The following is a 72,089-nucleotide window of genomic DNA, read 5'->3' on the forward strand; positions in this document are numbered from 1 at the left end:
AGAAACTTGGTACCTTTCCCTTAAATAAAGGTATTATTATAGATAAGGTACTAATATTTAACAACTGTACAGTGGATTCATGAATAAAACTTACAATGGATCTGACTTTCAACTTACTATAAATTAAAAAGGTAATGAGTTAAGGTGGCACAGAGGAAAACCTTAATGCTCTGTAAGGCAGTCCTAAATGGGAAGATTCCTGGTTCAAATCCAGAGACCTCATTATTGCATTGGACACATACAGGCATGTATGTGCTCATGATCCAGTGCTGGCTGATGGTTGAGATTGGATCATGACATCGAGATCCTGTTAGAGATTCAGGGTCTCTCTCTTTGTCTCTCTTGCTCATGGAGGAAATAAATAAATAAACTTCAAACTTAAATAAATAAATAAGGTACTGAGTAAATATTAATAAAATCCCTACTATGTGCTGGTTGCCACAAACTTAAATCTCAAAATAATGTTACTTTCAGATTTTTCCATGATTGAATCTCAAAGCAATGCTACTTTGTTTAAATGTTGTGGAGTGAATGCTAGATTTGTTTTGAAATCCAGATTTGGCCACATCTGAAGTCTTTAATAATTCCAATGAACCTTTCTCTATGGACAAATATTCTAGGTCTCAGATGGGCCACTGTGTGAAATCATTCAGCTACAAAGGCAATGTGTTTCCAAACACTGGAAATGTTCAATTGCGGGGTGAAAAAATCACTTGTTATCTAATGAATTATATTAAAAATGCCTTTCTCGCCATTTATTATCTTTGCAAAGGCAGTGTTTCCTTTAGTAAGTTTACTCAAAGCAACTCTGGAAGGCCACAGTTTTTGAGGATCTTGTAGTCTGTGATAACTGAGCAAAAAGCTCCTTTCCACCAAAGCAGTTATTCAGAGTCAAGCCAAACATGAATGTTGGTTCATTACTAGAAATATAATCTAAGAAAATACAGCTAAATTCAGACTATAGAATTCAGAACCTTGGACAGAGAAGTTTTGTGGTCCACATTTTATGTGTATTTACAATACATATATACATATACAAATACACATATACATTCATATATACACATATGTTACATATGCAATATATATAATTTTATATATATAAAATCATATGATAGGCACACATCTCAATGTATGTGTGTATATACTAAAATTTCTCAATGTTTCCTAACTTTAGCCTATATTAATTACAAGGGTTTTCAGATTGTCTCATAAGTCCCAGGTACTAGAATTTTACAAATAAACTAATGAGTTATAGAGTCTCCAAGGTCACCCAAATAGAAAATGTTGGAACAAGACTTAAATATGGAAGTCGTATTGCTGATTCCATGTTCTTAATCTCTAAGACTGCTGCCTCTCACAATGATCTGTCACTGTAATCAAAATATCAAATAAATATAAACTATTTAATTTTCAATTTGAGGTTTTACTGAGTCAGTATGTAAAAGGTCTAAAATATATATTATTTTAAAGATTTATTTATTTATTTGTTTCGTATTTGTAGTATTATGCTTACCTCTTAATGCCTTGCTTATTTATCAACATGATAAATAACAAAGCTTCAGTGACAGATCTTCATCTATAAAATGGATATACTTTCTGCTCAACTACCACAAAAGTCTTAATGCAGTTATCTATGCTTATCAATAGTATGCGAGTTGGCCCAGCTTCTCTGGTGCAATTGGTTGTCTGCTGGACGGCAGTTCTGAAGCCATTTGGCTATTGTGGTTCTAATCCTCAGTCCTAGTGGCCTAAGATTCTGAATCTGAAGGACTGGAGGAAGAGAATTAGCATATCTAAACCTCAAGGAGGGTGTGTCTCTCTCTTTTTCTCATAAACATGCACAAGCTTTATCAGAAATAAAGAAAAAAACTGCTTTGAAAAATACACAAGTCTTGGGCCAGCAGGTGGCATGGTGGTGAAGGGTTCTGGACTCTGACATGGATGACTGCAGTTCGAGTCCCGGACCTGGTGGCTTTCTTTCCTTCTTTTCCTTTCTCTCTCTCTGGCTCTGTCCCTCTGGTCAAATTAAAATAATAAGTAAAGTTAAATAAAATAATTATTTTTTTTAAAAAGTGTGTGAGTCTTTAAAATACATTAGGCATTGCATTTTATGCTAGGAAATTACCAGCAAGAAGAATATAAGCTCTCTGAATATAAGGACTATACTCATTAGATTAAAAATTATAAAAATAATGTAAATCAGTAGTATGTATGCTATATCATATGACAGTGCAAAAATGAAATGACTGGTTGGGAAAGATATGTCAGGCTCTGTACTGTGAAATAACCCAGTGGAACGTCAGCAGTGTGTCAGTGGAGAAAGATTTTTTAAAATGGATGTGAGTTTAGCTATCAATAGGGACTTCACACACAGCAGGAAGAAGGAAACATGCTTACCAAACGTGTCAGAATCATGTAGCTGAGGGGACAATGAAAACTTCACTACTGGAATAAAGAAGGAGGGTGAGAATAGTGAGGCATGAGTCTACAGAGACTTGAAGAGATGAGACATCATGATGTAAAAGGGACAAACACTGTCCATTTAGTGTCCCAAAGAGGATAATTATATATAGGTCTCTGTGTTGGCAGAGGGGAGCATGAGTTGGAGGTGGGGAAAAGGGCAAAGCCTAGTCTCTGTGAGGGATTTTGAGAACCCAGACTTCTTTTTGGAAAAACGAACGTGGAGATTTAAGGATGACTAGATCTGCCTTGGGTAATTAGAAGGATGGTGGTACCACAAAAGAAAATATCTGGCTTAGATCATTGGAGGGCTAGTGGTGCAACTTAACAGAATTTTAAACACAGTCCAAATGATTGGTTCAAGGGGTAAAGAAAAGACAAGCTCAGATTGGAGTGTGAGATGCCTTGCGTCATTCATTGGAGATTTGAATATATAAATTGGGCACTGAGGGGAGAGATAAAACCAGTAATTTGTAGTTTGTGGTTAATAATTTAATACTGTTCAAGTTATTGCAGTCATCTAGGAAAAGCAATTGAATGAAAAGACTGAAAAATCCTCCAACAAACGTAAACTTACACGCCACTGTAGCATTGATAATATTATGAGACTCTTCCCACCCCCTCCCCAGGAGGAATAGCCACTCTGCCATTTCTTCTTCTCCATTCTCCTCTTATGATTTTGGACATGCTTGCTCATGCACCCAGCATGAGTTTTAAGTCACTGGGTCCAAGACTCAAACCGCCGTCAACCACACAGGAGACCCGTGACTTCACCGTTACACCATTTACTGTTCCCTATAATGAGACTCTTGTACAAGAGAAGTTTATAAAGAAAGAGGTGACTAACTGTTGACTAGTTTGATAAAGACAATGCCACACTAATAATTATTATAAAGTAAAAAATTGTAAGTCCTGTATTGAAACACTATGACAAGACAGGTAATTTGTTTTGCTCAGATACAGACTTATCTTAGAGTTGGCATGAACGAAATTGGCACTAAATTACTATCAAATTTAGGTCAAAGACATTCAGAGCTTTGTTTTAGGAAAGAAATTCACTAAAACACTATAGACTGCTTGTAAAAATCTGTTTTTTTTTTTTCCCACTTTACAGATTAGGCTTCAGAAGAACAGATACCTTTCTAATAGAACTAACATATCCTGAAGCTTCCCCATATCAATGTAATACCTCACAAACACTTCTTTTCAATCAACAATGGTTAATTAGAATGTTTCCAACTGCTACAGAATTGGTTTGAAACTATGCAAGCTAAGGACACAGTAGGAGCTTAGCCATTAATAACTAAGAATAAAAGTTTTCGTTCTTTATTAAAAATAAATAACCTCTGAAGTACTTAGAAAATCCTTTGATAGACTTATGAGACCACATTTCCATCAGGTTCTCTTATTGACATAGGGAAAAACGTTGTGATCTTTTCTGAGAACACCTTCAGTTCCTTCCTGCAATTGTGCTGACAAGAGCTCCCATTACTTGAGTTAAACAATTTTATCTGTGCAATAGTAAGTTCTTTACCCATCAATCAATGAAGTAGTTGTATTCTGAACTTTGTGCTTGGTAGGAGTAGCTTTGCCTTTCACAACAATTATTAAAACAAACGTAGTAAACAATCTTAGGTGAGTGTATATAAAATATACGTTAACAAATAATACTTCATGTGAATATGAACTACAGATGGGTAAATTCACTTCCATGAAGACTAAGGGAGACTATTTGAAAGATAACTGAAACAGCCAGAGAAAGTTTTACATGGGGATAGAAAGTTTTGAGAAATATAAGAATAGTATTGGGGGAAATTGCATAATGTAAAAGGAGAGAAAAAGAAAAATGTCGAGTAACAAAATGATGAGTGGTTCATTTAGATATAATTGGTTTTGAAGCTAAAGTAAGAATCTTATAATTAATGCAGTAAAATACCACAATTCTGAGTTTGATTTTCTGAGGTCGGATCATAATACTTTAGGGTCTTTATTTGCTAACCCCTAATAGTGCAAATTAATGTCCGTGGCATGTGGAATTCTCTTAGCCTAAATCTATTTTCAAAGCCCTTATTCATATACACTCTGGGTTAACCAATAAATAATATTCATAGTCCCCTTAAACACGACATGCCCTTGAATACTTTTCAGAGTTTGCTTAAACATTCATTTTTTTAGAATTACTGAATCTATTTTCAATTTTTAAAATAATTTTCATATTGCTTACCATAATGGCTGTTCCAATTTGTATTCTCACCAACAGAAAACAGGGTTTCTTTTTCTCCACATCTTTGCCAATATGTACTATCTTTCGTTTTTTTATATGAGCCACTCTAACAGATGTGAGGTGATACCTCACAGTGTTTTTTATTTACATTTCTATTTTTTCTTTTTTCTTTTTCTTTCTATTTCTTTTATACATTCAATCATGCTACTTAGCTTACTAAGTAAATATTCCAACATGTGTACATTTCTCACCAGTCCAGTTCACTATACTGTAAAGTTATCTTCAATAGATAATAACCAGTTTCTTTGTCCCATAAATGCCTTGCCTCTCTATTTTTTCTCCTTAATGCCCTTCCTCAGACTCTACTCCTTCACCTACCCTCTTCTCACACTGTATCTGGTATTCACAACTATTTACTTAGTTTCTATAGCTTTTAGTCATTTAGTTTTGGCCATAGAGTGCAGACACTCATATATATTAAGTGGAGACATACAATGTCTCTCCTTCATCACCTGGCTTGCTTCACTCAGCAGTAAATCTTTCATATTTATCCACTTTCTGCCAAAAGCTAGGGTCTTGTTTTTTATGGCTGAGTAGTATTCCATAGAGTATATGTGTCACAATTTTTCAATGCACTCATCTGTTCATGGGCATTTGGGTTGGTTCCATGTCTTAGCAATTGTGAATAATGCCACAAGAAACATGGATGTGCAAGCACTTTTCTGATTAAGAATTCTTTTGTCCTTTTGATAGATACCAAGAAGTGGTATTGCTGGATCATATGGCAGTTCTCCAAAACTGAGTACCTCTCCCCATGGCTAGAAATAGCAGAAGAGCCTCAGGTCTGAATTAACCATGAAATATGTCTCCATCAAAAGAATACAATAATTCCCCTCCATCTCTTGAAAAAAAGAAGATGTTATCAAAATGTCAAAGAAATAATTTAAATGTTCATTTTTTAAAGTATTTTCATTGAAATTTTCAATTCATGATAGATGTATTTTTATAAAGTTTAGCTCTGTGATTTATATTGTAAAATATTCCTTGCCTATAAATTAGAATTACTTACTCTCTTTCTTGTGGAATATATACTTATTCATAGAATATATACTTATTCATATATCCATCCCATGTGTTTACCAGATGCATATCTCATACTAGTAAATAGGTATCTACCAGGTATCTATTATTAAATATACACATAATATGTTACTTGATAGTTCAGTTTACAAATTCAGTTGGGAGTTAGTCAAATTCCTCTTCTATATTATAAAACCAATCACATTTTAAAATTCCTTAATAATTAAAGTTGTTTGTTCTTTATAAATAATTAAAAACAAAAACAAAAGCCTCTGAAGTGCTTAGAAAATCCTCTGAGAGACTTCTGAGACGATATTTGAGTCAGATTCCCTTACTGACATAAGGAACTATTGTGATCTTTACAGAGAACATCTTCAGTTCCCCAAATGCTGAACATAATGAGTTTTCCTAAGAGAAATGCTTATGAAATATGTGATATGTACATATGTAAATATAATAAAAGTACACACACACATATATAGTCATACATATTCAGAGCAAAGTATACTTCATTATTTACTTATTCTATAACAGATTAAAAAAGCAAACCTCTATGGACTTCCTCAGTGGATCTTATTGTCATGATAATTATTCAGAAAAACCTTTAGCATTTAAGATAGCTAGGAAGTAAAATACTGTATTTCTCATCCCTTTTGATGTCTAGGTCTGGCTGTGTGACTTGTTCTTGCCAGCCAAATGGGGATTTATGTGTGATAGTCCTTGAAGACAATTTATATGATCTCCTTTTCATTCCACTGGCTGGAAACAGGTCAACAAAACCTTGTGGATAGCAAAGCTGTATCCATAGAATCCCCATGTGAAGAAAAACTCCTGCCAAACTAGAACAACAACAAAAAAAAAGGATAGAGAACTTTTATGTGAGTAACAAATACTCTTGCATTGTGCTAAGCCATTGACATTTTGGGGCTTATTAATTATTGCAGCTAGCATATTTCTAGCTAAATTCTTGGATGACATGCAACCAAATACAGAATAGGACTAATTTGTCTTGAAATATAAAAAAGAAGTGCTATTTTTGCAACTTAAGCACTTGAACAAGGTATTTTACACTTACATAAAGAAAAAAATTAGGAAAGTAATTTAGGTAAACTTCTACCAATGAACAATTTAGAGGGACTCACAAATATGAAAAGTGCAAGGATTTCAATCAACTCATTTTGCAGATAAGGGAAGAATGAGCCATAAATTATCTTCAAAAACATTTATGGCATCAGTTGATTATATTATGCCATCAATGGATTAATTAATTGTCCTGTAAGATTGGAGTTATACAATCTATTAAAGTTTGGCAACATTGGGAATTCTTCCCATTCTATTTTGTTTCCCTTGCTCTTCCAAATACATCACTCTTAGAAAGCATTTGCATCTATTAAATTGGTGGGAAATCCATTAAAAATATTCTATTTCCCCCAAAATAAAACAATAATAATATCAAATTGCAAACAAGAGTCTAAGAAAATGCATTTTGGGAAGAGCAATTTATAAAATATCCAGCTAGTTTTCAGAACCTATCTTAGTTGGTAGCTCAAAGCAAAGTTTTCTGGCTTTCTTCTAAATTGCTTATAAAATCAAAACAATGTTATGCAGGATTTTAGAAAATAACCAAAAAGCTGTAAAAACACAATTCATGAGAAATCTAGCACAAATTAGACTAAATCTAAAGTAATTGACATAATAATGAAAAGTAGAAAAGTGCAAACATAAAACCTTGCTGCTAAAATGATCTCATCTAGGAACCCAGGGGCAATGCATTTGTAATATTTCTTTTATATTACCAGAGGCTCTTGGATTAACAGGTTTTTTATCCACAAAATTTTATCCTCAAATTTTAAAATAAAATTGTTTTGTTTGGAGCTAATTTTGAATGCTTTGTTTTATATTTAATCGGTTATTGATTGCTTGAGAACATGCATGGTTTGATAGTTGATGTAAAAATATGAGGTGAATTTAGAATGGCTAAATGATTGTCTTTACCATTCCAATTAATCTGGACTCCTTCTAGAATCTATTTCTTTTTAAAGGGTATTTTTTTTAAATTTAACCTCTAGAAATGACAAACAGAGATAATGGATATAATGGATATAACGGATAATTCTCTGTCAACTTGTCTACAGTATGGTGCCCAGCTGATTGGTCAAACACTGCTCTAAAAGTTGCAGTGAAGTGGTTTTTTGTTTGTTTGTTTGTTTGCTTGTTTAATAAAATTGACATTTACAATCAATAAAGTTTGAGTAGATTATGTCCGCAGTGTAGGTGGGCTTCATTTGATCAGTTGAAATTCTGAAGAGCAAAGACCAAGGTTCCCAGAAGAAATTCTGCCCCTGCACCATAACAAAGAAATCCGGTTTTAATGTTCTGCATGCTGATTTATCCTGCAAATTTTGAGCTCAGGACTGAAAAATCAACTCTGACCTGAATTTCCAGTCTATTTGCTGCCCTGTGAAATCTCTCTCTCTTTCTATATATGTGTGTGTGTGTATGTGTGTGCGTGTGTGTGTGTGTGTGTGTGATATATATGTATATATAATTCTAGAGAACCTTAACTAATACAGGAGATTATACTAGTTATGTGACTTATGAAAACATGAGTCAATTTAGTTAGGTGGAATTTCTTGTTATTTGGCAAATCTTACTGTCTCTTATATAACTATTACCAGACATTTCAGCTCCAGTTTACTGATCATCCAGTTGTATCCCATTAAAAATGAGAAAACCAGGGAACCAGCAGTTAGCGTAATGGCTATGTCGCTGGACTCCCCCGTAGTCAACCGTGGTTCGCGTCCCGGACCCAGTGACTTAAAACTCACACCAGGCGTGTGTACGTGTGTGCCCAAGATCCCGGGAGGAGAATGGAGGAGAAGGGATTGTGGCGTGACCATGCCCCCTGGGGGGTGATTTCTCGCTTTCTGTCTCTATGTCTCTGTCTGTCTGGCGAGTACACGTGCCCTATAGAAAAAAAAAAAAAACTCTCAAAAAAAAATGAGAAAACCTATGCTAAGAGACATTGAATTTGAGAGACTTATAGAAGACTCTATAATTTCATAGGTTAGATTCCTCAGAAACAGATCACAAAATAATGGTTCAGGGGTAAGTGATTTGTTAAGAAAGTATTCCCGGGCCAGCAGATGGTGTATCAGTTACATTGCTGGACTCCCACATGGCTGACCACAGTTTGAGTCCTGGTGCCTTGAAACTCATGCTGGGCACATCTGCGTGTGTGCCCAAGATCCCAGGAGAATAAGAGAACGGATTGCGGCATGACCTCACCTCTGGGCAGTGATTTCTCACTTTCACTAGCCCTGTCTCTCTATCTCTCTCCAGTAAGCTCACACACTCTAAGGCAAAAATCTCTTTAAAAATAAAAAAAGTGTTCCCAAGAAAATCAGTAAGGAAATGAGGCACACCATACAGGAATGGGGATGAAGCTAAACAAAGGTGGATATTGACACTAAGTTCAAGCTTCAAATTAATCCTGCAAGGAAATCCTAGGGTGTAAATTATCCTTTGTAATGCTAAACATAGCTATCTATCTAGTTGATATACTGTACATACATATCTTTGTATATATGTGTTTGCATTTTATGCGATGTACACCTGTGTGTATCCTATAGGTTCTGTTAGTTTAGAGAGCTTTCACTGTCACATAAACTTTCTCAAATTCACAAGCATTCATGTAGATGTATATGGGGTTAGGTCATGTGAATCTACCCTAAAAGGAGTATAAGTAGATTTTGTTATTCGAGGACGATATCTAGTAATAGAATTTGTGGACTCTAGAGTCCTGAAGAAGGGGATACTTATCATTAATGCCGAAAGTGATTTTGGGTAGTCTTGTTAGACTTCTGGTTGGCATTTCTATCAAACTGTACTTTAATCTGAAAAAGTCACAAATGTATCAAAGCTTAGAGTGTCAGATGTTCAAGACTGGCTACAGAACAGGAAGACTGGAAAACATGCCATCTATTTAACCAAAGGTAGGCAAAGTTCTGGACTTTATTAACCATCATTTATCAAAGAATTATAGTGTGAGTGACAGTGAGGCTTGACTGAGGACTCGAGTGAGTCATGGCAGATCGATGTCAATAAGCCCTTCTGGAGAAATAATAAAAGTTCTCCCTTTAGCAGTGGAGGCTTCGACAGGTTGAGATCCCATAAGGTCAAGTTATGGCATTGACTCAGCAGCAGTAGCAGATTCTGAGGCTGAGAGGGAAGCAGTGCCCAGAGGCAGCTTGTAGGCAGGATCCATTTTGGTTAGAATTCCAGTCAAGTGCACATAGATATTTTGAGACTTTTTGGAGCGATGTAATAAGTGCTCTAAAAATATCGTTGAGAAACTCTTTGCCACCTTTACAAATCATGAATTAATTCCTATGTGTGTCTATAATCACTGTAAAAATAATGTACCAGGACCACCAATTATAGAAACCAAGGAAGGTGTTATGGTTAGTTTGAGGTGTCAACTTGACTGAACCAAGGAATACCTTGAAATCTGCTAAAGCACCATTCTGGGTGTGTACATGGCATTCTTTCCAGAGGAGATTAACAAGAGAGTCTGAGTAGACAGGATGGGGAAGAACCCTCAAAATGGACCGGCACCATCCAATACACAAGAATCCCAGAGAGAAAAAATACAGAAGACAAATAAGTGGATCTCCTTTTAGGGAGAACAGGATAGATTTCTCCTGCTTTGGACATCAGAAATCAAGGCTGTTTTAACTTTGGACTGCAAGAGTCACAACAGTGCCTTGAGACCTTTGGACTTGAACTGAGCCATACTATCACCAGCTAAGGCTCTTCAGCTTGCAGATGGTCTGAAAGCCTGCTGTGGACTTCTCAGGTCATAACTGGGTGAGTTGTTTCTTTCAGCAAATCCGCTCTTTTGTATTTATATATATCCTATTACTCTCTTTTGCTAGAGAACCCTGACTAATAAGGAAGGGTAAGAGCGTTTAAACAATGTTGACACAAGTGATGTTGGATCAAAGAGTTGTTGCAGCCACAATTATAGTCAGAAGGAGAAAATATCCAGGCCGAGGATATTGACCTAATGTGACAAAAGTGCCTCACTTCGAAGGACAGAGATCTAGATCACAAGGGCACCATTAGTTTTTCTTCCAGGTCTTTAAATATGGGCCTCTACACCATGGATTAATGTGAATCAAGAACACGTAAAAACCCCAAGAAAACATAGAAGACTTTGGAGCAGGATATAACTACAATTTCTAGCTAGCAAAATAAATTTAACAAAAACTGTTGTTCTCTAACTTTCAAAAAAAGTGCTCTTTCTGGGAACCAGCAGTTAGCATAATGGCTGTGTCGCTGGACTCCCACGTAGTCGACCGTGGTTCGCATCCAGGACCTGGTGGCTTAAAACTCATGCCCGACGCGTGTGCGTGCGTGCCCAAGATCGCAGGAGGAGAATGGAGGAGAAGGGATTGCGGCGTGACCATCCCCCCTGGGGGGGTGATTTCTTGCTTTCTCTCTCTATGTCTCTCTCTCTCTGTCTGGCGAGTGCACACGTCCTATAGCAAAAACCTCTCAAAAAAAAAAAAAAAAAGTGCTCTTTCAAGTATATGACACCATCTTAATTTTAGTTCCTAGAAATGTTTTGACAAAGGAAAGGACAGTGAAGCATCATATAGATTTTGATAGAATTCAGAGAGAGAAATGTATGCAAACTTTTTTCAAACTGTAAGATTGCTTTCATATTAACTTTTCAGCAGGGGAAAAAAAACTTTTTCATTAAAAAATATACATATTGAGACAATACACCATTTTTTGCCAAAGAAAACTCTAATTCGATTTTTTTTCAGATTTCTTTCTTTATTCATTCATTCCTTCATTTTAATTTGACCAGAGGAAGACACACAGAGAGAGAGAGGAAAGTGAGAAAGTAAGCCACCAGGTCCAGGACTCAAACCATGGTCAGCCATGTGGGAGTGTCTAGCACCTTAACCACCACGCCACCTGCTGGTCCCTCTAATTCGATTTCTTAAATTGCTCATTAATTGCCCATTATGAAATTGAGAAATCACTCTCCCCACCCATGGGGAGAATTGCCATTCTGCAATCCCTTCTCCTCCATTTTCTTCTTGGAATTTGGGACACACACACGCACACACAAACACACATACACACACACACACACACACACACACACACACACACATATCCACGCACAAAGCATGATTTCCAAGCCTCTGGGTATTTGGGTCTAGAACCACGAAATCGGCAATGGGATCCAGTTGCCTTAACCTCCATGCTACCTGCTAACCCTTATTTTCTTTTTCTGTCCTATAAATCTTGCGACTTAGTGATTAGAGGGTTGAATGAAAATGATCTCTTCATGAGCAGATCCCTTATAAATTGAGAAATCTATTGTTCAAAATGATTAGTCACTTGGATTTTTAAATTAACCTCAGTTATTAATCAGATCATTGTGTTATGCTACAATTTTACTACATCGCAGTTTTGATAATATTATTAATATATATTCTAGTACTATATATATTATAATGTATAACATAGTTATATAGAATAACACATAATATAATACATATTAATGTTACATATATGTTACATATGTATATCCCTTTAACTCTTTTAAAACATAGAATATTACCATTTGAAAACAAAATTGAAATGATAGAAATTTTTTCACCTCATGACAACAGCAATATTTAACCAGAGAGCAGATGATAGGTTTGCCTTTTATCTATGAAATAACTATGCTCGTTTGGGACATATCTGTACTTTGATTAATATGCTTATTTTTAGGATCTCTTTCTCTAGTATTAGAAGTGAATCATAAAACATTTAGAGTCGCAGTCAATTCTGTAGCTATCTCATGGAGGATCAGATTTCATCTACATCCCTACTTCCTTATGCTACTTCTTTAGGCAAGGCTGAATGCTCCAGAGAATATAAAATTAGGTAATGAACAGTCAACTCAAAAGAGCTTGCAACTAACTATTAAAGTTCTACTTTAAATCAACTCGGGAGAAAGTGAAATGAATGAATTAAAGATCAAAAGGAAATGCTATTACACACCTGTGAGTGTGCTGGGAAAGCTCATTTCATGAAAATTGTTTCATAAGACATCTACTCCGAGAGTTTCAATGACCTGAGTTACACAGCAGCTCACCTATTCCAAGCATGATAGATTGAATTGAGCATGAGATTGGTTGTTTGGAGACTTTATTTCTTTTTCTGAATCTAAGCTACCTCAGGCAAATCAATTTGCCCTTTTCTAATAAAAGTTTCCTCTACTACTTTCTTTAATTTTATATTCAAGAATTAAAGTGAAAAAACAACTTTCAAATCATGAAATATAGAATGCTACCAGCCTTTGAATATTGCCTCTCATCTTGAGAGTTCCCTATCCACACTTTTCTTATTATCTCAGGCATTTTTGAGATATTTGGTAACCCACTACAAGTTTCAAAGAATCTAGGTTTTTTTAGATGCTGAGTCCTCTAACAAGCCTATGTTTATTTTTTTTAATAAAGATATACACTTTATCCCCACCTTCATAGCCATATATAAAGCGTGCTTCTAGACCTGAGTCTGCACACACAGTGAAGATATGTTACGCGAATGGGGTAATTGAGCCAATATGGTATACAGTAAAGGAGAGAAATGCCATTACACAAATTAATCAGTGTTTGCTATCTTTTGTGCCATTTCTGCCATTTTTATATGTACAAAGAATTCTGTTTGCCCCACATTGTTACTGTGCAATTAGGAAGAAGATGATGGGAGAGATTTTTTTAGACTTTATTGATTTAATGCTTAATTAATTAATTAATTAATTAATTCACGGTCATCCACTATACATCAATACAGTACGCAAAATGAGATTTTCCATCCAGAATACATTGAATATTGGCTCGATCAAGGATATTACCATGCAAGTTATCATCAACAAATAATTTTTCTATTTCTTGATTCTTATATATTTTGCTTTTCTTCCCTCCTTGATTCCCTACCTCTCACCCTGTACCCATTTCCCCCTCTTCTCCCACACTGCCTGTGGTATGTACAGTTGTTTTCCATGCTTTTTTCTTAACATTTTATTAATTCGCTAAAGATCTTAATTAATTTAAAAACCTTCTATAGAAAGGATGGCTGATACATACATATCTATGAGCGCATAGCTGACCTTAGGTGTAAGCCTCAGTGAGTACAGTGAACATACTATAAAGTAGCACCTCACTGAGTCGTATAGCTTACTGCAGTCATTAAATAGGTATTAATATATATTTTTAATGCATTTTGTAATTTCAAGAAAAACAGTTTTCATTTTAATAAATCAAAATTTTAAAATGTTAAGAGAAATTTGCTTCAAACTTAAAGCCAGGAAAAAGTTTAGGATTCAGTTCAAATAGTAGGTGGATGAACTTATCAACAGTTCAAGAGAAGACAAAAATCCTTAAGTATGGAAATCAAGACATCGAAGAAAATCAGTAATGTTTTAGTCTAAAGTAAAAAAAAAAAATTCAATTTTACTCGTTCAGACTCATGTAATGAATCTCTCTTCTACTGAATTTGCAGTGTTACTGTGGTCTGATCTTTCCATTCAAACTCTGGAAGTTAACATTCAACTCTGGACTTGTCCCTACTATTAGGCTGGCCATTCTCTCGGTTATTTTTTGTACTCTTATTTCTGTGTGTCTGACTTTAGTTCTCCTGGTATGTCTCTCCCTTCAGCACTTCTTGGAGAGCTGGTGTGGTGTTGGAGAGATTTTAATAATGCCTGCACAATGCTAGTGCACCTTTGTGAACTCCTCCCTGTCTGCATCATGTTTGGATCATAATATTATCTAACTTTGAGATCACATCTTATGGTTATGTGGCCAATCGAATAAAATCTACCAGTTAAATCTTTGTCTTGATTCATCTTAATGCAAGATGTGACATATTTTTTTGTGAGGAAGTAAATATATATTTTTGTCTATAAAGTGTAGACCGTTACAGAATCTAACCTACCTGCCTGATTTTACTTATGTTTGGGGATTTTGTATTTTCCTTTACTATAAATCTTAGGTCTCAGAGGAGAAAACTGCAATAGAAATGTAGATGAAAAGTTATGATGGGAATTACAGATGCAAGTGGTTGCAAATTCCTCCTGTCTACTAGAAGACTTCTCCATCTAATATGTATCATTTATGAAGGAGATGATATTTGTGCGTCATAGTAATATGCTGTGAAATTGAATACAATAATTTGTCACCTTCTAGTCATTGAAAATACCCTTCTTATTTCTTTCTTTCTTTTTTTTTTTTAAAGAGATTTTTGCTATAGGGCATGTGTACTCACCAGGAAGAGAGAAAGGGACAGAGAAACAGAAAGGGAGAAATCATTCACCGGGGGAATGGCCAAGCACCAATCCCTTTTCCATTCTCTTCTCAGGATTATGTGCATGCATGCACACATGACTGGTATGAGTTTCATGCTGCCAGTTCCAGGACCCAAACTGCAGTCAACTACATGGGAGTCCACCAATGTGACCAATAGTCCATCTGTGAGTCCCCCTTCTTATTTATAAGAATGTAATTTTTGACCTATTGAGAGTTTATCATTATTTCACCATGAGTTGCTGATTGTGTGTGTATGCATACTCTTATTACTCTTAGGTGTGTGTATACATACTTGTGTGTGTGTATTTATACTAAGAGTCTTTAAAAAGCTCATAAAACTATGGATTAATGAAAAAGAAACTATGCATTGATTTCAAAATTTTCTACAACAAAATAAATTCATACTTTTTTTCATTTTCCACATGCTATTTGAAGTACCCTTTATATATATTTATGTACATGTATAACATAGTGTAATATTTAAACAAGCAGATACACAAACCCATGCATCTTTTCTGTTGTCTGCCTTGCCTATATTTTGAAAGATCGGCACAGGTCATGATAAAATGAAGTTTAAGAAAGATTCATGGAGATGGAAAACACCCTCAGTTTGCAACTTTTGATCCTATTCATCAAAAACATAAGAATTAATTCATCTGTCTTTTTTTTTTTCCTTTTGTTGTAGAGGATTTTTGCCTTCGAGCATGTGCACTGGGCAGAGAGAAAGAGAGACAGAGATGGTGAGAGGGAAAGTCAGAAATCACTCTCCAAAGAGGATCGCAACTCTGCAATCCCTTCTCTTTAATTCTCCTGTCGGGATCTTGGGCAGGTACGTACATATTTCTGTGATGAGTTTCAAGCCACCTGGTCAAGAACTCCTATCGCAGACAGCCTGGTGGGGTTCCAGTGACGTACTTGCTTTGCTAAGCTATCCACTGGCTCCCTGTTGGTGGTTTTTTATTATTTTTATTTTTTAGAGAGAGAGATGTTTGCTAAAGGGTGTGTCCACTTGCCAGAGACAGAAAACCAGAAATCACTCCCCCAAGGGGGTGGTCATGCTGTAATCCGTAATCCCTTCTCCTCTATTCTCCTCTTGAGATTCTGGGCATGCACGCACATGCTTCCGGCATAAATTTTAAGCCACCAGGTCTGGGATTCAAACAGCGGTTGACTACTTAGGAGTCCAGCAACATAATCATTATGCCATCTGCTGATTCCTTGCTAAGTTTTCTTAACAACCATAGTTTATGCTCTTCAGAGGAAAATTTTTCCTTGAAAACCTTCTGTTTGAGAGGCAGTGCCACTAAAATGTCTTATGTTTCATATGTACTTTCTCTAGAAATTCATTTATTGTCTTCTTTATATATTCACATGTATATCTTTGTATTAAAGTCAACATTTCTAAGCACTTAATTAGATAATATGTATTATTTCCAAATTACATTTAATACATAGTTCTATGATGACTCGCCCTGTCTTTCTGTCTCTGTCTCTGTCTGTGTGTGTGTGTGTATATATATATATTTTTTTTTTCTTTTTGCCATAGGACACACTCACTTGCCAGAGAGAGACAGAGAGAGTGAAAGTGAGAAATCACCTCCTGGGGGGAATAGCCATACCATAATCCCTTCTCCTCCATTCTCCTCTCAGGATCTTGGGCACGCACACCCACATGCTCATCATGAGTTTAAGCCACCTGGTCCGGGACTCAAACCATGGTAGGCTATATGGGAGTCCAGTGCAATAGCCACTACACCAACTGCTGGTCCCGAGCAGTGACATACTCTTTTCATCTCAGTGGCTCAGGGAGTCTGAGTCAGGAGAATCATGGCCTAGGCCTGGGCAGCATAGCAAGAAGGAGATGATGTGCTGGAAAATGCCTGTAGTCGCAGGGGGGAGCCTGAGGCAGGAGGAACATGACATGGCCAGACCATGTTAAAAAGAGAAAAGGAAAGAGGAAAAGTGTAAAACTGTGCAAAAATATTAAGGAAGTAAGAAAGTAGTTGTAATTTTGTGGATACTTAACGAATTTCATAAAGATGTCAATTGTACCCAGGTTTGTATGGAAAATTATTGTAATTACAATGAACATCTCAACAAAGTTATTATTGGCTTGATAAGTTAAAACAAGTTTTAAGGCAAATTTAAAGGAACAAGAATATTCAAGACATTTATGGAAAGAAATATGATGAGTGTGTTTGATCTAGCAGATATTAAGATATTACAAAATGAAGACATTAAAACAATATTGGTCTGATAATTACATGGTGGTGGGGAAATAAACAAAGGACTTTGAGCAGGAAGCTAAGAAATGCAACCACACTTACAGAAAAGCTTAACATAACAGAAAAATCAATGCAAGTCTTTTCAGAGAAAGAGCGGACTCTTTAATAAGTGATGGAACAAATTATTATTGATGCATGAAGTAAAGCTATGAAGGCCAGGTGGCTACAGTAGTAATGCAACTGGGGCCACATGGGCAGGTCCTCGGTCCATGTCCTGGAGCCTCCTATGCACCCATGACCTGCACACTTGCGCCTGAGATCCAGGCTGGCCAAGGCTATGTCACGCATAAGGACCCTACTAGGGATGCCTCCTTGGCGTTCTTTCTCTCTCTCTCTCTCCCTCATGGAAGAAGTAAATAAACAAACATTTTTTAGAAAAAGGAATGAAAACATTAAAATGCCTTTTATGAATTTCAATGTCAATATATAAATTTATTTTATATATCAGAAAAACATTTCAAATATTTTTTTTTATTTATTTGCAGAATAGGAAGAGTTTTTTTTTTAACAAGATACATAAAGTTTGACGATAGCAACACAAATGAAACATTTTAACATTATCAAACTAAGAATGCATGTGAATTAATAAATGTCACAATTGAAACCAAGATATAAGCCACTTAGTGTAAGAAGATACTTGTAACATTTGCAGTAAGAAATAAAGTTTCTATTCTGCCTAAAGTAGAAGCAATTTCCTAAATATCACCTCCTAAGTATAGACTATCATCTACCACAGGTTAGGGATGCTATTTTATATTTTTCTCAAAGTAAAAACTATGAAAATTGATTCTGCCAAATCCAGCAGTAACAGAGCAAGATACACACACCCAGGAAATGTTAGCGATCTAACATTACAGACAAGATATCAGCGCTGCCTTGACAATCATTTCCGCCCCATGCAAGAATCTGTCTTCTGTTTGTGTCCTGCGTGGAGACTATATGCTCTAGTTTATCAGTGAGATTGGAAATCATTTCTTCACAAGAAACACAGAGTTAGCTCTGTACATCATTTGATGTCTTTAGATTGCCTAGGAAACATTTTCCAAGGACTTCCTGATGTGAAATTTAACTTGAACGTTACATTGTTATGCTCCTGCTCGGGAACTTGACACTATTCTGACTATCACCATGGGCAAGTTATTCTCTGCATGCCATGGAATTTTAGAAGCTAATTAGAGATGCTACATGATTTCAGCGACTTGCAAAATGTTCAAATGGAGATGTGATCATTCGCAGGAAAATGTTTTTCTGACAGAGAAAAAGGATAGATATGTAGCCAATTTGCATCTCAGTGTTTGATGTAAGGGTGACTGATTTAGAGAAAACTTGAGACATTATCTACAGTTTATAATTTGCTCAGAGCTATGGGTTCTGTGTGTCATTCATTCCTGCAGTAACAACACAATTGATCAGAAAGTTATAGGAAATACCGATTTAGGGACCACATAAGCTATAGAGCCTCAGCTATGTGCTATTTTATGGTATATTCATTCTACCCACAGAGTTTCATGCCTAAAGTCAACTTTTGTTCACAGATATGTATATATAAACTGAATTTACTATTGAAAGTATTTAGATTAATTAAGGTATTTTGTGAATCAATACCACGTGGGAAAGAATAAAGGAACGGAAAGCAACTGCAGATACCAGAGACAGTGCGGGAAGAGGATGAAAAATGGTAGAGGGTGAGAAGTAAGGGTAAATATATATACATACATACACACACACACACACACACACATAAGAAGCAAGAAATTAAAAATTATTATTTTGTTTTGTTTTGTTTTGTTTTTGGAGAGGTTTTTGCTATAGGGCACATGTGCTCACCAGAAAGACAGAGAGAGACAGAGAGACAGAAAGAAAGAAATTACCCCTCCAGGGGTGATGGCCATGCCACAGTCCCTTCTCCTTCTTTCTCCTCTTGGGATCTTGGGCACACAAGCACATGCACCTGCCATGAGTTTAAGCCCCCAGGTCCGGAACTCAAACTGATGTCGACTACAATGGAAGTCCAGCGACATAGCCATTACGCTAACTGCTGGTCCTGAAAATTATTTGTTGATGATAACATGTACGATTAAGCTACTTTACAGTGTATTCTGGCTGGAAAATCTCGTTTTGTAAGCTATGGTGGTGTTTAGTAAAAATATGTAAAATAAATTAATTACTGAAAAAACGGAAGTTATAGGAACAGAAATAGTAATAGTGATTAGACTAAAGGCAATACCAATAACCCTGAGAGACTGTAGACTGAACATTTTTAGCAAAAAAGGCACTTATAAATCATGACATGTATAAAACGGTATGATATACATTATTTTTTACTAATATCCACAGCTAGGACTTGAGCTCCAGGAAACAAGGACTCTTGGAGAACTTAACTCATTGCCATGTGGTAAGCACTCACTGTTTCCTGAATAACTACTAGTACATAAAGTGATCCTCTTTTTACCTTGTTGAACAGGTTTTATACATAAATACAATGGCAGCCAGATTAAGTAGAAAAGCTTTTATATTTTTTTTTCAGCATTCTCTGTTAGATATGTTATGATCTAGACGACTTACATTCTTAGCCTAGAATCAAAACACACTGCCAATAACACTGCTGGGGGAAATAAGGCATTTAAGATTAGAGTTCATTTTGAAATGAAGTCATTGCAGAATGTTCAAAGCATAAAGGGAATGGAAAATGTAAACTATTATTATGTTTTTTACAGTCTTTTCTTACACTATAGTTTAGATGAGGCCAGGTAAGTGCCAGTTAACTCCATGAATTATATTAAATGCTCTTCTAATTTTGGTGTTTTCATTTATGAAACATTTCACAAAATGTAAAACAAAACTTTGTAAATTTGATTATATTTGCTGAAGAAAATGGTATATTATTGGCCAGAAAATATTACATTATAAAACTACTCAATAAAAAAATTTACTACAATGTGTTCAATAAATATAATGGCAAAAATAGTCTCCAGATCTTACACAATGGCACATAAAGGTGTTTTACACCCATGTCTTCTAAAATAATAGATGCACATGCATGTACTCAGTGAATTAGACAATTGTTTTGATTCATATGTTAAAGATTTGACCCAAAAGAACTTTATTTAAACAAAACTTCTTTTGTTTTTTGCATTAAAATTTCACAGTTCAAGAGAAGGGTCTAGTTTACTGTAAAATGATGTTGTGGTAAGGTGGCTTAGATTTCTTTTTCAAAAGAATGAATTCTATTTAATAGATGTATTTGAAACATCTTCATAAATATTATGGTCACATCAAAATAGCATAATATTCAGTGTGTATTTTCTTGGTGTTAATGGTATAAGAATCTTTTGTAAGTCCAGGAAAGGTTCAAACATTTTTCTCTTTATATTCTCCCCTCCAATCTATTTTATTCCAAACACTACCTTAAAATAATATGTGATAAATATCAGAACTACAATCTTCATTGAAAAGACATTAAAGGAAAATTATTGCCACTTTATTTGACATTTTGAAGAAGATTCTAAACCTCCTTAGCAGGTTTTCTAAAATATGCATAAATATTTCAACAATATATGCTCAATTTTCATTTTGTCTTTATTCTGTGAATGTAGATAGGGGTATAAGCATTAATTTTGCAATATTCAAAATACAGAGAGGAGAAATACAAAATTTCCACTTTTGTAGATAAAATTATACTTATGACTTCAGAAGACACATCATTGTTAAATAAAAAGAGCTGACATTTGCTAAATGTTTGCTATGTACCAGGTACAATTTTATGTGATTACCACCCATCAATAACAGCAGAGTAAGGACAATGCCAATATATGTTCTATTTCACAGAGGACGTTTAGATAGAAACCAAACCATTTGCCCAAAGTTGCACATACGACTGAAAGGGAGAGCTGAGATTCAGACCCAGGTAAACTAGTTCAGAACTCTGATTTCAACAACTAATATGGTGCCTTTGAATTGAATTTGACTGATTTGAATTAGAACAGATTTTGGGGTCAATCACTAGTGTTATACTGTGAAGAAGGCAAAGATGAATAACATAGCTTCTGCCCTGAAGCAGCTTTCAATCTCATAGAGGTTCATACATACTGAATGCTTAAAAACACATTCACAAACTTAGTATGCATGAGAGTGTTTTATACACTGTGCTATACTACACTTCTACATGTTTATTATCTCTCTTCTCTGAATTTCTTAGCAAAAAATTGCCTGGATTGCTTATTTTAGCACCTAATCACTTACTTCCTTTGCCCTATTAATTGCATATAGAGTCACTCAATCAGGCAACTTTATTGAATATATATATTGTTAAAGAGGTATAGGTCATCCTGTTTTTATCTTTTCTCAATCAGAAGTCTCAGGGTCTTACAGTAGGTCTGACTATATATGGGGTTGACATGCACAAATAGTTTCAATGAAGCCAGATTCTAGATCCTCATATTCATATATGCCTTTCTTAAAATTGATCTGAGCACAAATCTAAATTCACAAAGCCTTCTCCTACTTTACACAATTACAGGCACCCCTTTCTCTGATCCTTAATCTTCATAATGTTCATTAACCCAAGGTTTTAAAAAACTCCAGGATGTCAAATGAAGGGATACACAAATATTGATTACAGGAAATTCTCCTTTAATCTTTAATCAAAGCTGTCTTGAACCTTAACATCTTTTTTCTCTTAACATCTTTTTCCTCACACATCCACCCCCCCACACACACACACCCACAGACAGACACAGGATCATAAGACAAAAATAAAGATTAAGATTTTATATTAGAAATTAGTATTTTGACCTATGTCAAAAATGAAATTAAGAATTAGCAAATATTAATTACTTATATTCTATTCAAACTGTTAATATTTAATATATTGTTTTAAGACTACTAAACTCTGCAAGTTTTCTTAGGCAATATATAATATATTTTTTAGATTTGTTTTATTCAATTATGTCATTAAAGCTGACTTAATGGTTCAGAGGGTGGTATGGTGATTGAGGCAGCTTGACCCGACACTGCTGACTTCATGGTTCAAATCCTGGACCTGCAAACTTGAAAAACATATCCAGTATGTGTGCATTTGTGCATGCCCAAAATATTGAAAGGAGATGGGAAAAGAGATTGAGATGTGACCATTCTCCCTGGGAGAGGGGGGTGCTTTCTCACTTTCTTCCTCTCTTTCTCTGGTGAGTGTACATAACCCTGTAGTAAATTTAAAAATAAACTGCTTTTATAAATGTGATATACTTGTTACTATTTTAATAAATAAAGGAATTTCACAGTTTAAAAGGAAATGTCTACTGTGAGCATAAAATTTAAGTATTTTTCAAAGTGAGTGAACAGAATTTTATTCAAATTTTACAAATATCATTTACATTTAGCCTGAGATTAAGCATGAGAAAGTTCAACCTGAAGTTAGACATCACTACCCAAATCATTAAGCATCTGAAAATAATGCTGAGAATGAACGGAAATTATCAAACATTATTAAGGCATTCCAGCGAAGTTGGAAAATGAACTGTGATGCAAACTCAACTTTAATTTGCTCATGTTCACATGATCTTCAGAGCTTAAAATTACCTATTTTTAAACAACAATGAAAAAAATTTGCAAATGACCAACTTATGAAAGTATGTTGAGATGCAGAATTGTAGTTCAACTTTTCTTTAGCAGCTTCATTAGATGGCTCTTCAGGAAGCCAACTCCCCAATCCTGCCTGTTCAACATGTCTTTGAAAACATGTAGCAATATAGGACAATTTACCAGTATAAACATCAGTACCTAGAATAAAACATACAATCAAATATCAAGTTTATGAGTGCTTCATTCATCTTTGACTTCAAACCCATACAAAGCATTCAGATCACATTGTAGACTGAGCCCTGAGACAGAACATCATGCATCTGTTGGGGAAGTATACTGTGGGAATACCCAAGCACTACATTATTGCAAGTAAATACTGAAGCAAAAATACACTCTGAATCTATAGTGTGCATTGTGTAAACAAACATTCACAATAAGAATCCAACATAGGCCAAAAATATTGTGTTCTAGGGAACCAGAATCTTCATTCTTTAAAATCACACACACTGAAGATATTAAGAAAGAGAATGGAGTCTATTCCTGTATTTGCTTATGTGCTTAGATATCTTGGACATTAGTAAATATTTTCATTTGCTAGTGATTTTTGCCTTCTGCTTGGCTTGGCTGGCTGTTGCCAGGAATATAGAACTATTTTACCCCTGTTCTTCACTTAATACTAGTTAAGAAATACATAATCAATTCATCTTTATCCACCTATATTAGCAATATAAATAGATTAAGTGAAACGGTGAATTTCAAACTTTGTTCAGGGAAAACTAGTTGATAATTTGTTTCCAATAAGGCTAGTAGTTAGTAGCTAGTAAGTACTACAAAGTCAGTCCAAGCTAGCAGTAAGCCTCTGAGTTAGCAGACTGAAGAAGCAGAGTGGATCAGTATAAACTTAGGTAATTCAAATTTCTATAGTACTGTGCAAACCCAAAGTTTCTTATATAATAGAGAGTTCTAGAAGCATTGAAGTAATAAGAGAAATGCAAAGACAGTATATGAAGCAATGTGAATGCTTTAATGACAGAGTGGTAACAGTGGTCTTGGAATGCCCTTAAGGAATCAGAAACTAGGGCAGTTCATTCATCAGCAATGTCTGAGTCAAAAGCCTAAACTGAAAGCAAGTAATAGAGACACAGAACCAAAGATGCATTTTTTTTTTTTTTTTGCAGAGGTTTTTGCTATAGGGCGCGTGCACTCGCCAGCCAGACAGAGACATAGAGACAGAAAGCGAGAAATCACCCCCCAGGGGGGATGGTCACGCCGCAATCCCTTCTCCTCCATTCTCCTCTCGGGATCTTGGGCACGCACGCACGCACGCCCGGCGTGAGATTTAAGCCACCGGGTCCGAGACGCGAACCGCGGTCAACTACGTGGGAGTCCAGCGACATAGCCATTACGCTAACCGCTGGTTCCCCAAAGATGCATTTTTGACTATGACCATATACAATAATTTCAAGCTTTATGTAAACATTCAGTACCAGAGCATGCCCCCTCTGAAAGGAAGAAGCTTGGTCATGACTGTATGCCCCTTTTCAAAGCATCCCGTCTTTGCAGGAGGCCTTTCCAAATGCTCCCCGGTAGGCAGGGCTGAGCATATCCAACAGGGAGTGCAGACTGTTTCATGTTACAGAGTCCACAAATAATCATTCACTGGGTGAAAAGTGTAACTTAGCACCTTAAACCCTGCTTGAGAGAATCGCAGCAGTATTTTCCTTTCTTTTGTTTCCTCATAGAGATCGGCCACTTCCCCTGCATGGCACAGGGTTTTCTAGACCAATGTGTGAACAGCAGAGAGCACATTTACGACTGCTTCAGCTTCAGCCTGTCTTTCATATCAGTTCCTTCAAAATCATTAATCTCTGAACCTTCTTCAAATACTGACATACTGCTTAGTTCCAGGGGGTTAGTCTGTTTCCATTTTGCACGAGCCCAGCACCCTTCTCTTCCTTCAAAGGAGACTACAAAACTTACTTAAACTTTGGATAAATCTTTAGCTCTCAACCTAAAATATGAAAAGTACATAGTTTTCCATTATGGTGGGACTATGTGGTAAAGAAAATTGGATACAACCCTAAAATTTAAGCTCTTAGAGGAGTCCTCTGAGACTTGAGTAAAATATCACAAATAAATCTCTGTTTTTTCAATCAAAGAATGCATACATAGAAGACATGAAATATTAGAAATGCTAAAGAAGTATAGGTGGATACTTCAATGTATATATTCCATAGTACTTTGGTTATGCTGGAACCTATGTCATGGCCCCTAAAATGATAAATAAATGATCCAAACCTTTCTCTATAGCATTGGACGAGGATTCACTGCCACAATGTTACATAACAGTCACAAAATTGCTCTGGTGTACACCCCTAAGCATCTAATGTTATGATTCTGTGGGTTAACGACAAAGGGAGCTAGGAATGGGAGGTCGTACAGGTTGAAACAGGTGACTTACGCACCTGAGCATCTCCTGGGAAAGTTGGAACAACTTAGCTCTTCTTGTCTGTCAGCTTCCAGTGGCAGCCAGAGCATTCCCCATGGCAATGAAAGATGTACTGGAGAATAAAGAGAAGCATTCCAGAGGTGCTGGCTGAGATCCAGGAAAACATCATGCTGGTCTTACTTCATTGGTCAAAGCCAGTCCATCGACCAAGACCATTTGGAAAGGGCGACACAAAATTACATGGTAAAGGACATGATTACAAGCAGGAGTGAAAATTGTAAACAGGGTCAAGTCTACCATCTCCCTTAGATGTGCTACAGGTTACGTTGTGTTCCCTTATTCTCTGTGCAGGAAGTCGAAGTCTCAGATAATTTGCCTAGGTATTAACTCTGGGTACATGTCTCGTATCTCATGACGATGAGTTAGGTGATGGTTTTGTAATGTTTATCTGAAGGGAAAGTTTAAAAACATGTCTCATTGTACAGAATCAGCAATTTTCAGGACCAGCAGTTAGCATAATGGCTGTGTCACTGAACTCCCATGTAGTTGACCACAGTTCAAATCCCGGACTCGGTGGCTTAAACTCTCACAGGGCGTGTGTGCGTGCATGTCCAAGATCCCGAGAGGAGAATGGAGGAGAAAGGATCGTGATGTGGCCATCCCCCTGGGGAATAATTTCTTGCTTTCTTTCTCTCTGTCCCTGTCTTTCTGGTGAGCGCACGCACCCTATAGCAAAAACCTCTCAAAAAAGAAAAAAAAAAAAAAAAAGAAAAGAAAAAAGAAAGAAAAAAAAGAATCAGAAATTTTCAAGCTATACAATTCAATATATGAGATAATTAACGTATGTATTTATAATTAAAGTATGTACTTAGGAAAATTAAAACGAAAGGCTTATAATGTGGGTAAGGCCTTTAGTCAAGTGGCAAAAGACTAGAATTAATATAATAATTTTTTTGAGGGAGATTTTTTTCTATAGGGCATGTGCATTCACCAGAGACAGTGAGACAGAAAGCGAGGAATCACCCCCCAGGGGGGATGACCACACCTCAGTCCTGTCTCCCCTACTTTCCTCCTAGAATTTGGGGCATTTACGCACTTGCGCCTGGTGTGAGTTTTAAGCCTCTGGGTCTGGGACTCAAACTACAGTTGACTGTGGGAATCCATCAGTGTAACCATTGCACCATCTGTTCGTCCGAATTTGATTATTCTTTCCACTTTTGATATTGTTGTGTTTTTTTTTACCTTCCTATTACGTAATAGTACTTTCCCCTACTTTTTATATTAATGTTTGTATTATAGCTATCATAGAAAAAATCATGATAAATTGGTGATTAAATTGAGTTAATTCTATATCTGTCTTTATCTTATTGAATGAATTTTATAAAATGAATGTTTTTTTTTCATTTTATCTTCTCTTTCCTTAGATGTACTAATTCATACAGCATGTAAGTAGTATATGAGATTACACATATTGTGTCAACATCGTAACTTTAATAGAAAATTAAAAGTGCTTGTGAGGAAAATCCTAAAGAAGAGTTTTAAACATATTTGTAGATGCCATGATAATTTCACTATTTGGTAAAAAAAAAATATATATATATATGATTACATTTAAGATATGAAAAAGAGAAGTTTTACACAATATGATTTCAATTAAGAAATGATAGTGGGCATGACCGGCCGTGGTGGCACAGTGGTAATACAAAGCCCAGTGATGCCGAAAAGCACATGATATGACCCCGCGGTTATATCCAGCAGTCTCTCCGTACAAGCCAGGTACATGTGTGCATGTCTGTAATTCTAGCTTCCTGGAGCCTGATCTTGATGGGAATGACTGTCTCCCTCCTTCTCTTCCTCTCATGGAAGTGAAACTAATGGATATGCGTTAAAAGAAGAATATAAACAGAGAAAATGATGTGGTTGCATAGGATATTAATTGACAAACATACAATTGGTCTAATTAGGGTCAGGTGGACATCTATGTGTTCTTTGTCTTTGCAAATATTTAAGGCAATTTCAAGAAGAATCATGGCTATAATTCTTGGTATTCTATGTTTTACAAAATACGTTTCTGAAATACAATACAATCTTGATGATGACCACGACTGAGTATATTTTCTGCCAAAAGAACAATAATTAAAGGAACAAGTTGATGATGACCAGCCATCTTTTTTCTTTGTCCTCCAGATTAAAAAAAAAAAAAAAAGGAGGGGGGGGAATACTGATGACCTCTCCTTTAAACTGTTTATAAATTATTAAGAGAAATAAGACTCGTATATACATAACTAGCAAAAAATCTATAATGTATAAGAGAATTAGATAAAGTAATCTGAAACATCAGTGGAGGGGACAATAATATTAAACCATGTCAAAGACATTAGAAATTAAGGTCCATAATTCAGCCAGATAAGTACCATTCATTTAAGCATCCTCATCAGCAGGTTGCAGGCAACTATGAGGAAAAACATGTCAAAATAAAAAGACAATTCCTGCCCTCCACAGTTTTCCTCTCTAGTCATCTAGTAAAAGACTGAATGCAACTGCAAAATTTAAATACTTCATCATTTGGTACAGAATGTAAGCTCATTAAGGCTAGGGAAAACAAGATCAGAGGAATCTGGATGGAAACACTTCATTAAATATATGAAATTCAAACTGAGTTTGAGAAGACAATGGCTATGAAGTAAAGGTCTAAACAGAAATAGCCTATAATGAGCATTTGTGTTCTAGAAATAGTGAGCAGGTACATTTATTTTTATAACAGATTCTTTACTATGGAAGAAATAACAAGGGGCAGGGTTTTTATCAGAATAAGGAAAAGGGCAGACAAAAAGAAATGATGGAGTTTGAATAGTAAAATTTGGTTCAAAATGCAATCAAAAGACTGTAATTTTAAAAACTATTGGACTACTGTCTGGAAATTAAAGGCAAGGTGGATTGGAAGAAGCAAAGAGGAGTGTTAAACTGAACTAAATTAGAAACAGGCTGCTGCTCTTGACTGTAAGTTTGACCCAGAGCTGTCTTCCTGTACTGAACTGCAATTTAGCTTGATGTACAAGTAAATCATCATCTATTTTAAGGGTGTACACAGGTAGTCTATAGCAAAAGAGCCTCAGCCAATCACAGCAGCCATGCTATAGGCATCATAGATTGCCAGTTCCTCAGACGGTGACCATGTAAGACAAATGGCAATGGCAGCCCGTCAGGTTGGCTTACATGTGACTTCCTTCATTTACACATCACTTCCTTTTCTCCGGTTATGAATCAGCTTCTTTCAGAAATGCTGCCTGGTCCTAGAGCAGAACTCCTGATCAATGCTCAGTGAAGCCCTGTTAACGTTTCACTGATCTCAGATATATTTTTTTTCCCTTAACAGAAGAAACAGATTCATGTAAGACATGCCAATATAGAACTAGAGTCCGTTCTTGCCCCCCCCACTCGGAAATAAAGTGATTATCTCCCAGCTGCTGGAAGTACTGCCAGAAGACAGTTCAGTTGTCAGCCTACTTTGGGAATCCCATATGGATCCACTCTGCCAAATATCAGGCCCCTGTCCCATGGTGTTCTACATCCAGTCTTTTTTAACCCAACTGGATTAAGGATCGTCTCATTTAAGATCTTCCTGGTCAGCTGAGGTCCTCCTTAGACACACTGCAGCCCAACCTCCTTCTCTGCCCAGCCCTGACGCCTTCCATCCTCAGGTCATTGGGAGAGTACTCCCAGCAGTCCGCCTGCACAGATGTTTCCAAATGTAGTCAGCTGCATAGGAACCCACAACTCTTTCTAGAACTATAAACCATGTTTTTCAAAAAATAAAACAAAACCAAACAACCACACACACACACACAAAAACCCTGCTGTTTGAGTTATACAGTATGACAGGTGTGATAACAGTGCTTTGCTGTCTAAGTTCCTTTCTGTGTGTCTGTATTCTTGCCTTGAGTCCTCTTGTACGGATGACTTCCACAGGGCATGGAAGCACTGAATAAACAATAGCAATAATTCTAGTGAATGTTAAGAAAAATAGTTTTTCCACCTTATTTCTTAGCAGAAGCGTGCAGTTACATCTGTGAAATGTTGCTTCACTCCATTTACTCTTCTGCCACCTTTTTTTATCTAGAAGACATTGTTCAAGAGAAATGGAAAGGACACGTGACCTCCGGGCCCTCTTTCTTCAATGTACCTCTTCACTGCTAACTGCCCTCTGTGAGGAATTCTATGTGAATTATTCACTTTCTTTGTTTAAAATGCTGTTTAACTAATTTCTGCCACATGTGAGAGGAAGAGACAGGCTCAAAGATAGAGAAATAGAGAGAAAAGCATGTCCCACAGGGTCCTCATGCTCAGATCCACCCCCACGTCCAGCCAGCAGGAGCACGGGATATGTGCTCATTCTTAGCATGCATGTGCTGGATGTGCAGGATGTGAACCTAAGACCTTCCCATGTGGCCTCAGGATCACAGAGCATTGCATTATCGTTATGCTACTGCTGTCGACCAAATTATTCACGTTCCAACCTTGCACTTTACTTTTCAGCAATGATGGATTAGGTCCATAAGACTTGTGGGAAGAGGAAAGAGATGCTTATTTGTTGGTAGCTGGGTTTTCTTGGCAGAAGGTAAGTATCCCTAGGGCATAACACTTGTGTTGTGAGATACTTATTGGAAATAAGTTTTAACAAGTGGAAATAAACAACTTAAAATACTCTGTTATTTATCTACCCATGTTCATATATATATATATATATATATATATATATGTATATATATACACACACACATATATATACACATATATATATACATATACACACACATACAGGCAGAAACATGTTTTAAAATAATGTTTCAAATGCCATGTTTTTCAAAATATGTTCATACAAAATAATAAAAGTAGTTTGAGCATTAGTCTGCAATATGAGTTTTAATTAAAATATCGGAAACTCAAGGTCACTTTGGAGACAAGGCAAGTGTACCTGACACAACTTGTTCTCCACATAGTCCAAGAGCAGAGTTTTTAATGAGCTAAACATTCACTATTATTTGTCTGAAAATTGTTTTCTCACTGGGCTTATAACAGAAGAAAAAGCCTCATTTTGGGGTAAGTACAAATTCGCAAGCAAATCTAAAAGGTCACAACTTCTATAATTTAATTTATCTGAAGGAGAATGCTTCAATTACAGTAAGAATGGCTCAGACTTTTAGTCTGGAAACATTAGTCTGCGGCCCATCCACCAGATGAAGTGTGGTGAGCGTAATTAACCAATTAAGTACTCATTTCCAGGGAAGCATCCAAGCTGAAGTAAAAAAGCGAGGAAGGGCTTTTCAAGGGAATGTCCTTTTCTATTAGACTTACTCATTAGATTTCAGAATCCTGTTTATGCTGAAGACTTACAGAAGAAATGCTTGAGTTGTATATAATTTTAGGCTATATCATACTATTAATTTTGTCTCAAAATAAGTCTAAACCTAAATGAGCCTTTTAAAAAATTATGTAAAATTGTACCTAAATAACATGTACTTTTAAATCAAGTAAAAAGTTGTGTTTTTGATTATCTTAAATGTCTAACTCTGAGTGGTTCACACAATATTTAACAAAAAATATCAGTTTTAAAGATTCAGACTGATCAGCAAATATCAATATAGTTACATTTGTTTTTCTGGTAACCAATTAATGGAAACTGTTCTCAACGGAGTATTCATAACAACCTACCTAGTAACTAGGTGGATATTAACTGAAGCTATGTTTACTTCAATAGTAAGCAAATAGAATATAACTTTTATGAAAATATCATAGAGAAATATAAAAAATTCACTGTATCTTATGTCTGCTTCTTTGAAGATTTTGAGGTTGATAAAAATAATCAATAGTTAATGTTTCAAAATATTTACTCCCATTGCCAGACACTGTTTTCTGTCAGATGCTGGATTTTCTCTAACATTATCCAACAACTCCACTCTCTTAGCTTCTCACTGAGAAGCTCAGTTTAGTCCTCATTAATACACTTTAGAAATTGCTTTCTAATTTCTGTAATAATTACCATTTTTAATGATAGTTTTTTTTTGTTTGTTTCCTTCCAATTCATAGTCACTTACCCTCCTGGCAAATACATCTTACTGGTTTGACTTGTAGTCCCTCCAAGCAATGAGAATTTGACCAATGTAACATAACTTTGAAAATGCACATTTATATTCTTTCAAAAAAAGTTAAACATGGCTGAAACAGGAGTCTAAACAGAGAACACCATGTTAATATGGCAAAAGATAAGGAAATGTTATGAATTTTATGCAATTAACTAATGAACACTCTAATTATCCTCTTGAATATTAAATATCTTTATTCCCTTACAGAAATTGGTTCACACAAGGATTTTGTTCTCCAACTATCTTTTTTTATGCATAATTGTATAGCACTTTACTAATTAGAGTAAATCAAAATTTACTGCAGCTGGACTTACAATTCCTAATCTTAACCAGCTCAAATTGTCAAATAGTATATTTAGATAATAGACACCTTCATTGAGAAATATATTATATGTGCCATTATTTGCATAGAATTATTTTATTAAAAAAACACAAATTCATATGATTACATAAGGAGTTGTTTAGCAAATTACAAAGTAGTTCAAGAAACATCAGAAGAATTATCAGAAAACCACCAACAAAAATGGCCTTGAATTAAAAATATATAAAACAACAAGCATTTTTTAAATGTATCAATATTAAACATACATTTCCCTCATTTTCTTAGAATGGTTACAACTGAAAAATAGACATTGCTTTATTAAATTTTTGTTTCTGATAGATATTGGCTAGTTCTCACTAGAAGTACAATACACATTAATTGATAATGATAAGATCAACTCCACTCCTTGAAGAACTTGTGGTGAGTTTTGATAACCATTGCTCTGGATACACACAGAATATAATTCAGCTTTGCAATGATCAGATGACACTGGAATGGTTCGTGTTCAATCTCTCAGATCCCCGGAGCAGCAAAAGGCCTAACAGCAGAAGGAGTGAGGCATCAGAAAGCCACCTAGGGAGCAATGCAGTTTGTTAGGTCTATGTAGTTACAGCCTGAGTAACTGCAGGGTGCTTGCTAGGGGAGCAATTTCATTTTCTAGGTCTCTGGAGCCCAGCAACAAGCAGTAGATCAGACTAGCCACCAAGGAAAGTGCTCATGTTACACAACCCTACATATGGTAAGAAAGGCAAAAATGACCAGGGGTAGGAATCAATCTCTTTTATGGACTCCATTGGAAAACCAAAGTAACATCATATGGTACAAGACTAAGCGACCCACCTTGGGGAAAATGCATTTGTACCAATTCTTTGAAGCATAAAACAGCTCAATGGATCTTTGGCTGAATGATACAAAAGCTTCTAACTCTACTGTTGGGCGAAAGATGTGTCTTCAAAGAGCGAAATGTTTTGCACCATTATTTTCTAGGTTGGGTTGTGGAAATAAGGCTGTTGTATTTTTTTTTTATCCCTGTGGTATAATTGAAAAGAAGAACACACAGTGAATATTCTCTGTTCAGTTGCTAATGTATTGGTAGTCTTTCCAAAAAGACTGCCTCTCCATTTAAGAAGTACCATATTTTAAACAAAGGGATTGAGTCTCCCTGGTAATTAGCATTGAGTGAGATTTAAATCATGCAAGTAAAATCCATCTTCTTATATGGAATGACTGTGCTGCAAGTGTTCAAAATTAAGCAGTCAGGTAACCAATGAAAAAACAAAAATGAAAAATGAATAATATGAAAACGAATTTATCTGAAATTGGTCCCAATGATTGCATTTTTAAAATTTCATAACCACATGTACTTTATAAAAGATTCATCCCTCGTGAGCTGGCCCCATAGCCTAGGGGTTAAGGGAACTGGATCTTATATGGAGGACTTTGGTTTGGGTCATGGCCCTGGTGACTTGAGAATACCAGGCACAAGTGCATGTGTGCCCCAAGTCTCAGTAGGATAGAGATGTGAGAAGGGATTATAGAGTGACAACCTCTTGGGGGTGTTTTCTCCCTACCTTTTTTTCTATGCCTCTCTTTCTCTCTATGGTGAGTACATGTATAATTCTCTTTACAAGCCATACGATATATAGTGATTGAATGTTTACAAAATTGAGAATAAATAATAATAATAATAATCTAAAACAATGAAAAGCTACTTGACGATGACAATGTGGATAGCAATGTCTTTGTCTTGACTGATATGCATGGTAATCATGCTGGAAAAAGAAATGTAATACACTGTAAAGATACATATGATTAAATGTAATATAAAAATAGAATAATAAAATTAAAAATGAATTTGTATTTCAAAAAAATAGAGATTGTGGAAATAAGGCTGTTGTATTTTTTTTTATCCCTGTGGTATAATTGAAAAGAAGAACACACAGTGAATATTCTCTGTTCAGTTGCTAATGTATTGGTAGTCTTTCCAAAAAGACTGCCTCTCCATTTAAGAAGTACCATATTTTAAACAAAGGGATTGAGTCTCCCTGGTAATTAGCATTGAGTGAGATTTAAATCATGCAAGTAAAATCCATCTTCTTATATGGAATGACTGTGCTGCAAGTGTTCAAAATTAAGCAGTCAGGTAACCAATGAAAAAACAAAAATGAAAAATGAATAATATGAAAACGAATTTATCTGAAATTGGTCCCAATGATTGCATTTTTAAAATTTCATAACCACATGTACTTTATAAAAGATTCATCCCTCGTGAGCTGGCCCCATAGCCTAGGGGTTAAGGGAACTGGATCTTATATGGAGGACTTTGGTTTGGGTCATGGCCCTGGTGACTTGAGAATACCAGGCACAAGTGCATGTGTGCCCCAAGTCTCAGTAGGATAGAGATGTGAGAAGGGATTATAGAGTGACAACCTCTTGGGGGTGTTTTCTCCCTACCTTTTTTTCTATGCCTCTCTTTCTCTCTATGGTGAGTACATGTATAATTCTCTTTACAAGCCATACGGTGTATAGTGATTGAATGTTTACAAAATTGAGAATAAATAATAATAATAATAATCTAAAACAATGAAAAGCTACTTGACGATGACAATGTGGATAGCAATGTCTTTGTCTTGACTGATATGCATGGTAATCATGCTGGAAAAAGAAATGTAATACACTGTAAAGATACATATGATTAAATGTAATATAAAAATAGAATAATAAAATTAAAAATGAATTTGTATTTCAAAAAAATAGAGATGTAAAATATTAAAAAAGAAAAAGAAAAAAAGAGAAAAACAGATTCATCCTTCCTAATGTAATTGCATTACAATTATTGTAACATGCAAATATGGGAGAGAAATGGAAAATCCATTAAAATCAGCAAAGAGGTACTTTTATATCTCTTTTCCACTCCAAGGCCTGATAGAGGTCAAAGTGAGTGTTAACAGGCAATTGTTCTGTTCATTGAGGTCATTAGGGAGCTTTAAGAGTTGGAGGGGAAACACAGGAGTAGAATCTTCTGGATAAACTAAGTGAACCTCTGTGACTTCCAAGAGCCTAGAATAGTAAAGGGAAGTAGAAAAGGTAGAAATGATGATAGAGGTAATTTTCAGAGCAGTAAAATGTCTTGTACAAATATGTCTGCTATTTAAGGTTAGTGGCATAGTGCTATTTTATCAATGATAACACTTAAAGTCAAGTTTAAATGATGAATTTGACAACCATCAAGGAAAAAAAAAAATAACAACAAAAGAATAACCTGATCCCATGCATGTGGTACTTCCACTTTTTGGTAAATAGAACAGTCCAGTGAAAGGCTAATAGCAGATTTGTCCTCCACTTGTTTCGTAAAAGCTTGGCACAACTTGACCTTTAAGAAAGCCTACAGCTACTTACATCTTCTGTGTCAGGACAGCACAACTCAAGGAAGCTGAGCTAGTCACCTGTTTCATGATCTATTACTTGATTAAGATGTTTTAGAGGCAATCTCAAGCCCAGTATTATTCTTTCTTCTGAGTTTCACAAACCAGATATTCATATAAACTTACTTGTATTATTAGAAAATAAACAATGAAATTCCTGTGAAACAGAAAGTAGGTACCATTTACTTATGTTAGATGCTAAAACACTGGACATTGTGCTAAGCTAAATGGCTTCAAACTAAGGAGGTGAAACAGTTCAATTGGTAACACTCCAACTAAGGATCATCTTATTGTGCATAAGGAATAAGGAGACAGACTGGCCACTTAGGGCTGGGCATGGGGAATTCGATCCTACATAGCCAACCACAATCTGAGTCTTGGCTTCAGAAGGTTGTGTGCCCCCAGGGTGCTACAGTATGGAAAAATGGGAGAAACTGTATTGCAGTGTGACCACTCTATTTGGGGGTTCTCTGTCTCTGTCTCTGTCATGGGAATACATGAGCACAAAGCCCACTGGAAATAAAATTTTAAAAAAAGAGGTAAGGAGATTTATATATCATTTCCAACATAGCCACATTCACAAGAAATACATACATGTATGGAAGTTTGCACAATATATTTGAGAAACATTTTGAGATATCACATGGGACAGACATGCATAAGCTTGTCTGTATTGGAAGCAGCATTACCTCTAGCATTTTTGTAGCTACCTACAGAGAAATAATTACACTAAATATAAAACTGGGTTACTTTAATGGCTGAAGTTGCAGTCTCACAAAGAGATTAAACTCATTATTATTAATTTTTTGGTTGTGAAGGGAGAAGGAAGAGGAAGGAAAGCAGGAGAGAAGTAATAAGATAACACTGATAATAATAAATATTTGATCAGCACCTATAATTATCCAGGCACTGTTTTACATGTCACATGTATTAACTTATTTAATTCTCTACCTGGAACGTAGGCACTGCTATTACTTACATTTTCCAAATTAGAAAACTTGAACAGAAAGAGTAAGTAACTTCTTCAGCATGACAGTTACAGGATGTCAGGGTCGGGATAAGAGTTCTAGCATTCTGATCCCACTGTCTGTACAAAAATCAATAATCTGACTCTAATATGTCTTGATGAGCATTTAATAATGACTTCAAGGTGGGTAGAAACAGATCTTAAAATGTTGCCTCACTGACAAAATGAAAGAATAAACCAAAGAGAAGACATAGTAGAAGTTCACAGTGAATCCCATTGCATTGCTAATTATAAAATTCTTCATATTGTGGGACCAGCCAATGGTGTAATGGTTACGTCACTGGACTCCCATGTAGTTGACCATTGTTCAAATCCTGGACCCGGCAGCTTAAAACTCACAGTGGACGCGTGTGCATTCATTCCCAAGGTCCCAGAGAAGAATGGAGGTGAAGGGATTGTGGGGAGTGGTTTCTCTCTTTCTGTCTCTTTCTCCCTGGGGAGTAGTTTCTCTCTTTCTGTCTCTCTGTCTCTCTGGTGAGCTCCAGTGCTCTATAGCAAAAGTCTCTCTCTAAAAAAAAAAAAAAAAAAAAAAAACAAAAAACAAAACAAAACCAAAATTCTTCATACTGTTACAAATGTGGTACCTATTTCCAAACCTTATGAACAGTATATAGTTCACTTTTTGTTTAATTAAATCTGTTGTTTCTTTCATAACATGTAAAAATGAAAGAATTACACCAGTGGAGATAAGGTGCCTAGCTTTTTTTGGTTTAAGCTATATTTGTAATTTCTACTATGATATGCAACATTAGATGTTTTACAAGGCATACCTCTACCTAATTATTTTGACCAGAATTTATGTTTTTGTTTGTTTGGTTTTTGTTATTTTTTATAATTATTTTATTTAACTTTATTTATTTATTTATTTATCTTATTTGACCAGAGACGGTCAGAGTCAGTGAGAGAGAGAAAGTGAGAAACCAAGCCACCAAGTCTGAGACTCAAACCCTGGATGGCCATGTGGGAGTCCAGCACTCTTAACCCCTACATCACCAGTCAGCCCCCCAGAATTTGTTTTTAGTATAAACCTGTCTACCCCCTGTTACTGGTTTTGGTTTTTTGTTTGTTTGTTTTAATTTATTTTACTGTCTATCAATACCATCAACTGAACTTTTGGGCTAAAAATATAGAAACTAAAATTAAAATTTACTAAAACCGATGTCACATTATGGTTTAAATTGTAACAGTAAAGCTGACAAAGTGTTCTTTGTGGCATGCTGTAACTCCTTAAAACATATTGACTATAAAGCATACTTTTACATCATATTCTGAAATTTCAGTAATATAACTTTCATTGATGTTAATGGAAACTGCTCCACTAAAACACCACATGGTGCCTTCATAATGCACCCTGTTGTCCCCAGAGACCAATATGGCCTATAACATATTGATTCACTCATTGCAAGTTGTGGAACTGCACAAGGCTAGCAAACTGTTTTTCCTACTTATATTATTACTCTACTTCAAAATGAAAACAAATATCCTTTCCAACTGTTAACATTGTAACCTATAGCCTAGGGGCTAAAAATAAGCAACTGTTTCACAATCCATGTGGAAAGGTCACTATTAAAGTTTGTTTTATTGAATAAAACCTTCTGGTTAAGATTGAACACACTGCATGGTAGCCATGATCCCAGGTGTGCTCTCAGGATCCTAGGGGAAAAATGGAGGAGAGAGGACTGTGGCAAGACCATTCCACCCGTGGGGGGTGCTTTCTTACTGTCTTCATCTTTCTCTCTCCGGCGAGCACACATATTCAATAGCAAAGTTAAAAATAAGTAAATGGTGCTATAAAGCTATCAACTGAGTCGTGTGTTCGGGAATCACCAGAGAGAAGACTGGCAGGAGTGGGATAACATCATTTTTTTTTCCCTTTTTTGAGAGGTTTTTTGTGCTCACCAGAAAGACAGAGACACAGAAAGCTAGAAATCACCCACCAGGGGGGGATGGCCATGCTGCAATCCCTTCTCCTCCATTCTCTTCTCGGGATCTTGGGCACGCACGCATATGCACTGGGTGTGAGTTGAAGACACCAGGCCCGGGACTTGAACTGCCGTTGATTACATGGGAGTCCAGCGACCTAGCCATTATGTTAACTGCTGGTCCCCGGGATAACATCTTTAAAGGGGCAGAGTTCCCTTAATACTATTATGTTATATAAGATATTCTAAATTTATGTAAAAAATCATCTTCCTTAACGTGGTTGCTCAAGCAGTTGGCTTGAAAGGCAAAGAGAAAAGACTAGTGAAAATTAGAAGAAAACAATATATATTCCATAAATTTGTGTGTCATGCTATGTGTTAAATGAAGTATATAATATATTCATTTTAATCTAATGATTCAAAGAAGCAAATACCACTCAGAGTTAAAAAGCTGGTTTCCAGAATTTTTTTTTTTTTTTCCCACCTCACCCCTCTGTCAGTCTCTCATTTGGAGATCAGGTGCCCCATCTCTCTATTCAATCTTTTAAAAAGTGACATTTCTGAGTTTCCTTGAATCTTTTTAGAAAACATGAAAAACTATCTTTTCATATGAGCAATTCAGAGAGAAGACGTTCTGTTTGTTCTGAATTTAATCTGAGACTGAAGGAAGCTGAGTTTCCCGGTGTGCCTATCTCAGCATTTCCTTTGTTGTTTAACAGTCACAATTGATAGTCTTAACATTTAGTAATGTTCCTTCTACCACAACTGAGAATGGATACATTTCTAGCATTTGTTTCCAGGAACCTCTTTTAATAACAAAGAAAGAAGAACAATAATACTGCTTCCTCCTTCCTATCTGTGATGGCACAGGTCCTTCAAACCTAAGGGTGGGGGTTATTGCTTAGTTACGTTGAAAGGGAAGATTATTTTCCCAGTTCCCAAACACACGCTTGCCTCCTTTCCCCAGCAGCCTAGAGCACATCACTGTGTAAGTACCAGCTTCACAAGCAGGGGCTTATGTGAGATACGATCAGGAACAAACAAGCTGTCCTACACTGATATAACTTGCATTATAATAGGAGTTTGATAAACACCTCAAGGTTTCTTGCAAAGAACTCCAGAGATGTGAGATTCTGAGGTGATAATCATAAATGCTAGAAAGCAGGGTAGGGGAAAAAAATGTGTCTCGTTGTTGCCATAGTTCTCTTTTCTAAAAGAAGACACATGGTAGTAAATAAAATGCCAGGTAGTAAATAGCAGGTTTTTCCTGAGGTAAATCCTTCTAACTACTGGACTTACTTTTTCTGCTACACAGCACCACGGGCACTCAAGTATCTCCTGGGTCCCACCTTTCCTGTCATGGAATTCTTATTTGTGTTCATGGATCGCTCACATTCTTCTTGGGATCTTTCTGGGAATCTGGTGTCTGAGAAAGCCTCACTTTGCACGTATTTAATCATTGCTTCAGGCATATATGTAGCAGCATTTAGAATATGTATTGGACTAGCTGGTGGCGTGGTGATTAAGATGGCTGGGTTCCACTCCCTCTGCTTTGTACGGAGTCCCAGCTAGGCAGCTTGAAAAACACTCAGGGCATATGTGTGAGTGCTCAAAATCTCAAAAGGAGAAATGGAGAAGAAAGGATTGTGGTGACTATCCCCTGGGGGAATGATTTCTCACTTTTCCTTTCTCTCTTGCTCTCTCTCTGCCTTTCTCCAGCAAGCACATCAGTCCTCTGGCAAATTTAAAAAAAAATAACAAAAAACTAATAGATAAAGAAGTACAGATACAGGTTTTATTTTGTTTGTTTGTTTTTGTTTGTTTATTTCTTCTGAGTGAAAGAGGAAAAAACAGAGGAAAGGCATTCTCAACAAGATCTTTCTGCAGCAGCCCCCACCCCGTGTCAGCTAGCCAGATACACAGGCATGCCTATGGAAGTGGTGTCTACAGGGAGACCTCAGGATATGAACCTGGGGCCTTCTTCCTGTATGGCCTCAGTGTCACAGTGTCCTGTTACTACTGTGTCACTGTGACCTAAACCTTTAGAGGTATTTTAAATGTGTTTCATTTTATTTGCAATATCTCAAAATACTTTCATTCTGAGGACTCACAATTTACATCCAAAGAATAAAATATATCTAAAATTCTATTTACTAAAAAAGGAATCTCATCTCAGAATACCCATAGATATTTTACTCTTTCTGATATTAGTAGGATGGTTATCAGATTATGCTATCACACTAACTTGACATAAAATACTATGGAAACAATGGGATAAAATAAATTTTACTGGCTTGTCAATGACTGAAATTTATTATAGCAGAGATGTGCTTACTTATGGGGGCAATGAGAGCATCCACAGCCAAATAATGAGTAGTGATGGGTATATGCTGATTCAGTGAGCCAAGCAGCTGATGGCTGCCACAGATGTGATTAGTAACCATAACTCCCTAAATATTATATTTTTATGCTTTCCTAAATTAAAAGGGGAAAAAAAGCAACTTGTTTCCCTTAGGAAAAAAATAATCAAGGCAATACAGAATTACAAAAATATATTCTAATTTGCTCCTTACAACTTGATAATTTTATAGTTATATATGTGTGTGTGTGTGTGTGTATATATAAATATATATATATTTCATGTATAAACTGTCATACTTTAGAACATTTATGAATATTTACACATTAAGAAAAAAGAAGCAATTATTGATATAGATCTGATGATTTCTTATGGTAGCTTTTACTTAAAATTAAGATGCAAATAAGCTGGGACAAAATAAATTTCAGTGGAAAAATAGAAAACTATGAGCTTTCTAAACAATGACTCATAAATGATCAACTAGTGTATTTCCTATTCCCAAATATAACAAATATATAATTTATTCTTAGCTCAATCAAGTACATCATTTTTGCAATAGTTTTTTCCCTCACATAAGAATTATGTTGTTTTGGGACAAGCAGTTAGCGTAATGGCTATGTCGCTGGACTCCCAAGTAGTCGACCGCGGTTCAAGTCCCGGACCCGGTGGCTTGAACTCACGCCGGGCGCGTGTGCATACGTGCCCAAGATCCTGAGAGGAGAATGGAGGAGAAGGGATTGCGGCGTGGCCATCCCCCTGGGGGGTGATTTCCTGCTTTCTATCTCTCTGTCTCTCTCTGTCTGTCTGGCGAGCGCACGCGCCCTATAGCAAAAACCTCTCAAAAAAAAAAAAAAAAGAATTATGTTGTTACAATTACTTTAGTTTACCATAAAATCCTTTTATTTTGCCATATATAAAACAATAAAACCTAATTATAACAATAGAACATTGGTGGTTATGACTGGCATGATTATGCTTTGGTGCATAATCGCTTTTCCTTTTAAATTTTGGGTTTAGGATAGTAAAAGGAATGGAAAAACATTTCTTGGAGATCAATGTGTGCGTTTTTTAGTTTTATTGCTATTATATTTTTAGTAGTGGTGGTAGTATTCATAGTGATAATAATATGCTTCTTTTTCTAATAGTGAAATATGAATATTCGAGAAAAAAATATAATGCATGAAGAGACATCAAATATATGGAAAAAGGGATTTAAAGTATAAACTTACTGTGTTGCAAACTTTTAAAAATCTTTACTTTTTTCATGATACTAATATTAATAGTATTTTTCATGAAAATTTTAAAACTCCTCTTCTACAGGACACTTTCAATTTCATATTTAGAATGGCAAGAGCCACTGATTTTGTTGTTAAACATGAATGATTTTTAGTAAAATGTGAATGCCTTAAATTTGCATTATGTACATGAGTATGTATAGTATGTATAGAAATATATTGGATATATTTTTGTATTGACATGCAAGAATATGAGTAAAAAGTTAAATAGGAAAAAAATATATGCTTAAAAACCTGTAAGGACAATAAATACAGAATTTCTATCATTATCACAAACTGGGACCATAGCTAGATACAATGCCATAAAACCACATTTTTGCATTTCTTGACTATAATGATTTTTCAATTTCCATCTGCCACATTGTTGAAAACCTCATCCCCTATTGCCTTCCACAGTAAATCAAGCTTTATTGCTCAACTCTAAGCTTTATAATTTAAGTCTCTCGGCCAAAACATTTACTAATGATCACTGTTCCAAACAAGGATAATCAATAGAGCCTGCAATTGCTTCACTGGTTTTTCTGGTTTTAAAAAACGAGCTATTTTCCTGCAGCTCTTATGTCCTATTTTAAGCAGGTACAATAAATACTTCCCTTGGCTTTTTCCTCTAAAAATGTATTTGTTCACCTAGAATACAGTCACAATTAATTTATTTTTGAATTAGAGATATACTTTTAAGAGATTAAAAAGTAAATTATAATCCCAGAGACAAAATGCTAATTCTAGCTAAAAAAGGTCAAAAGTAAAATGTTTAGCAAGACAATAAGAGAAAGGAGACCCTAGAATTTCCTCTATTGTTTTCATTCAGTCAATTAAATACATTTCTTTTCCTTTTATATTTTTTCAAGTTGTTCTCTATTTTGTTCTATAATTTGTATTTTTTTCAGTTAAATATCAACTTTCTTGGTGTATGCAACATATAATAAAAGATCTCTCAAGCAACAGAAAGACTTCAAGATATACCTTAATTGAGGCTTCTGTTTTTGGGGGTTTTTTTTCCTTAAATTTTCCGGGACTCGAACAGCAGTCATTTGCCATGTGGGATCCAGCCACCTTACCCTTCAAGTCACTTGCCGGCGCCTGTTCTTTTTTATGGGACAATACAAATAATAGACAGCTGCTATCACTAAAATGGCCAAAAGCCTATCAAATGCCAGATGATCCTGAAGGAAACAAAGAGGTGCTTCCTCTTGACTCCTTGACTTGATCACGCTGATACTGAATGTACTGTTGACAAGAGGGCTGTCACCGTACGGACAATGCACAAGTCAGTTGATTTCTTTCTAATTTCTTTTTATTTCTATTTCTTTTACACAATCAATCATGCTACTTAGCTTACAAGGTGAATACTCCGACATGTGCATTTCTCACCCGTCCTGTTCACCATACTAGAAAGTTATCTTCAGTAGATGATAATGCATTTCTTTGTCTCATGAATGCCTTGCCTGTATTTTTCAGTTGATTGTTAACAGGCGTATTAGATAATTCACTGCCACATTTTACATAGAGAAATTGTGATCTCCTCATTTCTTTCAGAAATTTACCTGATTCAACTCTGTTTTTTATTCACTTTATAGGTTGAAAATTGCATACAAATATTAACTTGCTCACTTATGCCAATTTTATTTCAATTAGAAATTACAAAGGCAGGAGATGACTCAATGTTATGGGTATCTTTTTTTTTTTTTTGGAGAGGTTTTTCGCTATAGGGCACGAACGCTCGTCAGACAGACAGAGAGAGACATAGAGACAGAAAGCGAGAAATCACCTCCCAGAGGGGATGGCCACACTGCAATCCCTTCTCCTCCATTCTCCTCTCAGGATCTTGGGCACGCACACACAGGTGCCCGGCGTGTTTGAAGCCACCGGGTCTGGGACGTGAACCGCGGTCGACTACTTGGGAGTCCAGTGACATAGCCATTACGCTAACTGCTGGTTTCCTGGGTATCGTTTTTGAACAAAACCATTTCTTAAATGTAACTAAGTCCTGGGCTAGCTGGTGACACGGTGGTTAAGGTAGCTGGATCTCACATGGCCAAATGTGCAGTCCCAGCAGATTGTAAAACATGCCAAATGTGTGTGTGTGTGTGTGTGTGTGTGTGTGTGTGAATGCCCAAAATCTTGAGAATGGAGGAAAAGAAATAGTGGCACAGCCATTCCCACCTGGAGGGTGCTTTCTTTCTCTCTCTCTGTCTCTCTCTCATTTCTATCTCAATCTCAAGCACCATACATGCCCTATAAAAAAAAAAAAATTAAAAAGGGGAAATAAGCCTTTTCAAACCAAAAAATAGTAATATTTTCCAAAATTTTAGAGTAGAGCTATGAAAATTATCTCGATATTCTAAGTATCCCCTAGTTATTTTACATTACAATCTTCCATTTAATCAATCATATAACCATAATGCAATGATCAGAAGAAATTTTATACCGCAAGATTTTTCCCAACCATCTTTTCTGGCCAAAGCTTACTACTTTTTTTTTTGGAGAGGTTTTTGCTCTAGGGCGTGAGCGCTCTCCAGAAAGACAGAGAGAGACAGAGAGACAGAAAGTGAGAAATCACCTCCCCAAAAGGGATGGCCATGCCACAATCCCTTCTCCTCTATTCTACTCTCGGGATCTTGGGCACGCACGAACATGTGCCCGGTGTGAGTTTAAGCCACTGGATCCAAAGCTCACTGTCTTTGACCTCAAACCATTTCTGCCAAATAATATCATAGATCTTTCACAAATATCTCTAGACAAAAGTCCAAGCACTTTTTAGAATTACCTAGACTAGAGGTGTTTTGAAGATATTTTTCATTATTTATGTGTTAAATATTGAAAGTAAGGCTTATGTTGTAGAGTATAATGTTGGTCTTAGAGTAGCCAATGAACATTAAATGACCTGGTTAGAAAAACAATTCAATATAATACTGACTTTTAGTTTTTATAGCTGGTATAAGAGTTTAAATATTTACAAAAATCAATATATGAAAGACCAATAATATACCCCCTAACCTAAGAACATTATATTTTGTATGCCTCACATTCATCCAAATCTTAGGACCAGCAGATGGCATAATAGTTATGTCACTGGACTCCCACATTGTCAACTGCGGTTTGAGTCCTGGTCCTGGCGACTTAAAAAGTGATGCCTAGTTTGTGTGCATGCGTGCCCAAGATCCTGAGAGGATAATGGAGGAGAAGGGATTATGCAGTGGTCATTCCTCCTGGGGAGTGATTTCTTGCTTTCTGTTTCTCTCTGTCTCTCTGGAGAGCACAGAGCACGTGCACCTTATAGCAAAATATCTCTTTCAAAAAGAATCTTATTTCTGAGATAATGTATGTTTTTAATTTTTACTGGCCAATATACTGAAATAATACAATTTTATATGAGATTATTTAATTCATTGGCATATTTAGATAAAATATCTTAAATCAAATGTGAGATAAATATACATATATATGTATAAATTCACATATACACCCATATATACATATATATGTGTAATATATCACACGTGTGATATATTACACATATATGTATGTGTGTATATACATATATGTGTAATATATCACGTGTGATATATTACATATATATGTATGTGTGTGTGTATATATACACAAATATATCACAGTTTACTAGTTTAACTAAGAAAATGAAGTCGAAGATTTCCACAAATAAAATAGGAGAAACTTTAATGACATAACCAAGAGACATAATTCAATGAGGAACTTTAAAGCAATTCTATTATGCCTCTAAATATTTACAGCTATTTATTTATTTTATATTCAATTACTATGCATCATTACAGCATACCAAATTAATTTTCCCATCATAAATACACTGTATACTGGTCCAGTCAAAGATATTACCATACTTATTAGAATTGAATTTCTTTCTATTTTGGGTCCCTTAATTGTTTTGCTTCTTTCTTCTTCCCCTTGATTCCCACCCTCTCGCCCTCCCTATTTCCGACCCTCCTCCCACATTGGCTATAAATCTTTAACCTTGAAAAGGGAAAACTAGATTCTAAGACTATTCATCTTCAAAAGCATTAGGAATTCAGTTGACAAGTTATACTCTAAACATAGTTACACTCACCTCTGGCCTAGCATTAGCAGTTGCTTCTAAAAAAAGATAGTGTTTAAAACTGATGACACTTTGCTGCACATGTATATGCATGTAGTCAAAGCTACTGTAATGTCCATAGTTAAAATTGGTTAGAATGGTCAAATTTATGTTATGGTGTTTTATTGGAGAGATTTTTGCTGTAGGTTGCGTGCGCGCACCAGAAAGACAGAGAGAGACAAGAGACAGAAAGCAAGAAATCTCCTCCTGTGGGGATGGCCACGCTTCAATCCCCTCTCCTCCATTCTTCTCTCGGGATCTTGGGCACGCACACACACGCGCCCATTGTGAGTTTAAGCCACCGGGTCCAGGACTTGAATCATGGTCGACTACATGAGAGTCCAGCAACATAGTCATTATAACAACTGCTGGTCCCGATGTTATGTATTTTTAACCATAATAATAAAAACTTGTGAGAGCTTAATGTTTTCAAATTGGTTGCAAAGATGGAAGAAATTTAAGAATCTTAAGATTAGCCAAGTAAAATAAACCAATTCTAAATCAGAAATATATATGGTTCCTTAATGAATAGAATTTTGACATAATTGTGGAAAACATTCAAGCTTATATTTTATACAGACTCAACATCAAATGAAATTTTGAAATGACAATTTTCATAATATACAGGAATGGTACATGCTATTTAATTTGGGCTTCTTTTTTATTACATGAAACATTGAATATTTTAAAGGAAAAGAGCACTACATTTACAAACATGACTAATGTCACTAAAAATAATAGAAATATGTAAAGCAAAATATTTAACTAAATCATTTCTTATTTAAAAATTAAACAATAGCCAAATTCTTTTTATTCTTTTAAACTACCAGGATCCACACAATGACAGTACTGATCCTACCATTTAAATGTGTTTGGTCCTTTGGCATTTTTCAGTTGTTTGTAATGATGCTATATACACATGCGTGTGAGAACAGAGAGAGAGAGAAAGAAAACACCCTGGACAGAGTTTTGCTGCACTGTTATCCCCTTTCTGCAGCCTTCTAGTTCCTCAGGATCTTGGGCTCCCACATACCATCTCTGTTTTTCAGAGAGACAGGGAACTGAACCAGGGCTAGCCATGTGGTTTGTAGGCCTGCACTGAACTGGGTTATCACTGCACCGTAGCAGCTGGGCCCACTTTACTTTTTTTTATTATTGTTATTATCATCATAATCTTCTTTATATTACATTGGATTACATATAACTTTACAGTGTATTACATTGCTTTTTCAAAAGGGAATGCCATGCAAGTCAGTCAGTACAGAGACATTAATCTCCCCACTGCAACATTCAATATCTTTTCTATGTTTTCCCCAATCATCATTATTATTATAATTATTTTTTAAAACAGTCAATCGCTATTTCTCATTTTGCTTGTAAAAATACTTTGCCCATCATGAAATACTTCTCAGACCAACCCAGCTGAGAATACTATACATGTCATCATCAACAGTTAATAAGCCATATCTGTTTCTCACTAACGTCCTGCCTTCTCTATTGTTCACTTGCTATCTTTCTCTATCCTCTTCACCTCCCCCATTCCACACTGTCCTATTCTCATTGAGTACCTTTACTGTTTTTATGTCCTCCAATTTTTGCTCTCTACCATAGAGTGAGGATAGGCGGTATATATTGAGTGAATACATACAATATCTTTCTTTCATAGCCTGGCTGAACCAATGGCTTAGAAAACATACCAGGTGGGTATGCATACATGCCAAAATCCCAAGAGGAAAATGGAGAAGGGACTGTGGATGGCCATTCTCCCAGGGGGGTATTTTTCGCTTTCCCTCTCTCTCTCTCCCCTTTCTGTCTTTTTTTTCCTCCAGTAAGCCCACGTGCCCTATAGCAAACAAAAAAAAGTATTTCCGTAAATTTTAGATCAAGATTCTACATCCATTATCTTCAATTTGTTAAGTATTTTTAACTCATTTCTCATTTTCATCAATTCTATTCATCCGTTGTGGAAAGTATTCATTTAAATTCCTGAATCTGACTGTAAACTTTTCAATTTTCCCTTGTCAATGCTAAAATATTTCTTTATAATTTCAATACTTTGTTGGTAGGAATATACAGGTTCAGAATGGTTTTACCAATTCACATAAACATATACAGTGCTTAGGATACACACACACACATACATATATACACATACATACACACATATACACACACACACACATAAATAAATGTTTGTGTATACATATTGTTTTCTTTTTCTTTTTTTTTTTTTTTTTGTATAGGACACATGAGCTCACCAAATATAGACAGATAGAGCAAGAGAGAAGAAAAGTGAGAAATCATTCCCCAGTGGGATGGCCATGCTGTAATCCCATCTGCATTCTCATCTCAGAATTTTGGGCATGTGTTCATGTGTGCATAGCATGAATTTGAAACCACCTTGTCAGGGACTGAAACCACAGAATAGGTGGCATATAAAATCAGTGCTTTAATCGTCATGCCAGCTGCTGGCCCTGCATATATTATTTTACATATCTGAAATTTTAATTTTCTTCTCTATTCTTTATTTCTAAGTATATATTGTGATATGCACTGATCTGTATTGTGATTATATAAGTAATATACTATTATACATACATATATATAGAAGTACCAATAATTTGTAGTAGTTTGAATTTGATATGCCTTTTCTTTATTTCCCTTCTCTACTTGCTGTTGTATTTATCATGTTATACTTCCTTTCTCATGGTTTCTTTTATTGCTTTTGCTATTAAGCTTGCTAAATTTATAACAATTATATTTACATTTTTACCTCTATTTTTGAGTTTAGAAATGTATGAGTTTATGAGTTTAATCACTGTGTCTCTACTAGCTTCCTTCTAAATAATATAAAACAAGGTAATTTCATTTTAATTTTAATCAACCCAATTCTGTCTTATTATTACATCTATACATCCCCAAATTGGTAATAATTATTATTATTTTTCAGTTCATGATTGTTCAGATTTACTCATATACTTACCGATCAAATTGTTCAGTATTTGCTTCCAGTCACCCTCTCTTTTTTTATTTCATATTTATCTTTATTTTTTAATTTAAATTTTCCCAGGACGAGGCTTATCCATTGCACCCTCTCTTTTATCTGTATTCCATTTTGCTTTTCCTTGAGTAAGTGATAAACTATTTTTTTCCTGAAAACTAAAAGTTTTAACCTTTATTCTCACATGGGATATAGAAATGGTGACACATTTCTAATGATCACTTTGATACTATTCTGTGTTTTTGAGCCTATATTTATGTAAAGATACCTCAATATCAATCCAACATTTATTTTAATTTCATGGTTTGCCCTTCGTTTTGCTGCTAACGGGGCCAGCTTGTGGCATGACAACTAAGGTGCTAGACTCTCACACGGCTGCCCATGCTTCAAGTACAAGACTCAGGGACTTGAAAATAATTCTGATCATGCTGGGCACATGTGCATGTGTACCCAGAATTGAAGAGAAGCGATGACAGCATAGCCCTCCTCCCACATAATTACATATACATGTATATATATAATATTGTATATATATTATATATATAATATTTTTATCAATATTGGTCTGTAGTTTAATTAAAAGTATAAAGTTATTTATTTATCCTTTAGTTATTTCTGTGCTGGCTTCAGCCAGGATCTGCCTTGAGAGTATCAGTCGAGGACCATTTTTCGACGTTGCTTTCTTCACTTGAAGCTTCTCAACTACAAGCCTTCAGAAACTCATAGTTTCCGTTTTCAGGGGAGGTACCCCCATCTCTATGCCCCATGAAGTTTCCCACAAACTCGGGTAAAACAAGTTTTGCTTGTCTTTTGTTTACAAGAGACAGATATTTTCTGGTTCTTTTTTGTTAATGGTGGTTCAGGTTTTCAAGGTTTATAGCTCATCCAGTTTCAGTTTCTGCTTCCAGTGTGGTTTAGATTCGAAGCTGTTAAACTGAGCTTGGTGTGTGAACATCCAAGCCTGCACGTACCGTAGACCGATCCCCATTCATTCCACTGCCTCTCCCAAGGCAGTTTGATGTTGCAGTTTCAGCTTCTCTGTTTAACATTCTAATTTTCATTTTTCTTAATTTCTGCTTAGTTGGAGGACATGTAATTTTCATAATGCATCAGTTTTCTAGAACCAAGGAATTATGCTTTTAATGATTAAAATCTCATATGACTAATATAAATGCCAGTTCATTTCACCTTAATGTTACACTGTTTATACCATACCTCAAAAATACAGTTTTTTCAATAAAATAAAATCTAAGCAAAGGAGTCAAATGCTATAACAGACCTTCCTCTGCTAGATATTCATTATCAACTCTTGGAATAAATGTAACACTTAACCTCATGTCCAGTGCAGTTGTCCTCCTGGTAGCTGCCCACCTCTCTTAAAAATCTTCCCTTTCAGAACCAGCAGATGGAGAATGGTTACATTGCTGGACTCCCACATAGGCGACTGTGGTTTGAGTCCCAGACCTGAAGGCTTAAAACTGATGCCAGAAGTGCATGGGTGCATGCCCTAGATCCTAAGAGGAGAATAGAGGAGAAGGAATTTCAGAGTGGCCATTCACCTGGTAGGTGATTTCTTGTTTTCTATCTCTCTGTATTTTTTGCAAGTGCACTTGCCCTATAGCAAAAATTGTTCTCTAAAACAAACAAACAAACAAAAAAAGCCTCACTTTCCTATTAAAACTTCCCTTTCCTACTTAAAAAGAATTAAAAAGAAATCTATGAAAACACATTAAAATTTTGGCCTTACAAAATCGATGTATCACTAGGAATCAGTTAATTTATGGAATTATGGAATAGAAATATACATGAATAGTGAAAAAATCATTAAAATCCAAATGAATAAACTTTTTAACTTTATTAAAATAGTAATTATTACCAGAGATTATGCTTCCTTATTTGTTACATACTTGGTGTTTTTCCAGAATCAAATGATGCTTCTGCTTGTTTTGATAGGAGTGATAAAGTTCTGGATGCCTTGCAGTATCTGACACATGAATGACTTATTAATGAATCTGACTGCTCTCCCGCACATTGGCTGTGTCACTACTCCATTTCTTCACCATACCGACTTTTCAGTGAAGTCAGTGTTCTCTCTGTATTTTAGTATTAAGATACAGGCTACTGAGTCAATAAGTGGCATGGAGCTTAATCCCACATGGTCCATAGGTAGTGCCGTTCAAGTTTGGGACATGGCGGTTTGCAAAAACACACCAGGTACATGTGTGTGCATTCCCCAAATATGGAGAGAATAGAGGACAAGGGATTGCTATGTGACTTTCCTCCCTGGGGAGTGATTTCTCACTTTCTCTCTTTCTCTGTCTAGTGAGAGCATATTCCCTAAAACAAACAAAAAAGTGATATATGATACTAATAGGAGCTTATATCTTACATATGAACTCTTATTTAGAACTGTATGAAGCATTATATTGTTACTAACTTTTTTAGCTTTCATTAAAACACTTAGAGATTTAAAAATTAATATTTGTATTTGCTAGATGAAGAAACAGAGGCGAGGAGAGCTTAAGCACTTACCAAGGGCACATAGTGATAGGTTGGGTTTGCAAATTCAGGCGTGCTGGGTTCCAGAGACAGCACGCTTAAATCTGCTTCACTAGTCAAAGCCATGCAACTGACAGACATGGGACATGACCTTGCAATTCAAGTTGAGCAATCACGTTAGAGAGAATGTGAAAAAAAAAAAAAGGCAAAATAATAACCTTTTCACTTTTTTTTAGAGAGGTTTTTGCTATAGGGCATGTGTGCTCGCCAGAAAGACACAGAGAGACAGAGAGACAGAAAGTGAGAAATCACTCCCCAGGGGTGATGGCCATGCCACAATCCCTTCTCCTCCATTCTCTTGGGATTTTGGGCATGCATGCACACAGGTCCTGTGTGAATTTAAGTCACTGAGTCTAGGACTCAAACCACGGTCAACTACATGGGAGTCCAGTGACACAGCCATTATGCCAACTTCTGGTCCCCCTTTTTCCCTTTTAAAAGGCAACATATAAGATTTGCAAAGCTTTCTGTTTCTGGATAGGAAGATGTAAAAGTATAAAGATATTCTCCCATTCTCTCCTTTTTCTTGTTTATTTTACTAGTTTATTAAGAACACTACAAGATAACTTTAACAAACAAAAGCAGAAAATAAGAAGATTTCTAGAAAAATGTGTAGTTATACAGTCATTATTTAGTTAGTACTTCAAGAATAGGAAAATTGATATGGAAATTGATACAACAAATTGAATATGAGGAAACAGACCGTGTGCATTTATTTCAGTGTTCATCTATTCTATAGAATTTTGTTTCTGAAATATAATTAAAAAATGAGAATGGAAGAATTATTCAATAATAGCATAATTGGGAAATTTGAAACTAAAAAATAAAATAAATAAGTGTATTACTTTTTGAGAGAAATAACCAACTCTACAGAAATAATGATTAATGTGGTCTAAACAGTAATGTATGTGACCCAGACCCGGAGAAGAAGCAAACATGCCTTTCTTAGGGTGATCAGGTATAAAGGTTCCTTTTATTTGATTTTGAGAATGAAAGACAAGACTTGGAATTTAGTGAAAAGAGTTATTTCATAGATATGGTCCAAAAAGGCAGGACATCTGGAAGTGGGGGATTATAGCTTATAAGTGGGTTTTACAATCTTTAGGTTGGTGATTGCAAAGGGAAGTCTGGGTTTCAGGAAGGCACCAGCAAAGAGTATACTATAACAGAGATAAGAGGGCTTGTGTGTATTACAATATGCGGTCCCAAGCACAGGATGTAGAAAGCGTCCTGTTATCAGCAAGTCAAAATGATCTCTTAATGGTTGTGGGCATGACTCACCCATCACAAGGATACCATGCCAGGGATGGGATGTAGGATGGGTCCTGTTATCAAATGGACCAAAATGCTCTGTTAATGTCTGTGGGAGTGTCTCATCTCAAACCCTATGGAAAGGGTTTTGGAAATAGGAAAAGGCAGACAGACTTATGTCTTCAGTTCCCCCTATTGGCCAAATAACATTCTCCTGAAAGCATGTGTAGGCCACACAATTGATAGGTCTAAATGGCTCATTCTTAGAAGTCAGTGATGGTGTTTGGTCAGATAAACATTTCGGGGGACAATGCTGGTGGTCCTTTTACAAAGAGAGTTTTCAAAATGACAATGCCCTTTGATGAGTAGATATAATTCTAATAATGTCTCATAGCTGTGTTTACACTACAGACAAACAGCAAACAAAAAAAAGCCACTTTAATACAATAATTAGTGGTATAGTTTAATTAATTATAATGCATTGGTTGAAAAAATGGATTCTATGATCTTTTCTTATTGTATATTTAGAGTATAGCAAAAAAGAAAAATAATTATGATTTACTGATACAAGTGGTGAACATGGTAATACATTATATGCAGTAAAAAGAAAAGGCTTTTCACACACACACACACACACACACACACAATTTTGTTTAAAAAGGTGTAAGAATTTATTCTGTGCTTCCAGCATCAGGAAGGGAGTAACACTGGCGAGAGCTTGGTTTGGAGGAGTAGCGATTTCTTCCCAGTGGTGTTGGCGTGCGGTGCTTTCTTCAGCCAGGCCAGGTGTAGAACAAAGCAGCCAGCAGACGTAGGTGTGCAGGCACGGGTAGAAAAGCTCAATGAGCCACGCAGAGCACAAAAGGCACTGAGGCTTCCTCACCACCAGCCCCACAGAAAACCCACTGCAGACGTGGGCCAGCACCTGTCAGACAGGCTCCACTTCCACGTCAGCACTCCCACAGCCTTGACCCCAGCAAGTATCTCTTCCGTAACCGTTTAACCAGTTTGGAAGATCAGGAAGCCTTCCGGAGGAAGTTTCCTTCCTGATGCCTTGTTTTAGGAAGCGGCATCGTCTCTGACAAATGATAATCATGATAAACGGTAGAGAAGAGCGGCCCGTCAACCAGCTGTACCTGTACTTCTCCTTGGGGATCCCTAATTGCTTCCTGCAGAACCACTCCTAGAGGTGCACATTCCATTCTATTCCAGCAGGGCCGGGTTGGTGACAGTCAATCAGACTGCTCCTAATCCCCAACACTAGCCATTTCTGGTATAGATATTCTAATACACACACACACACACACACACACACACACACACGAACATGCATGTACGCATAACTCAACAGGTACCCAGTAAAATTTTTTATAATTACATATAGTTATGTTAAATTTCATTTTTGAAATTTAAGTATCTATCGTGGCACATTATTTTTTAAAAAGGAGGTCTTTCATGTACTTATCAAATAGCATAATGCCATTGTTCTAACATAAATTTATTCCAGAGGGAATTATTTTAAGCTTAGTCATATGTGATATGAATTGAAAATGATAGGAGATAACGGGAGACTTTGGGTTTAAATTGTGCTTTTAAGACTTACAGGCTGGTTTATCCTCGAACAGTTATTAAATCTCTTGAAACTTTCATTCACCTCAAAATACGCATGTAATTCATAGGGTTGTTGTAAGAACATAATGCATTAGTGAATGTAATACGACAGAAATTGTGTTTGGCACATTACAAGTACACAGTTTCTTATCGATTTAATATTAGTGCTACTATTTACTGTATGGGCTGTAGCAATAGAAATAATACCAGAAAGAGTAGTAATGCCTCAGTTTAATAATTTTGTGTTCACCTGTGGATAATGTCACCTGTTGCCCAGTTAGAGATTGCTTTTATATTTTTTCAGTTATTCTACAGTGTAATATAACAATTCACCTGTTTTTGTAAGCAAAAAAAAAAGATACCAGTGCTTAAGAAACAGACTTGGTATCTTCTCATATTGTAACATGAATTTTATCATATCTATTTTACTTTATTAATGTATTATTTTTTTAACAGGGTCTCATCACATCAAGATCCTCTTGCCTCAACCTCCAGGTGACACTACAGGGTCTAGTAGTATCGTTCAGGTCAGCTTCAGCCTCAAGCTTGTGATCCTCCTGCCTCAGACTCAACGTCTGTGGGAAAGGAAACCATGCCCCTGCTGCGGCCATCAGGTTGCCCTGGGTATCAAATGTGGGCCTTCAGTGACGGGCTGGCCTGGAGAGCACAGCACATTTCTGTGACTGGTCTGCACCTAGAGTTATTTTTTTATTTTATTTTTTATTTATTTTACTTTTTGCTAACCAGACACAGGTGCAGAGGGGTGAGAAATCACCTTCCCAGAGGGCATGTCATGCCACAGTCCTTTCTCTTCTCTTCTCGGGATTTTGGGCATGCACACACGTGTGCCTGGCATGATTATCAAGCCGCTAGGAATGGGACTCAAACTGCGAGCTGACCATGGGGGTTCCAACATCTTAACTTCCATGCCAGCAGCTGGTCTTGTACCTAGATTTTAATGTAATTAAGTAAAATTATTGCCAAATATGTAAAGGTCTGTATTTATGAATATAATGATGAAGATGATCATTGGGGATATGAACTAATTTGATAAAAAATCTGGTCAGTTTAGCTAAAATCAGATCATCTGGTGTTATATCATATGATCATGTTAAAACATTATAAAAGTTCACTTTTACCCAGTTGGTCTTCAGGAAATGTCTTTTTGTTTCAGATAAATGTCTTTGTCTTTAAGGGAGAATTTTTTTTATTTTTAAAACACAAAAAAACTACAAAGAAGCAATTATTGTCCCCTTATGAAGATGATGGTTTAGGAAAAAAAGTTCATAAAATTCTCTATTTACCCAATATTTACTACCAATTCTGTGTCATGTACACATTTATATGGTTTTTAATTATTATTTTAATTTAGCAAGTTATTTGCCCTCTTTTGAAAATGTAGTGGTCATGAGGTCTCCCAATGGGGAAAAGGATACACTTTATTTAAAAATGAAATATATAATTAAGCACTAGACTTTTTTCCCCCCTTTAACCTTTAAGTTAACCACTTTGAACTTTTAAACACTTTCATATGTTTTATGATAGTGAGATTTTGCATTTGGATTTTGAATAGACATTTATTCAATCTGCGAAACATTCTCTAAGAGAGTCTAAAAAGTGTCCTGCACAGGAAGTCTACTTTCCCCCACTATTCTGTCTTTCACTAATTACAAGCAGTTTAATACCTCGGAATTAGCATAGCAGCTGTTTGCCTGTGCTGATTGCTTAATATTTGGAGACTAATGAGTAGGTTAAGTTCAATTCAGCTACCACTGAGATCTAATCCAAATACAAGTGGTGTTCGATCTAATAAAAAGCAGTCTTTGTGAGACCAAGGAAGTTTGACTAAAACTTTTACAGAATTTGCCAAGCAGTTTCAGATCCCAAAGGCAAACTTCTTACTAACTGGCATCCGAGAATTCTGAGGATTTTACTACCTATTTCCTGAGTGGGGCTAGTCTTCTGAAGAACCAGTAGTGGCAACAGAATAGGGCTTGAAACCATTAGCTCCACCACCATTCTTTAAGATGATTAAAATAGTCAGTTGTATGTACAGCTTTATGAAAAGACAGCCTTATGTTTGTGCTTTCCACAGAGTGTAGTCTCGTGTGCCCTCCCAGAGATATGTGTGTGAGAAACGTTAAGAAGGTGCCATCTGGTCAAATTTGAGAAATTTTCCAAGGATAACGATAAGGTATCTGGGATAATCTTCCTTACTTAGTATTTCTACCCAGGGCCATGAGCCCCAATGAGATTAAGACAGTACACCATCTCAATGATGGCATAAATGAATTATTAATAAATGAAGAAAACATTAGAGTGATACAATATTAAGAATTCTAGGAATTTAAATACCTACCCTCTAAAATACCCTATTTCATGAGGAATAACATTTTCCGTGTAAACCAGTAAAGTCAGTGTGATGTCATCCCCTCACAGTGAATCTAGGATGTTTATGTCTCATAAAGTGAAATGTTCTATTTTTGAAGACAAAGATTCCAGCTGTAATTTAGTACCAAATACATTTATAAGTGGGGCTTAAATAATTTAAGCTAAGTGAATTAGACCACGCTTACAACGAAAATCAATTTGTATTTGTTCGATGAAGCAGTTACTGCTCTAATATGCTAAAGTCCTGGCTTAAAACCCAAACTACTAGGCCATAGTTTTGAAAGCTTTATAAATTATTTCTGGATGCCATAAAGAGGTCATCAGAATATAGTCTAGTGGTTACCTTGGAGATTCAGAAGTCTTGAATTATATTCTGCACTATGTTAAAGGTTTTTTTAAATTTTTTGGATCTGGAAAATTCAATCAAATAACCAATAGCTTAATGTAATGAGCTTTGATGTTAGCCTAATAATACCACAAAAAGGTTTTTAATTTGAGAATATGCTTTAGTCTAATTTCCATCTTCATCATAGGGCACCACCCTTTGGTAAGTGCCGACAGGAAATGCAAGAGTAAGCAGGTGTACAAATGAGATATCTTGCTATCTGATTGAACATCCAGATCACCAGATCAGCCCTAGGAAGCACAGAGATACATGGGAAATCCATCACTGTTTTCACTTCAGCCTGGACTCCTTCCACTGTCTTCATGACAAGTTGTCCCAGAGAATATTGTTCCCCCATTGGAAATTCATCCATGTAATTTTGCCTTTTCATATCTCTAGAATACTCAGAAAGAACTGTCTCTGATCGTAACGTAAGTGCCATGCACCTTATTTTACTGAAAGTTCTCTTGGGGTTAGAACTGCCTCTCATATCTTCTTGATCATGTACTTTTCCTTATTCACCAGTTTCTCCATTGAGAAACTTGGCAGTTTTCCACTCTATGTTTGTCCTCAGATTCCACATTAAATCAGTAAATCTGTCCTATAAATCTTGTCTCCAGGGGACTGGCAGATGATGTAATGGCTATGTCGCTGGACTCCAACGTAGTCAACAGCTATTTCAGTCCCAGACTTGGTGGCTTCAAGTCACACTGACGCATGTGTGTGTGCACCCAAGATCCCAAGAGGAGAATGGAGGAGAAGGGATTGCCGCATGGCTATACCCACTTGGGGGTGATTTCTCACTTTCTGTCTCTCTCTGTCTTTCTGGTAAGTGCACATGCCCTAAAGTTAAATAAATAAATAAATAGAAATCCTGTCTTCAGTAGTTTTCTTTAATACGGCATCATTGCTAGTGTACTAAATTCATGGCTCAAATACTTATCTGCTGTTCCGGCCTAGGGCCACCCCTCTTATTTATATTTACTAAGTCAAAATCCTACTTCTATTAGTTATATCTAGATGATATTTAAGTGATAACTTTATTTATTTATTTTTCCTTTGGAGAGAGGTTTTTGCTATAGGGCGTGTTTGCTCACCGGAAAGACAGAGAGAGACAGAAAGAGAGAAAGCGAGAAATCACACCCCAGGGTGGATGGCCATGCTGCAATCCCTTCCCCTCCTTTCGCCTCTCGAGATCCTGGACATACATGCACACGCGCCTGGCGTGAGTTTAAGTCACCTGGTGGGACTCGAACTGCGGTTGACTATATAGGAGTCCAATGACATAGCCACTACGCCAACTGCTAGTTCCTAAATGGTAACTTTAAGTTTACTATATTTAGCACACTTAATCTTTCTCTTCTGCTTACTTTGTTGGTTACAGTTAAATCAAAATTGGCAATATAAAACTATTAATAATGTAGTTACGAGACTTAATGCCAAGACAGAATTATATCATCAAACTAGAAACAAAGAATTAAGTTGCTCATAATTATATAAATTTTAAGTATCTTGAGAAAAAATATCTGTGTATGTATTTAAATATATAAATTATAATTCATAAATAAATAATACCATCTAAAGATAATTGCATAAACATTAAACATGAAAATTGTTGAATATCACTTTTAAAAACATAACATGAACAGAAATGGAATAAAGGTTGAAAAGACAAAAGAAATTTAAAAAAATTATAATGGAACAAATTAGATATTTCCCAAAATTTAAATGCACAAAGCTCTGGGGGTTTGTCTTATTTACTTACCTTAAATAATTGGACATTGGCTATTTTATCCACTATTTTACCTTGCCTCTAACTTCAAAGGATCTCTGGAAAGACACTGTCTTGTATAGATTAATATTGTTCTTAATCAAATATACACATTCAATATACTTGTTGCATTAAAAATGGATTGAACTAGCATCCAGTCATTGCTTTTGAAATGCAACCTTGGAAGGCAGACGTTGTGAAAACATAGAATATTAAAATGCTTAATAATAAAATTTCTTTTTCTGTGGAAACATATATCTTCACTGATTCAAAAGAAAAATATTAAGATAATTTGGTAATTTTAATGAACTATGAACATCATTAAGATTTTCTGTGAATAATGTCTTTGACTTTTGCAAGCACCTGACTAGGTTTTTAGTAAGTTTTATTATTTGAATACATTCAATCACTATATATCATTACGTCATGCAAAATGAATTTTCCCACCATGAATACACTATATATTAGTCTAGTCAAAAATATTATAATACACATTATCAATAGATAATTTTCCTGAATGATGATGATTTGCTTATTCATTTGTTTCAAAGTCTTATATTTATCACAGTTCTGGCCTTATTTTGAGACCTTAGGAAATTCAAACTATAAAGAATACAATGAAAGTGACTTTGTATGTTTTCCTTAGAAAAATCTTAATGACATTTCCATATGCTTCTCTTGTGAGTTAATGATCAGAATAGTGACAAAGGTACTATGATAAACACCTTCATCAAATAGATAACAAGATTATGTAGTCTTTTTTTAAATTTCAGTTGAATTCACTAAAATATTAAAATTATATGATGAAACAGAGCTACCAATTCTCTGACAATTTATGACAATTTAACATAAAAGAGGGAATGTTCTTTGATAATAAGTTAAAATTTTGTGCATAGAAACGTTTGACAAACTTGATCTAGAAGATAATTTTTATAGTGAAAAGTCCCCCTAAGTTGTGAAATAAAATAGAATGAGATGGCATTTCAAGAGAAGTAAGATTTCATCAAAAAGAGTTTCTCATTTATTTGAAAATAAACATTGCATTTAAATAAATGGAAATACAATTTAAGGAAGATGTTTAACTTCTCATGCAATAGAATGAAGAAACTTTCAGCTGTTTTTGTCAGAAACAAATCATCATTTTCATGAAGTATCACACTTGCACCGATTGATATATAACACCAATCAATTCGAATTCAAAAAAAAATCATTCCTTTTGAAGACTGAATACATTTGAATTTTCCCACTTTCCAGCAATTGTGACACCTTATATTCAGTCCTTATGAATATCTGCATTAGAATCACTTGAGAGTGATGAGGTGCCAACTATTGATGGACTCTGGATCTGCACCTGACTTCCGAGGCAGCAGCAAGAGCCAGAAATAAACCGATTTCTGAAATAGTTCTGAGTGACCAATAAAGTTTGAAAAATGCTGTAGAAACATTTGATTTCACTAAATACTGAAATCATTCTTTTGGAAATTGTGTTTGATGACACTGCAGTAAATATTCATTCATGAATAAATGAGAGTTGAGAAGATGTAATTATGGGACGATAGAATACTGTTTCAAAGAATGTGCTCAAAGAAAGACTAGAATGTCAGTGTTTAGTTGTTACGGATTTCATTTACTCTGTAAACAAGAAAAGTGACTTTTGGAACACAAGATCAGGGATATATAAATAACAGTTATTTGCATTGAAATAACAATGATTGCAAATTTCAATTTTCCTACTATAGGAAGTTACTTCTTAAAAATAAAAATAAACAGAAATATTATTCTGGTTCTTGAATGTTATTTACTCAAGCATTTGTCAATGAGTCAATAAAAGAAATAGCAGAGTACTAAAATGGCATCAACATCAATTAGAGAAAAATCCTATTACTGAGGTTTTTTAAATGAATTTAGATTCATTTACATTTCACACTGGTCATGTATTATTTTTACTTTCAAGAAAACATATTGAACTCAAAGAAATATATAGAAATTACGATGGAAAGACCCACAAATAATAGAAATACAAAAAATATATAGATTCAGTTTTAGCTATTTGCAATTGCTAAAGCTGAAATGATTTATTTGCTTGACTCAAACCCATTGGCTCAATCGGGGCAGCTACTATGGAAAACAGAGTGTTATTTCATACTGAGAATTGCACACATTTTCCCAGTCTCAGAATCCCAAATTCCTGTTGCCATCATTATCAACTTAAAATTATACATATTAAAATGGAAATAATCTATATCACTTGTGTTTTTCATTACTCTCAATGTTAATTACCATATTCTCATATAGCAAACTTGGAAACATGTTATTATTCATAATTACTCTTTTCTCTTTTCTTCTCACAGTGTATCTCTTATGATGCTATTGTACATATATCTTGTACTAGAATCTGCAGTTTGCACATTTATTCATTCTAATAAAAATCAGTTCTGGGGCCAGCAGTTGGCGTAATGGCTATGCCACTGAACTCCCATGTAGTCGACCATGGTTCAAGTCCTGGACCTGGTGGGTTAAACTCATACCAGGTGCGTGTGCATGCATGCCCAAGAGCCCGAGAGGAGAATGGAGGAGAAGGGATTGAGGCGTGGCCATCCTCCCTGGGTTGGGGGAAGGGGTGTGATTTCTCGCTTACTATCTCTCTGTCTCTCTCTGTCTTTCTGGAGAGCACTTACCCCTTATAGCAAAAACCTCTCCAAAAAAAAAAAAAAAAATCAGCTCTTTTATCTCAGGATCCAATCTTTCCAGGATGTCTACTACAAGGATCTGATATTAACACATATTAAATGTTCAACGGTCACTTTGTCTCCATTCTATCCTAATAACCTACAAGGTTTAAAAAAAAAAAAAAAGCAAAGCACATGACTCTATCAATCTATGTTCAATTAATATGAGTTTATTGAATAAATACATGCAGGTTCTTTTGATACTTTCTGCATCATATTTCAATATCTGTTTGCCAGCTATTATCCTAATCTTATCACAGAAAGACTCTTATGTGTTCTTACATCTGACTTCATATTTGCTATTCAGTATGTATGTTGCTACTATTGTTGTGGTATGTGTGTGTGCACACATGGTACATATACATATATATGTATATATGTATATACATACACACACATATATATTGAGCTTTGCCACTGTGTCACCATTCATCCTCCTCTATTAAATTTTAATGAAAAAATATATATAAACTTGTTTTGTACGTTCAAAACACTATACTAACAAAATTTCATAGAAATCAAAAGATGATCTAGAAATAATCTTAAGATTAGAGAGAAGATACTCTTTTTTGTGTGAAGAACACAAAGTGATATCCAGTATAGGACTCGGGAATGGTGGTCTTGGCTGATGTCATAAAGTACTGAGTATGGAAGCAAAATAGAATCAGAGAGTCTTGGGGTTCCAGTTCGAATAATGACTTGGAAGTGTTTTTAAATCTTACTCATCGTAGGAAACCATTGTACACATTCTTTCTCATCGCCTTGTTCAGTTAGAAATTGGATTGACTTGTTCTCAGTTTCCACAGGGTTGTGGTCCTGAATCTGTAACAATGATAATGCTTAAGTAAATACGTATTTTCACATATTCAACTACCACCTACATATGTGCATTTGGGAGGTCACCAAGTCATTTATTTCTGTACCTGCAGCAGAGATACCAAAATTATGACATTAAATGTTAAACAAATGGATGCACTATTGCAAAAGTTTAATAAAAGTAGGCAGAAATTTTCAAATGTTTCCCTGAAAATGTAATAGAGGCAGATGGAAGACACAGTGGTAAAATGCACTAAGAGGCTTACTTCCATAGGAAGCTTGCAGATTCACATCTGAAGACCTCCCAGAGTATGCAAGGCATGCTTTACCTATGATTAGGCTGACTGAAGCTGGGAATGGTTTGCAGCATCAAGGTCCTATTGGGGTTCTAATTCTTTGGCTGTGTCTCTCTGTCTGTTTCTCTTCTTAAACAAATAGAGGGGGACCAGCAGTTAGTGTAATGGCTATGTCACTGGACTCCCATGTAGTTGACCGCGGTTCGAGTCCTGGACCCGGTGGCTTAAACTCACGCCGGACGCGTGTGTGTGCATGCCCAGATCCCAAGAGGAGAATGGAGGAGAAGGGATCGTGGTGTGGCCATCCCCCCTGGAGAGTGATTTCTCACTTTCTGTCTTTCTGTCTCTCTCTGTCTGTCTGGCGAGCACACGTGCCCTGTAATAAAAACCTCTCAAAAAAATAAAAAATACAATAGAGAGGACCAGCATTAGGTGTAATGGCTATGTCACTGGACTCCCATGTAGTCAACTGTGGTACGAGTCCTGAACCAGGTGGCTTAAACTCACACCGGGCACATGTGCATGCATGCCCAAGGTCCCAAGAGGAGAATGGAGGAGAGGGAACTGTGGTATGGCCATCGCCCCTGGGGGGTGATTTGTCACTTTCTGTCTCTCTCTTTCTGGTGTACTGTATAGCAAAAACCTCTCTGAAATAAATAAATAATTAAATACAATAGAGGCCTTCACAGCTAGTTGTCAGTGGCATAGCAGTAATACAATGCTCTGAGAGGTTGACCTTTATGGGAAGGTTCTGAGTTTGTGTTCAGAGACCTCCGTGAACATGCTGGGCATGCATATACCCAGTGATCTGAGGCTAGCTTGAATGGGGACTGGATCATGTCCTGGAGACCCTATTGAGGATTCTGTCTTTCTGTCTCTCTTACTCATGGAAAGAAGGAAGATATCTTTTAAAAAATGCAGGCCTTTTAGAGATTTAAGATTTTTTGTGACCATTCCCTTAACTACTCCATTTCAAACACATTCAGTAAAATGTTTTATGTCTAAATTGTTAAAAGTGACAATTTTATGATTCTGAATGCAACGATAATTTCCTGAGTTGAAACAATAGTTTGGACCCAGCCTTGTTTTATTTTCTGGAGCTTGGACATCACATACTTTCACAGACTTCACAAATGCTATGTTATGCCATATCTTTATGGATACCTCTAATGCTCTTTTTCCTTCAAAACTGGCACTAACAATAAGAGCAAAAATAGCATGAAACGACTCATCCAAAAAGATCTGGTGAACCTGAATTGACCTGTATGTTGCTGCAAAAATAGACCATAATGTTTACTTGTATGTAAACATGAAAGTCATATTCCTGAAAATTGTGAGTGCTTTAAGCATATGGATAGAGTATGAATCCTTTTGGAAAATAATGCAGTTTAAATTCTCTTGTGGTCTTTTTTCATTTTTATGTTGGCAACCTGATCATAAGGATGTGAAGAAAGTTGATTATTACCCACATTACTAACCTAGACAATGAACAAAACCAAACAAATCACAAAAATCTTTCTTGGTGATTTGGTTAGATAGCATTTGGGTAGACCCATGTGTGAGAGCAGGCATACTGAAATTGGCAATTCTAGAGGGCCTCGCATGTGAGTTAATTAATAAGATTAGATGGTTGTTATTTGGTCTCAGATGTGGATTACAAATAAAAGAGCAGATATGAAAAATAAGGGCCAATAAACAATGTAACAAGAGAAGTCAATGATAATTTTAGTTAAAAGGAAATTAAACAGATGTGACAAATGTATAGCTAACAAATGAAGCTAGTGACCTCAAAATAAATTCATTTAGCCTACAATTAAAATTAGATTTGTGATAGAGAACACATTCTTAGATTTTATATACAATCTTGTTCACTTCATAGCCAATGATGTTGTATTTTTTTTCATTTGCAGAATAGTTCATCAAAAACAAGACAGAATCATAACTAGTATAAACTGATGTCAGCAAAATGGCAGAGTAGGCAACTCAAAGTTCTTCTTCTCCCATAAAAAATATTGAAGATAAGCGGAAATTCAGAGCCATCTTTGTAAGAACTCTGAAGAACAAAGGTATATTGCAACCTTTGAAATGCTAAATGAAGAAAACTGGATCCTAAGATAGAAAGGACACATTGCAGCATTTTTGTTGCCCCTGCCCCACTTCTTCCCAGCATAACTTTAGCCATAAAACAGCAATGGATATGCTCTCAGTTTGGGATGCTGGCCTGGTTGTAAAGGAAACTGAGCGGATCCTTTTCAAAGATGATCGTGTGTGTATGTTTCAAATTGGTCTAGGAACCGCCTTAAAGACTGATGCAAAGCACACATCTCTGTTTTGCGTAACTTAGCATTCAGGCCAAAGATACAGCAGACATTGCTCAAAAACACAAGGCAAGCTAACAACCTGAAGATGCTTAAAACATTGCAGTTAAAATAAACTAAGGTCCTGGAAGAAAATGTTTGGGAAATCAGGACATCAAAAAGCACCTGTATGTTCAGGAGAATTTAGGAAATTAAGCATATGCGCCAAGCCAAATACATGTTCAGTAAGAGCAGTAAAGACCCCATCTTTCCAATCTGAGCTGATGGCCAGATGCAGTACCATTCTGGTTAAATATTGAAAGAGGGTCTCAGCACAGAGATAATTTTCAAACATTAGTTTTTAAAAGATTTTTTGTTTTTGCTTTTGTTTGTTTGATGTGTTTGGGGAAATTTATTATTGTTATTATTAATTTTAGCTTCTGGAGTTCAAGAAAATACCTATCAAGACATTATCCAGCAGTATATAAAGGAACAGACAACATTTCAATGATTAGATATACCGGTGAATAGTCTTGCAAAAGTAATTTAGAAAAAATATCATACAGACCCCTACTGTGTTCAACAATTAAAAAAAAATTAAACCGGGACCAGCAGTTAGCGTAAGGGCTATGTCTGGACTACATGGACTCCCATGTAGTCGACCGCAGTTCGCGTCCCGGACCTGGTGGCTTAAAACTCACGCCGGGCGCTTGTGCGTGCGTGCCCAAGATCCCGAAAGGAGGATGGAGGAGAAGGGATTGCAGCATGACCATCTCCTCTGGGGAGTGATTTCCCGCTTCCTGTCTCTGTGTCTCTCTCTGTCTGTCTGGCGAACACACACGCCCTATAGCGAAAACCTCTCCAAAAAAAATAAAATAAAATAAAACTAAATTAATTTAAAAAAATCAAACCTTAGAGAAGGGGTAATATCTAAAGTCCATAGTATAAGATTCAAATGCTCATTTTTCAATGAAAAACAAAAAAGGCAAACAAAAAAAAAGAATGACTACAAAGGAACAAAGTAAATAAACAGAAGCTGCTCCTGATGAAGCTCAGGTATCACAACACTATAACAGACAAAAAATGTTTAAAAAAACTGTCTTAAATATGTCCAAAGAGAGGACCAGCAGTTATCATAATGGCTATGTCGCTGGACTCCCACATAGTTGACCATGGTTTGAGTCCCAGACCCAGTAGATTAAACTCACGCCAGGTGCATGTGCATGCTTGCCCAAGATCCTGAGAAGAGAATGGAGGAGAAGGGATTATGGCATGGCCATCCCCTCTGGGGGGTGATTTCTCGCTTTCTGTCTCTCTGTCTCTGTCTTTCTGGCAAATACACGTGCCCTATAGCAAAAACCTCTCAATAAATAAATAAAGTCCAAAGAGATAAAGAAAATGGAGAGAACTAAAAAACAAATAGAAATCATAAAAAACAATGTATGAACAAAATTAGAATATCAAGAAATAAAAATTACAAAAAGAAAAAAATAGAAATTATGAAGCTAAAAAATACAATAATTAAAATTAAAAATTAATTAGACAGTGTCAACAACGCATGTGGTTAGGTTGAGATCAAACATTATGGATGTAAACATGAGACAATTTAAATAATTGAGTCTGTAGAGAAGACATAAAGAATAAAGACCAAGGAACCAAGTCATCGGATCAGTAGAAAACCATCAAATGTTTAAGCACGGGCAGAAAAAGCCAGGTTTGTTTTGGCCAACCTGAGTTCCAGTCCTAGAGCCAGTGGCTTGATAATACATGCTGGGTGTCCATACGCATAACCACAGTCCTGATGGGATGCTGAATGGAAGCAAAGTGATTGGGACGGGACTAGGCTTCACTGGAGGAGGATTCTTTCTTGCACACATGCACCCTCTGGCTTAAAAACAAAATAAAACCTAAAAATCAACACATGCATTGCAGAAGTCCTAGAAAGAAGGCAGAGAAAAAGCAGAAAAATATTGAAGAATGAATGGTCGAAAGCTGCCTAATATTTGATGAAGTACATGAATCACAAATCTAAAAGTTAAACAAATTCCAAGTTGGGGAAATTCAGTGATATTCACACTGATGTACACTATTATCAAACTGTTGAAAAACAGTCAAAGGAAGAACCTTGACAGCAACAAGAAGAAACTTATCACTAACAAAATCTCTTCAATACTATTAACAGCTAATTTCTAACTTGAAACTATGGAAGGCAAATGGCAGCACAACTTCAAATTAATATGGTCCTTGCATAGTCCTAACAATCTTGAGAAAAGAACAAAGTTGGTAGGCTCACACTTTCTAATTTCAAAACTTACAAATCTATAAATAATTAAACACTGTGGTGGCTGGCATAAAACCAGATATACAGACAAATAGAATAGAATGATTATTCCAGAATTAAACACATATATCTGTATCTGTGTCTAAGTGATTTTTCACAAGACTGACAAGACCATTACATGGGGGGGGGGGGAAATAATGTCTTCTAAATAGATGTCGTTGGACATGGTGTTAGATAAGTAGATTTCCACATCCTTTTCAAAATAAAGTTTATGTTTATCTCACATTATATACCAAAATTTACTCTTAATAAATCAACCTTATATAAGAGTTAAAGCCACAAAACTTTTGGAGAAAAACCAAGGCAAATCTTTATAACCTCTGATTTTGAAGTGTACTATCAAATATAAAATCAAAAGCATAAACAACAAAATACACATAGAATTCATAAAGAATTAAAAAATCTTGCTTATTAAGGTATCGTATGAAGAAAGTGAAAAGAAAATGCACAATATAGGAGAAATTATGTATGACATAAAGGATGTCTACACGACTATATAAACAACCCCTTCAATTTAGTGGTAAAAGACAACCAGAGTTTAAAATGGGCAAAGGACTGGAGTAGACATTTTTTTCAAAGAAGATATACAAATAGTCAATAAGAATGTGAAATAATCTTTAACCTCATGGGTTATTAGAAAAATGCTATTTAAAACTATGAAGAGACACTTTCCACTTACCAGGATGACTAAAAAAAACAATTGGAGATTACAAAATGTGGAGAGGCTGGAATCCCACCAACCTCAACATCATAGGATAGCAATTACTCAGAATTCTCAAAGGTGAAATGATCATATGACCTAGCAATGCTACTCCTAGGTATCCATCCTGAAGAGTTTAAAACTAGGACTTAAATAGATACTTGTACATTACGATTCATTGCAGTCGTATTTACAGTGGTCAAAGGTGGAAACAAAGCGTCCTTCAAAAGATGAACGGATAAACATTTACACACAAGCAAATATGCATATGGGTGGGTATTATTAAACCGTGAAAATAAATCGAGTCCTGATTCAGGCTTTACCATTGCTGCAGAAAAATTACAATGAGTAGAATAAACTAAATCTAAAAGAAACTGTGTAACTCCACATATATGAAATAGCTGGAACAGGCATATTCGTAGACAGAAAGCAGATCAGAGTTTATTAGGAGCTAGGGGGTGGGGCAGAAGTAAGTATTATTGCTGCGGAAACAAAAACAATTATGTTTGGAGTGATGAAAAAAGTTTTAAAGTAATTGTTTTAAAGGAGAGGGAGATGATTATGCAATAATGTGAATGAAGTTAATGTCACTGAGTTGGATTCTTAAAATGGCTAAAATGTTATGCCATATAAAACAATGCTTTTTTAAAACTTAATGTGAGGAACCAGCAGATGGTATATTGGTTGTATTACTAGACCCCTAGGTAGTCGACTGCGGTTCAAGTCTCTGACCCAGCAGATTAAAACTCATGCCAGTGTAGGGACCAGCAATTAGCATAATGGCTGTGTCGCTGAACTCGCATGTAGTTGATGGCGGTTCAGGTCCTAACCTGTTGGCTTAAACTCACGCCGGGTGCATGTGCGTGCATGCCCTATCTCTCTTTCTCTCTTTGTCTTTCTGGTTAGCACACACAACTTATAGCAAAAACCTCTCCAAAAACAACACAAATAAAAAACAATCACACAAACAAACAAGAACTCATGCCAGGCTCATGTGCATGAGTACCCAAAACCTGAGAGGAGAATGGAGAAGGGATTGTGGCATGACCATCCTCCCTAGGGAATAATATATATAGCTTTCTGCCTCTCTGTCTCTCTGTCTCTGGAAAGTTCACATACCCTAAGGCAAAAGTCTCTCTAAAAAAAAGAAGAAAAACTTGATTGTGAGCTGGGCATGTTGGCACAAGTTCATAACCTCAGCAACTTGGAGGGTGAGGCAGAGAATAGGGTGTTTGTGGCCACCCTGGGCAACGTAGTGAGACCCCGTCCCTTAAAAAATAAACAAGCATGTGATAGAGACTTTTACTTTGGTTAAGCATAATATACTTCGCATCATTTGTCTTTTTAGATAATTGCATATGCCCACATACACACACACACACACACACACAGACACACACACACACACACACACACACACACACAATTTAATCAATAGATTTATGAACTATAAATACAAGTAAATTTGTAAATAATAAAGCTAACTAAAAAATAAAAGCTGAATAATTTCCTAAGATAAATAAGAGTGGAAGAAATGATGAATTTACTTGAATATATTTTAGAAAAAACAGGCACCATAAAATATTCCATAATATGAATTTAAATGTGATAAGATTTAACAGACACTTTAGACTTGTATGAAAACTAACCTACACTCCTAAATTACAATTAAAATGGAAAATGAGACACATATAAGATTTATTTTCATGTAGTATCCCTTCCAACTAACAATACTATTTTGTTACTAATTTTCATTTGCACAAATTAAGGACTTTAAAAAATCATAGTCATAGATTTCCAACATATAAACTAGAGTTTTCAGTTCACTTTCACATCTCACATGCTATACCTATAGTGCATTCAAAATATTTTTACTTGATTTATTTTGCATATGCTTGATGTGTTTTACAAAATATATCTACTATGTATAAGATATTTAATTAAGTTGAACTGCTAGTGTTTATTATTATGTATTTTAGCAGCTAGATTACTTTCAAAATTACTCTGGACTATAGAATGATGGAAAACACAGGAATGACTTCCAATATATGTGCTGTAATCTCATGCTTTAGACTTATCATCCATTAGATCATCCCTGCGCACTAGAATATGCTCAGCTAAAATAAATGAATTGTTTCTGCTTATCTTCAAAATATTATATTGTCATTTTCTTATAGAACTTTTATTTGTGAATAGCCATTAATCTTACTTATTTTTAGGCATACTTACTCCTGTATTTTCTTAATATAAGCAGAAAATATTGTTTCATACAAATTGATTATTGAACACCTTGAGAATAGTAAACTATGTCATACACTTCCTTATAAATATTTTTTTGAAAAAAAAGCATAGAGTGTCTGATGAAAATATGTTCAAAGTGTCTGATTACTGTTGATTGAATGTATATATAAATGAAATTTTCAAATTTAGATGTAGAGAATGTAGGGGAGGGAAACATGAATAGGTGAAGATTGATTTTGGTCTTTAGCACTAAAAATTCTGTTCATTGGAAAGCAATAGCATGAATATCCCAGAGAAAGGAAGAAGCAGATGACAGATCAGGCTACTAATGCTATGTCGTTATCACCATCAAGAATATAAAAGCATCAATTCCATTGGTGTGGGAGCTAATGGAAAGGTAAACAGGATAATGTCTTGAAGGAAAGGTGGGAGGTCACAAAAGGCACCTTCAACTGTTACTCTGCACAATCCGGGATAACCTTTTTGTTCCTGACACTGTACATTGGATGAGAAAATGTGTATGTAACAGAAAGTGCTTTGTAGGGGTGATGTTTCCTTTTCATCACCATAAACATTTTTATACACGGACACATATATATACATAAACAGGATTGTCCTAGGGCAATAGAATGGTGAAGAAATGGAACTATAAGAGGTGAATTGCCCAACGTTTCCAATTAACTACGAAATAGCAATGCCCACCTGTTACTTCTGCTTCATTCATCACTGTGGTGTGTAGGAGTATGTGCGCATGTGCATTTGGGGATTGTCCTAGTGTGCTCCGAAGCACAGCTTCCATGTGCCATTAGTGGCTGACGGTCTATAATCTCTCCTTGGATTCTTGGATAATTGTAATAGTTCAAGAGAGGTACAGTGGTGGGCAGATTATCCTGCATTTTTTTAAAGGACAAATAATTTCTTGGCTTTTTAAATTAATTTGTAAAGATTTCAAACTGCATATTGTTTTTAATAATAAAAAAACAGAATTGTCAAAGAACAGACCCACTATCTCAAGATTTAGTCTGAATTCAGTTGATATTAACAATGCTCCTAGTAATTTTGTTGCAGAACTTATTGCTTAACCTAAATACTGTGAAGCTTTACAGGCATTTTCAAATTTTACTCTAGTACTCATTTTGTAACAATATAGAAGATTAGAGTGTATAAGTAGCTGGACAAATTCACACAGCCCAAGTCTCCTTCACACGAGGACCAGCTCTTAAATTCTAAACTTGAATACTACTTATATATGACTGTATTAACACCATTAGCCATCAAAGATATCTCAGTTCTATATATGCCGGTGTTGAATTTGATCATGTTCTTCCTTATTTAGCCAGCAATTGTGCAAAATTGAAGAAATAAACACATATAATGAAACACAAGGCTTGAAGTTATTAACACTTATTTAACTCTGGCTCTCCGACAAAGTAACAAATCAGTTGGGATTAATTACCGTTATGTCTACCTTGATCTTTTCTGAAGTTCTGCTAACAGAAGAGTGCCCTTAACACTTTCAGTCTTACACTGAGGCATGAAATTGCTATAAATGTGCTTAAAGAGCTGTACTGCTCTCCCCTATCAGTGGGAGCACTTCAGTCATGGAAGAAATAGTTCCAACATTATAAAGCAATT

At 35.7% G+C, this 72,089-nt stretch overlaps 1 pseudogene; it reads right to left on the bottom strand.

Moving 5' to 3' along the window:
• Nucleotides 1–24,533: 24,533 nt before the first annotated feature.
• Nucleotides 24,534–40,744, bottom strand: LOC102496521 (GSK3B-interacting protein pseudogene; annotated as a pseudogene).
• Nucleotides 40,745–72,089: the final 31,345 nt, after the last annotated feature.

The sequence above is a fragment of the Tupaia chinensis genome, unplaced genomic scaffold (assembly GCF_000334495.1).
Source record: "Tupaia chinensis unplaced genomic scaffold, TupChi_1.0 Scaffold000236_1, whole genome shotgun sequence".
Classification (NCBI taxonomy): domain Eukaryota; kingdom Metazoa; phylum Chordata; class Mammalia; order Scandentia; family Tupaiidae; genus Tupaia; species Tupaia belangeri.